Raw genomic sequence first — 72089 nt, 5'->3', positions numbered from 1 at the left:
CCAACAAGAAGGACTAGCCTCCACTAGGTTGATATCCTTCTTGATGACTCGGTCGTTTCCATAAAGATTTTTGGATTAGTGAGAAGGTGCTTCCAGTGTCAACAATGGCCATGACATAGCTGTCTCTGAAATAATGGGAAGGGCAGTGTTCTTAAAATCATGATGGTCTGGACTTTGGTCAAGCAGCACAACTCGGTTCCCACCCTGGGGTAATTTGCACTGAGATTCTTGAACAGCGACTGTTTTCTTCTTCTGCTCTTTCCCATTAACCTGATTCCAGTATCTTTTGGACTCATCAAAGTCTCTTTCAATTTGGGTCCCAATCCTGACTAACTCTCTAACATCTTTAACAGTTCCACATAGCAAACTAGCAAGTCGCAGATTGCAGTTCCTCAAGATTGCCTGAACCACTTCCTTCTCAGCTACAGTATATCTTTTTTCCATCGCAGACACAAAGCCCAATACTGAAATGCAAAGTCTCTGAAACTTTCCTTGGCACCTTGTTTCCTCTCGAGCAGCTTCCTGGCTGCTACATCCTTATAGTCCTCACTTAAGAACAAGTGCAGGAATCTCTCCTTGAACTGCTCCCAGTTGGCCACGCTTTCTCTCTCTGCCATCCACCAATCTTTGGCGGTTCCTTTAAGTACAGCTGCGAGTGAGGCAAGGATTTCTCCATCACTGAGAGGTCGAACAGCAAAATATTCCTCACAGTGCTCAATGAACACAACTGGGTCATCATCAAGAGTGGTGCTGAAACTAGGGAAATCAAGTTTTACAGGAGGGTTATACTGCACTGAAGACTGACTGCTCGGGTTGTAAACAGGGCTGGACTGCAGGCTATATGTCATATTGCTTGGTGGAGCATGGGTAACATTAGCTAGAGGGTTAGGTTTTGGAACTATTGGGGTAGATGAAGACGGTCTTAGCTCTTGAAATTGTTGCTTCAGTTGCCGATCTCTTCTTTTCAGACAATCTACCACTGACTGACCCAAGTCCTTGACTAACATTTCCAACTGTTGTTTCACCCTCTCGTACTCATGCTGAACATGGTACGACAACCTACTTCTATCTTTTTACATTGCTTGATAAATTCATCACAGAAAACTGAATCACTCATCATCTGATTGATGGCTGCAATTTGATTTTCCAATGCTGTGATTTGGTCATTCAGGGATGGAACTAGTGAGCAAGGATTATGGTCTAACTCCTCATTCATCTCCAGTGGTGGGGGTGGGGGAGGAAAAGAAGAATCATTCTCAGAAACATTATCCACAGCCCTTCCATTCTCTTCATCTGAATCAATATACAGGTCACTGAAGGTGTTTATCATCTCTCTTACTGGATCCCTTCTAGTAGTGAAAGACTCAGAGTTGAAATCTACACTAGGTACGAACTCATCCCCATCCATTGCAGATGATGATTGTGTTACTCAAAAAAAACTGACAGAAGACACTTAAGTCAAGGATCTTGTTGGCCTGAGGGTCCCTGTTCGGGCACCAATCTGTAACGGTCTCCCTTTAACTTGGTGTGGAGACAAGCTACACAATTTTGAGGGAGGGACTCACCGACCAGATTACTAATCAACTCTTGTAATCAATTTTAAATGCACAATCTCAGATATACGTACAGCAAAAGCACAAGTTTATATGAGAGCATACACAAAACATTATCATAAACAAATTCCCCAAAACATAACCACCATTGCAACACAAAAACCCAAAGGCATACCCATGCATTTCAGTCATTGCTGTTGAAAATGAGTGGAAATAAAGAAAGCCTTATCTGTCCATTGTCCTATTGCTCATCCAGTAATCCGAATGTCCAGCAGATCAATGTCTGTTGCAGCCAGCATGGGCTGAAATAGAGGCCTATCCACTGCCACCCTGGCCTGCTCCTTTTTGGTAGACTGAAAAACCTTTAAGTCTTTAGAGCAAACATAACCGGACCCTCTCAAAGTAAAAAAAAAAAAAAAAACAGCCACTGAAGGAAGAAAGTGTATAGAGTCCATTTGACTAGACTTGAAACCTGAAAAGTTTTCCAGTCAGGACTCCCAACCTCTGGGTAAGCACTCGAGAAGACAATATTTCCCTCTTCCCCCAAACCATACTCATCTTCTTCTCTCCCTTTACCTGGCTATATACAAGAGGGGGAATACAGAATAGAGCCCCCTAGAGCATGGTAGTGACACAGCAATTAAAAGGCTCAGTAACCAAGTTCTAGGTGGTTACAATCTACACACTGATATCTTCTGACACACGGCCTGGTGTGTTACTGTGATGTTCACCAGAGCGGTGTGCAGGTCACATGACCATCATGTGGCTAATAGGCTACACACATACAGAGTATGTAGAATTTAATCATTAAAATAAAACTCTTCACTCTGAATGGAAACTTATCTCAGAATCTGAGTCCTTTATTATTAAAAGAAAAATTCCTCCAGCTCTGATTCCTATGTGAAGTTCTGAGGGTCAGTTAATTTAGATCTTCACTGTAGTGGACGTTGAGGCAGATTATGGCTCTGTGAAGTGTTTTCTCTCACAGATCCACGCAGTGTGTTTCCTCCACACTCTCAGGCTTCAGGAGGTTGCCCTTTGACCCGCTAACAGGAAATCCAGTCCTGGTTATCAGAAGCATTCTACTGCACTGCAGACTTGGACATGAAGGTTACACCTCCTCTGGTCTCTGGATTAAGAGAATAAAGTATGAGCTTCAATTGTCATGTCTGATGTGTTAAAAAGTACATTTCCTTCTGCTGAGGTTTATCTGTGTTTACTATTGGAAGGAGGATATGGAGGCTTCAGGTCCCTGCAGGCGGTCACACGTTTCACACACAGGAACAGACCACGATAACGTCCATCTGCTGTGTGAGAAACAGGAACAGACTGAGAGCCGTGATAAAGCTCTGCTTTCCCTTCAACCTTCACACAGAGAGAAACACCACCACACTCTCACGCTTATTAATGCGGCCGTGTGAACACCATAAACATCCTAAACACCATAAACATCATAAACACCATGAACACCATAAACATCATAAACACCATAAACATAATAAACACCATAAACATCATAAACACCATGAACACCATAAACACCATGAACATCATAAACACCATGAACACCATAAACACCATGAACACCATGAACACTATTAAAACCATGAACATCATAAACACCATGAACATCATAAACACCATAAACATCATGAACACCATGAATACCATGAACATCATAAACACCATAAACATCATAAACACCATGAACACCATAAACACCATAAACATCATGAACACCATGAACACCATAAACACCATGAACACCATAAACATCATAAACACCATGAACACCATAAACATCATAAACACCATGAACATCATAAACACCATGAACACCATGAACACCATAAACATCATGAACACCATGAACACCATGAACACCAAAAACATCATGAACATCATAAACATCATAAACACCATGAACACCATAAACATCATGAACATCATAAACACCATGAACACCATGAACACCATAAACATCATGAACATCATAAACACCATGAACATCATGAACACCATGAACACCATAAACATCATGAACATCATAAACACCATGAACACCATAAACATCATAAACACCATGAACATCATAAACACCATGAACACCATGAACATCATAAACACCATGAACATCATGAACACCATGAACACCATGAACACCATAAACATCATGAACATCATAAACACCATGAACACCATGAACATCATAAACACCATGAACATCATAAACACCATGAACACCATGAACATCATGAACACCATGAACACCATAAACACCATGAACACCATGAACACCATGAACACCATAAACATCATGAACATCATGAACATCATAAACACCATGAACACCATGAACATCATGAACACCATGAACACCATAAACATCATGAACATCATGAACATCATAAACACCATGAACACCATGAACACCATGAACATCATGAACACCATGAACACCATGAACACCATAAACATCATAAACACCATGAACATCATAAACACCATAAACACCATGAACATCATAAACACCATGAACACCATGAACACCATGAACATCATAAACATCATAAACACCATGAACATCATAAACACCATGAACATCATGAACACCATGAACACCATAAACATCATAAACACCATAAACATCATAAACACCATGAACACCATAAACACCATGAACACCATAAACATCATAAACACCATGAACATCATAAACACCATGAACATCATAAACACCATGAACACCATGAACATCATAAACACCATAAACATCATAAACACCATGAACACCATAAACACCATGAACACCATAAACATCATGAACATCATAAACACCATGAACACCATAAACATCATGAACACCATGAACATCATAAACATCATAAACACCATGAACACCATGAACACCATGAACATCATAAACACCATGAACACCATGAACATCATAAACACCATAAACACCATGAACACCATAAACATCATAAACACCATGAACACCATAAACACCATGAACACCATAAACATCATAAACACCATGAACATCATGAACATCATAAACACCATGAACACCATGAACGTCAAACACCATGAACACCATGAACACCATGAACATCATAAACACCATGAACATCATAAACACCATAAACATCATAAACACCATGAACACCATAAACACCATGAACATCATAAACACCATGAACATCATAAACACCATGAACACCATAAACATCATAAACACCATGAACATCATAAACACCATGAACACCATGAACATCATGAACATCATAAACACCATGAACACCATAAACACCATGAACATCATAAACACCATGAACACCATAAACACCATGAACATCATAAACACCATGAACATCATAAACACCATGAACACCATAAACATCATAAACACCATGAACATCATAAACACCATGAACACCATGAACATCATGAACACCATGAACATCATGAACACCATGAACACCATGAACATCATAAACACCATGAACACCATAAACATCATAAACACCATGAACATCATAAACACCATGAACACCATGAACATCATGAACACCATAAACATCATAAACACCATGAACACCATAAACATCATAAACACCATGAACATCATTAACACCATGAACACCATGAACACCATAAACATCATAAACATCATGAACACCATAAACACCATGAACACCATGAACACTATTAAAACCATGAACATCATAAACACCATGAACATCATAAACACCATAAACATCATAAACACCATGAACACCATGAACACCATGAACATCATAAACACCATGAACACCATAAACATCATAAACACCATGAACATCATAAACACCATGAACACCATGAACACCATGAACACCATAAACATCATGGACACTATGAACACCATGAACATCATGAACACCATGAACACTATGAACACCATGAACATCATAAACATCATAAACACCATGAACACCATAAACATCATAAACACCATGAACACCATAAACACCATGAACACCATAAACATCATAAACACCATGAACACCATAAACACCATAAACATCATAAACACCATGAACACCATAAACACCATGAACACCATAAACATCATAAACACCATGAACACCATAAACACCATGAACACCATAAACATCATAAACACCATGAACACCATGAACATCATAAACACCATGAACACCATGAACACCATGAACATCAAACACCATGAACATCATGAACACCATGAACATCATGAACACCATGAACACCATAAACACCATGAACACCATGAACATCATGAACACCATGAACACCATAAACACCATGAACACCCTAAACATCATAAACACTATAAACATCATAAACACCATGAACACCATAAACACCATAAACATCATAAACACCATGAACACCATAAACATCATAAACACCATGAACATCATAAACACCATGAACAACATGAACACCATGAACACCATAAACATCATAAACACCATGAACACCATAAACACCATGAACACCATGAACACCATGAACACCATAAACATCATAAACACCATGAACACCATAAACATCATAAACACCATGAACACCATGAACACCATGAACATCATAAACATAAACATCATAAACACCATGATCATCATAAACACCATGAACACCATGAACACCATGAACACCATAAACATCATGAACATCATAAACACCATGAACACCATGAACACCATGAACATCATGAACACCATGAACATCATGAACACCATGAATACCATAAACATCATAAACACCATGAACACCATAAACACCATAAACATCATAAACACCATGAACACCATAAACACCATGAACATCATAAACACCATGAACATCATGAACACCATGAACACCATAAACATCATAAACACCATAAACACCATAAACACCATGAACATCATGAACACCATGAACACCATAAACACCATGAACATCATAAACACCATGAACACCATAAACACCATGAACACCATGAACATCATAAACACCATAAACATCATAAACACCATGAACACCATAAACACCATGAACATCATAAACACCATGAACATCATAAACACCATGAACATCATGAACACCATGAACATCATAAACACCATGAACACCATGAACACCATAAACATCATGAACATCATAAACACCATGAACACCATGAACATCATGAACACCATGAACACCATAGACATCATAAACACCATGAACACCATAAACACCATGAACACCATAAACATCATAAACACTATAAACATCATAAACACCATGAACACCATGAACATCATGAACACCATAAACACCATGAACACCATGAACATCATGAACACCATGAACACCATAAACACCATGAACACCATAAACATCATAAACACTATAAACATCATAAACACCATGAACACCATGAACCCCATGAACACCAAAAACACCATGAACACCATAAACATCATAAACACCATGAACATCATAAACACCATGAACATCATGAACACCATGAACACCATGAACACCATGAACATCATAAACACCATGAACATCATAAACATCATAAACACCATGAACACCATGAACATCATAAACACCATGAACACCATGAACACCATAAACATCATGAACATCATAAACATCATAAACACCATGAACACCATGAACATCATAAACACCATAAACACCATGAACATCATGAACACCATGAACACCATGAACACCATAAACATCATAAACACCATGAACACCATAAACATCATAAACACCATGAACACCATGAACACGATGAACATCATGAACACCATGAACACCAAAAACACCATGAACACCATAAACATCATAAACACCATGAACATCATAAACACCATGAACACCATGAACATCATGAACACCATGAACACCATGAACATCATAAACACCATGAACATCATAAACATCATAAACACCATGAACACCATGAACATCATAAACACCATGAACACCATGAACATCATAAACACCATGAACACCATGAACATCATAAACACCATGAACATCATAAACATCATAAACACCATGAACACCATGAACATCATAAACATCATAAACACCATGAACACCATGAACATCATAAACATCATAAACACCATAAACACCATGAACATCATGAACACCATGAACACCATGAACACCATAAACATCATAAACACCATGAACACCATAAACATCATGAACACCATGAACACCATGAACACCATGAACATCATAAACATCATAAACACCATAAACACCATGAACATCATAAACACCATGAACACGATGAACATCATGAACACCATGAACACCATGAACACCATAAACATCATAAACACCATGAACACCAAAAACACCATGAACACCATAAACATCATAAACACCATGAACATCATAAACACCATGAACACCATGAACATCATGAACACCATGAACACCATGAACATCATAAACACCATGAACATCATAAACATCATAAACACCATGAACACCATGAACATCATAAACACCATGAACACCATGAACATCATAAACACCATGAACACGATGAACATCATGAACACCATGAACACCATGAACATCATAAACACCATGAACACGATGAACATCATGAACACCATGAACACCATGAACATCATAAACACCATGAACACCATAAACATCATAAACACCATGAACACCATGAACACCATGAACATCATAAACATAAACATCATAAACATCATAAACACCATGAACATCATAAACACCATGAACACGATGAACATCATGAACACCATGAACACCATGAACATCATAAACACCATGAACACCATAAACATCATAAACACCATGAACACTATGAACACCATGAACACCATAAACATCATGAACATCATAAACACCATGAACACTATGAACACCATGAACACCATGAACATCATGAACATCATGAACACCATAAACATCATGAACATCATAAACACCATGAACACCATAAACACCATAAACACCATGAACACCATGAACATCATGAACACCATGAACACCATAAACATCATGAACATCATAAACACCATGAACACCATGAACACCATGAACATCATGAACACCATGAACATCATGAACACCATGAATACCATAAACATCATAAACACCATGAACACCATAAACACCATAAACATCATAAACACCATGAACACCATAAACACCATGAACATCATAAACACCATGAACATCATAAACACCATGAACATCATTAACACCATGAACACCATGAACACCATGAACACCATGAACATCATAAACATCATGAACACCATAAACACCATAAACACCATGAACACCATGAACACTATTAAAACCATGAACATCATAAACACCATAAACATCATAAACACTATAAACATCATAAACACCATGAACATCATAAACACCATGAACACCATGAACATCATGAACACCATGAACATCATAAACACCATGAACACCATGAACACCATGAACACCATAAACACCATGAACATCATAAACACCATGAACACCATAAACACCATGAACACCATGAACATCATAAACACCATAAACATCATAAACACCATGAACACCATAAACACCATGAACATCATAAACACCATGAACATCATGAACATCACAAACACCATGAACACCATAAACACCATGAACACCATAAACATCATAAACACCATGAACACCATAAACATCATAAACACCATGAACACCATGAACACCATGAACATCATAAACACCATGAACATCATAAACACCATGAACATCATAAACACCATAAACATCATAAACACCATGAACACCATGAATACCATGAACATCATAAACACCATAAACATCATAAACACCATGAACACCATGAACATCATAAACACCATGAACACCATGAACATCATGAACATCATGAACACCATGAACACCATGAACACCATAAACATCATAAACACCATAAACATCATAAACACCATGAACACCATAAACACCATGAACACCATAAACACCATGAACACCATAAACATCATGAACACCATGAACACCATAAACACCATGAACACCATGAACACCATGAACATCATAAACACCATAAACACCATGAACACCATAAACATCATAAACACCATAAACACCATGAACACCATAAACATCATAAACACCATAAACATCATAAACACCATGAACACCATGAACATCATAAACACCATGAACACCATAAACATCATAAACACCATGAACACCATGAACACCATGAACACCATGAACATCATAAACACCATAAACATCATAAACACCATGAACATCATAAACACCATGAACACCATGAACACCATGAACACCATAAACATCATAAACACCATGAACATCATAAACACCATGAACATCATGAACACCATGAACACTATGAACACCATGAACATCATAAACATCATAAACACCATGAACACCATAAACATCATAAACACCATGAACACCATAAACACCATGAACACCATAAACATCATAAACACCATGAACACCATAAACATCATAAACACCATGAACACCATAAACACCATAAACATCATAAACACCATGAACATCATGAACATCATAAACACCATGAACACCATGAACACCATGAACATCAAACACCATGAACATCATAAACACCATGAACACCATGAACATCATAAACATTATAAACATCATAAACACCATGAACACCATGAACATCATGAACACCATAAACACCATGAACACCATGAACATCATGAACACCATGAACACCATAAACACCATGAACACCCTAAACATCATAAACACTATAAACATCATAAACACTATAAACATCATAAACACCATGAACACCATGAACATCATGAACACCATAAACACCATGAACACCATGAACATCATGAACACCATGAACACCATAAACACCATGAACACCATAAACATCATAAACACCATGAACACCATGAACACGATGAACACGATGAACATCATGAACACCATGAACACCAAAAACACCATGAACACCATAAACATCATAAACACCATGAACATCATAAACACCATGAACACCATGAACATCATGAACACCATGAACACCATGAACATCATAAACACCATGAACATCATAAACATCATAAACACCATGAACACCATGAACACCATGAACATCATAAACACCATGAACACCATGAACATCATAAACACCATGAACACCATGAACATCATAAACACCATGAACATCATAAACATCATAAACACCATGAACACCATGAACATCATAAACATCATAAACACCATGAACATCATAAACATCATAAACACCATAAACACCATGAACATCATGAACACCATGAACACCATGAACATCATAAACACCATGAACACCATAAACATCATGAACACCATGAACACCATGAACACCATGAACATCATAAACATAAACATCATAAACATCATAAACACCATGAACATCATAAACACCATGAACACGATGAACATCATGAACACCATGAACACCATGAACACCATAAACATCATAAACACCATGAACACCAAAAACACCATGAACACCATAAACATCATAAACACCATGAACATCATAAACACCATGAACACCATGAACATCATGAACACCATGAACACCATGAACATCATAAACACCATGAACATCATAAACACCATGAACACCATGAACATCATGAACATCATGAACACCATAAACACCATGAACATCATAAACACCATGAACACCATAAACACCATGAACACCATGAACATCATAAACACCATAAACATCATAAACACCATGAACATCATAAACACCATAAACATCATAAACACCATGAACACCATAAACACCATGAACATCATAAACACCATGAACATCATGAACATCATAAACACCATGAACACCATGAACACCATGAACATCATGAACACCATGAACATCATAAACACCATGAACACCTTAAACATCATGAACACCATGAACACCATAAACACCATGAACATCATAAACACCATGAACACGATGAACATCATGAACACCATGAACACCATGAACATCATAAACACCATGAACACCATAAACATCATAAACACCATGAACACTATGAACACCATGAACACCATAAACATCATGAACATCATAAACACCATGAACACTATGAACACCATGAACACCATGAACATCATGAACACCATGAACACCATAAACATCATGAACATCATAAACACCATGAACACCATAAACACCATAAACACCATGAACACCATGAACATCATGAACACCATGAACACCATAAACATCATGAACATCATAAACACCATGAACATCATGAACACCATGAACACCATAAACATCATGAACATCATAAACACCATGAACACCATAAACACCATGAACACCATGAACACCATAAACATCATAAACACCATGAACATCATAAACACCATGAACAACATGAACACCATGAACACCATAAACATCATAAACACCATGAACACCATGAACACCATAAACATCATGAACATCATAAACACCATGAACACCATAAACATCATAAACACCATGAACATCATTAACACCATGAACACCATGAACACCATGAACACCATGAACACCATAAACATCATAAACATCATGAACACCATAAACACCATGAACACCATGAACACCATGAACACTATTAAAACCATGAACATCATAAACACCATGAACATCATAAACACCATAAACATCATAAACACCATGAACACCATGAACATCATAAACACCATGAACACCATGAACATCATGAACATCATGAACACCATGAACACCATAAACATCATAAACACCATAAACATCATAAACACCATGAACACCATAAACACCATGAACACCATAAACATCATGAACACCATGAACACCATAAACACCATGAACACCATAAACATCATAAACACCATGAACACCATGAACACCATGAACACCATGAACATCATAAACACCATAAACATCATAAACACCATGAACATCATAAACACCATGAACACCATAAACACCATAAACATCATGGACACTATGAACACCATGAACATCATGAACACCATGAACACTATGAACACCATGAACACCATGAACATCATAAACATCATAAACACCATGAACACCATAAACATCATAAACACCATGAATACCATGAACATCATAAACACCATGAACATCATAAACACCATGAACATCATAAACAACATGAACATCATAAACATCATAAACACCATGAATACCATGAACATCATAAACACCATGAACACCATGAACATCATAAACACCATAAACATCATAAACACCATGAACACCATGAACACCATGAACACCATGAACATCATAAACACCATAAACACCATGAACACCATAAACATCATAAACACCATGAACATCATAAATACCATAAATACCATCAACACCATGAACATCATAAACATCATAAACACCATAAACATCATAAACACCATGAACACCATAAATACCATCAACACCATGAACATCATAAACACCATGAACACTATTAAAACCATGAACACCATGACTCCTTTACCTCGTACACTGACTCCTTTACCTCACACACTGACTCCTTTACCTCACACACTGACTCCTTTACCTCGTACACTGACTCCTTTACCTCGTACACTGACTCCTTTACCTCACACACTGACTCCTTTATCTCATACACTGACTCCATTACCTCACACCCTAATTCCTTTACCTCACACACTGATTCATTTACCTCATACACTGACTCCTTTACCTCACACACTGACTCCTTTACCTCGTACACTGACTCTACCTCGTATACTGACTCCTTTACCTCATACACTGTCTCCTTTACCTCACACCCTGACTCCTTCACCTCATACACTGACTCCTTCATCTCGCACACTGACTCCTTTACCTTGCACACTGACTCCATTACCTCGTACACTGACTCCTTTACCTCGTATACTGACTCCTTTACCTCATATACTGACTCCTTTACCTCACACCCTGACTCCTTCACCTCATACACTGACTCCTTCATCTCGCACACTGACTCCTTTACCTTGCACACTGACTCCATTACCTCACACACTGACTCCTTTACCTCATACTCTGACTGCTTTATCTTGTACACTGACTCCATTACCTCACACACTGACTGCTAGAATCTAACTGATTGTTAGAATTTTAGGGTTCACTCAGAGAAGAATCCTGAGTTGTTGGCTCTGCTAATATCAGGGAAGCTTTTTCCAAAGAATGACACAGAGACAGTGAGTGAATATCAAACCTCTGTGGAATGTACAGAGATGAACAGGGAGTATTTCTACAGAGGAAAGGTGTAATATTCAGTAAAGGTAAACTAAAGAGGTCAGCAGAAACAGAGGTGGTGGGTGATGTGTTCACTGGACGTTTGGTGAGTTTATTATGAAAATGTTTATCTAAATCACAGAAGAAGAGACTCAGTGAGTGTCTGTGTTCAGCACATCTTCATCAAAACAGAACAGAAAGAATTTCTAGGACCAAACAAAGGATATTACAGTCATAAGATGAGTTCATAAACCAATAATATCACACAGTCAGTCCAGGGCCAGAGTCAGCCTAGGACAGAGCGCTCACAGATATCTACAGAATATATCACTCCTTTACCTCACACAGACTCCTTTACTTCATACACTCACTTCTTTACCTCATACACTGACTCCTTTACCTCACCCCCTGACTTCTTTAACTAACACAGACTCCTTTACTTTATACACTGACTTCTTTACCTCATACACTGGCTCCTTTACCTCACCCATACTCCTTCACCCTGCATACTTTTCCCTTTACCTCACAGCTCTGATTTAATCACCCTTTTTTTTTACCTCATGCTCTGACTCTGTTGCCTCACAATTTGACACCTTTGCCTTACACCCTATCTTCTTTACTTCATGCTCTGTCTTCGTTACCTCACATGCTGATTCCTCTACCTCACACACTGTCGCCTTTACCTTTTCATCACCTTTATCTATCTATCTATCTATCTATCTATCTATCTATCTATCTATCTATCTATCTATCTATCTATCTATCTATCTATCTATCTATCTATCTCACACTCTTACTCCTTTACCCCATACTCTAAACCTTTATCTTACCCTCTGAGATGGTACAATGTGTGCACTGTTCCTGAACATTGAGACACAAATACATCACACACACACACACACACACTCACCTCCTGACCTTTTTACATCCTCTGTTCCCAGAAACAAACTCAATGGGTGTGTGTGTGTGTGTGTGTGTGTGTGTGTAGAAGCACGTCACAAAACCCAAACAAATGTCAGATGTTAATGATGGGAAAAGGAAAACAGGGCGACGACAGGAGGAGGATGTTCTAAAATAAACGTCTTATAACGTGTCCTAGACAACAGAATAACTTTATTTATCTGATTGTTTGTTTAAAAGTGTTCGGACAGATGTAAAGTTCAAACCAGAGAGACACTCACAGATGTTATTATTATTATTATTATAATTATTATTATTATCATCATAAATAATAATAATAATAATAGCATTGTTGTTTGTTTATTTGTTTACTCAGTGTGGTCTATTAGGTTAATAATAGCAGAAAATTTAAAAGACATTAAATGAAGAAATGCTCAGACGTGGAAAAGGAGACGAGACTTTATCTGTCTATATCGTGTTGTTTTTCTGTTTGTCTCCACTGTTTATGTTTCCACATTGAGTAATTGAGAGGAAATTAAGTTATTCTTTCCATCTGCACACTTAAAGCAATGGCACACACACACACACACACAGAAGAGGAGGATAATGTGGTTTGTGTGATTAAATGACTTTGTTGTAAAGGTCAGTGAAGGATGTTGATGAACCTGCAGGACACGGACATGTACACGCTGCCGCCGTGTGGTGATTAGTACACGTATGATCTTCATCATCATACAGGTGTGCACAGGTGTGTGTGTGTGTGTGTGTGTGTGTGAAACTCAGGTTCTGTTCAACACGGAACATCAAGTCCTGCTGTAAAGACCTGACAAAATCCTTCATCTTCTACTTTAACTTCCTGTTTAAACACCTATAACGTCTGTGTGTGTGTGTGTGTGTGTGTGTGTGTGTGTGTAACTATACTATCAGTTTAGATGTTATTTGGTAAAATTATAATATGCTTAATATTATAACTATTTTTCTTTGACCATAAACATGTGTAGAGGTCAGAGAGAGAGAGAGAGAGAGAGAGAGAGAGACAGAGAGAGCGATGTGTATATATATATATATATATATAGAGAGAGAGAGAGACAGAGAGAGAGAGAGAGAGAGAGACAGACAGACAGAGAGAGCGATGTGTATGTATATATATATATATATATATATATAGAGAGAGAGAGAGAGAGAGAGAGAGAGACAGAGACAGAGACAGAGACAGAGATAGATTCCCAGTCCTTGATTCCAATCTCTATTGCCTCTCTCTCTCTCTGTTCCCCTGCCTGTCTGTCTCTCTGCCCCCTCTATCTCTCGCTGTCTCTCTCTCCCCCTTCCCCTCGGCCTGTCTGTCTCTCAGTGTTTACAGACTCAGTGGGATGTTCAGGATGTTCAGAGAGAGAGAGAGAGAGAGAGACATATGAAAGCAGCTCCTCCAGCCTGGACAGAAGAAATCCTGCACTTCTGAGTGGACTCTACACTTTTTTTTTATTTATTCTTCCTCTGCTCTCTTTTCCCCTCCGCGTGCATTCTGGAGCAGAACAGAAGAGGAAAAGAGGAATAAAGCTCTTTAATGGCAGTGTAGAGAGAGAGAGAGAGAGAATTCACACTAACTTTAGGGACAAATCTCAGCTCTGTAGTGAGACTGCGCTGTTTATCTGCAGATATTCTCTCATCATTCCGCGGATTTCTGACAGATTTGATGAGTTTAATCTTATATTTTCGTGGCGTTTTAGTGATTCTTATGTAAATAAAAAGTGAGATCTGAGAGGCGCCTCTGCACGGAGCTGTGCAACTTCACTGAAGCCACGCTTGACTTGACTAGCCTGAGCTAGCTAACCCCGTTAGCTTTAGCTTTAGCATCGGTGAAGGAATAAGTGCGTGAAACCTCTGTCATCGTTCACACACCGCAGACACTGTGACCAACATCTGTCTTTTATTCGCGTTATTTCTCTAAGTGTGTGAACGACTGCTTCGGAGGAGGGAATAAAAAGTTTGTGAATCCTTTTGTCACTAGCGAAGTTAGCTTAGCGCTAGTTTGTCCTTTTGGCTTTGCGAGCTATCCAGGGAGGCATTTTATCCTCTCTCTCCGGCGAAAATACAAAAATACTCCGGTCCAAGATGAAGATTTTGGAAAGATTAATAAGCCACAATGCCGTCCTGGACGGCCGGGAGTGTTGTGACGGCTGTTCTGAGTGAAGCTAAGCTAAAACAATCACAGCATGCTAGTCAGTTATGCTAGCTAAGCTGGATCACGGCTTTAAGTTTCCCCCTCAGCGACTTTGACTTTTTTACTTTGTTTTCTTGTTGTTTTGTGTGTAAAGCAGTTTTTTTTTGAGCAGAAGGAAGGTTGTGTGTGTGTGTGTGTGTGTGTGTGTGTGTGTGTGTGTAAAATGCAGCTGTGGAGTTTGTTGTGGTGTGTGTTGGTGTGTGTCGGAGTGAGAGACTGGCCGAGGAGCAGTGCTGAGAGTAAGTCTTTATATCCAAATTACTCTTATTATTAATGTACATTTAATACATCTGTAATGATTATTAGTGATAAATGTTGTGCATTTCTCTGGACCTTCTCTTCCTACAGGTGTGTGTGTGTGTGTAATAAACACACAGCACTACTTCCATGAAGTGTTTCGCGCTTCGCCGCTGTTAAAGTTTAAAGATTAAAATAAAAATAAATCCTGAAATGATTTACACCAGCTCTGAATTCATCAGAGAAATATTTACAGCTTTTAAAACGATTCACAGCTCTCTCTGGGCAAATAAAACATGTAGAAAATATTCTCCATGATAAAAAAAAAAGATGATATTATTGATGTATTTTATTTAGTGTGTCCAGATAAATGCTCTGTAGTGTGTGTGAAATTCAGCAGTGTGTGTGTGTGTGTAATGTGTCCACACTCCCATTGGAAGTCTCTGCACTAAGTCACGTCATACTCACATAAAGTTCAACTTTTCTCCACATTGTTGCGTCACCGGACACGCCCACATTTAGGCGCTATAACGGTTACTGTCACTCACAGCGTTGGAAGCCATTAGCTCTCACTGAATATTCACAATCTCAGCAAGCTTCGTTACTGCAACATGCTGTATAATCGAACATAAGATGTGTGGGGTGGAGGTGCAGAAGTGTGGTTGAGGTGTGGGGTGGAGGTGCAGAAGTGTGGTTGAGGTGTGGGGTGGAGGTGCAGAAGTGTGGTTGAGGTGTGGGGTGGAGGTGCAGAAGTGTGGTTGAGGTGTGGGATGGAGGTGCAGAAGTGTGGTTGAGGTGTGGGGGGGAGGTGCAGAAGTGTGGTTGAGGTGTGGGGTGCAGAAGTGTGTGTGTGTTCTCTCACTGAAGGCATTCTGTATTAGATGGAATTAAACTGGGCCGTGCTTTGACCCCTTTGGGCCGAGTTCAGGTCCAGAAACAGAAGTGTCCTTGTCTTGAGCTCTTCACACCACCGTGGTCACATTTTACATGCAGATCTTTATTTATCTGTGTCCACTCGTCTGTTCTTCTGCTCATCTGTATGGTCATTGATTAGATTAGTGTGCTGCCGGTCTTCTCTCGTTCCTGACCCCACTTCTGCTTTCACTCTTTTGTTCCCAGTTTGTCCGAGCAGGGACATCAGGAACAACGTGACTAACCTGCGCCTTCTGGAGAACTGCACGGTGATCGAGGGCCACCTGAAGATCCTGCTGATGTTCCACACCAGAGCGGAGGACTTCCGGGGTCTGAGCTTCCCCAAGCTAACCGTAGTGACCGATTACCTGCTGCTGTTCCGCGTGTACGGCCTGGAGAGCCTGAGTGACCTGTTCCCCAACCTGACCGTCATCCGAGGAAACAACCTGTTCTTCAACTACGCACTGGTCATCTTCGAGATGCTGCAGCTGAAGGAGATCGGACTGCACAGTCTGATGAACATCACCCGCGGCGCCGTGCGGCTGGAGAAGAACCCGGACCTCTGCTACCTCTCTACCCTCGACTGGTCCCAGGTCCTGGACTCTGTGGAAGACAACTACATCTTCGCCAATAAGAACGAGGGAGAGTGTGGAGACGTGTGTCCGGGCATGGCCAGGGGCAAGACCATCTGCCCTCAGACCACCATCAACGGGCAGTTTGGAGCACGCTGCTGGACACAACGACACTGCCAGCGAAGTGAGTACTGTGTGTGTGTGTGTGTGTGTGTGTGTATAGTTGTTACCTGTTGCTTTGTTCAGTGGACTGTTATCTTGTGTAGTTGTGTGTAACATGACTTCATGTGTGTGTCTGTAGTTGTGTGTTTGTGTAGTAATCTGTTTGTTCACTTCATATCTTTGTTTGTTTCTGGATTTTCCCACTGGTCTGCTGATTTATGTGTCCACTTCATTCGTCCACTCGTCCATTCAGAACTAAAAGTGTTCTTGGAACCACGATGCCTGAAGTTCCTGAGTTTCACGAAACGTTCCTCACAGGGAAACGTGCCTAATAGTTTCCTGAAAAAGTTCTCTCTCACACACACACACACACACACACACACACACATACACACACACACACACTCTGGTCTGAATGATTTCCTTCCATTATGTGGCCTTTTCCTGTTCGGAGGTCATGTGGTGACAAAGAACATAAACACATCAGTCACTGATCACACACACACACACTGTATACACACACACTGAACACACACACTGTATACACACACACTGTATACACACACACTGAACACACACTGTATACACACACACTGTATACACACACACTGAACACACACACTGTATACACACACACTGTATACACACACACTGAACACACACACTGTATACACACACACTGTATACACACACACTGTATACACACACACTGAACACACACACTGTATACACACACACTGTATACACACACACTGAACACACACTGAACACACACACACTGTATACACACACACTGAACACACACACTGTATACACACACACTGTATACACACACACTGAACACACACACTGTATACACACACACTGTATACATACACACACTGAACACACACACTGTATACATACACACACTGAACACACACACTGTATACACACACACTGAACACACACACACTGAACACACACACACTGTATACACACACACTGAATACACACACACTGAACACACACACACTGAACACACACACACTGAACACACACACTGAACATTCACACACTTTACACACACACTGAACACACACACACTGAACACACACTGAACATTCACACACACTTTACACACACACTGAACACACACATTGTACACACACACTGAATACACACACTGAACACACACTGAACACACACACACTGTACATATACACACACTGAACACACACACTGCACACACTGTACACACACACTGAACACACACACACTGTACATATACACACACTGAACACACACACTGCACACACTGTACACACACACTGAACACACACACTGAACATTCACACACACTTTACACACACACTGAACACACACACATTGTACACACACACATTGTACACACACACTGAACACACACACTGTACATATACACACACTGAACACACACACACTGAACACACACACTGAACATTCACACACACTTTACACACACTGAACACACACTGAACACACACACATTGTACACACACACTGAATACACACACTGTACACACACTGAATACACACACTGAACACACACTGTACACACACTGAATACACACACTGAACACACACTGTACACACACTGAATACACACACTGAACACACACTGTACACACACTGAACACACACTGTACACACACACACACACACTGTACATATACACACACTGAACACACACACACACTGAACACACACACTGAACATTCACACACACTTTACACACACACATTGTACACACACACTGAATACACACACTGAACACACACTGTACACACACACACTGCACACACACACACTGTACATATACACACACTGAACACACACACACACTGAACACACACACTGAACATTCACACACACTTTACACACACACTGAACACACACACATTGTACACACACTGAATACACACACTGAACACACACTGTACACACACACACTGCACACACACACACTGTACATATACACACACTGAACACACACACATTGTACACACACTGAATACACACACTGAACACACACTGTACACACACTGAATACACACACTGAACACACACTGTACACACACACACTGCACACACACACACTGTACATATACACACACTGAACACACACACACTGAACACACACACTGAACATTCACACACACTTTACACACACTGTACACACACACATTGTACACACACACTGAATACACACACTGAACACACACTGTACACACACACACTGCACACACACACACTGTACATATACACACACTGAACACACACACACTGAACACACACACTGAACATTCACACACACTTTACACACACACTGAACACACACACATTGTACACACACTGAATACACACACTGAACACACACTGTACACACACACACTGCACACACACACACTGTACACACACACTGAACACACACACACACTGAACACACACACACACACACACTGAACACACACACACTGTACACACACACACTGAACACACACACACACTGAACACACACACACACTGAACACACACACACACTGTACACACACACACTGTACACACACACACTGAACATTCACACACACTGAACACACACACACTGCACATACACACACGTACACACACACACTGAACACACACAGACACTGTACACACACACAAACACTGAACACACACACTGTACACACACACACACACACACTGTATACACACACTGTACGCACACACACCGTACACACACACACCGTACACACACACACTGAACACACACACACTGTACACACACACACACTGTACGCACACACACTGCACACACACACACACTCACTGTACACACACTGAACACACACACGCTGAACACACACACTGTACACACACACACACTGTACACACACACACACACTGAACACACACACACACACTGTACACACACACACACACTGAACACACACACACTGTACACACACTGAACACACACACGCTGAACACACACTCACTGTACACACACTGAACACACACACGCTGAACACACACACTGTACACACACACACACACTGTACACACACACACACACTGAACACACACACACACACTGAACACACACACACTGAACACACACACACACACTGTACACACACTGATAACATTAAACAGAAATACAAATAAAACACTAGTTACATATCTAAATGTAGCTGTTCCACAACTCTCTCTATCTCTCTCTCTCTCTCTCTCTCTCTCACACACACACACACACACAGAGAGTGAGTGTGTGTACACTGAACTTCCCTTATGTTATTGTGTAATAAACATGTTGTAGTAGTTGGGTGTGTGTTGTTTCTGTTCTCTGTTTGTGTGTGTGTGTGTGGGGGGGGGTATAAGGGTGGGTGTGTGTGTGTGTGTGTAACATATATTTTCTCTGTCTCATATCTGTCTCTGTCACTCATTGTCTCTCTCTCCACCCTCCACCTCTCCTCCACTTGCCCCGCCCCCTGCAGTGTGTCCGTCAGTGTGTAAGGCGAGGGCGTGTACGGTGGACGGTCAGTGCTGTCACACTGAGTGTTTGGGAGGATGCATGAAGCCGGACTCTGCAGCAGAGTGCATTGCGTGTCGTCACTTCCTGCACGCGGGGGTGTGTGTGGAGGCCTGCCCCTCTGGCTTTCTCTCCTTTAAGGGATGGCGGTGTGTGAGCTCCGCCTACTGCCACGCCCTTCATATGCAGTGCTCTGGCAAAACATCAGACCAAGCCTGCAACTCCTACGTCATCCACCAGGGGGCATGTGTTCCTGAGTGTCCCGCAGGGTACACCACCGTCAACTCCACAATGTGAGTCCCACACACACACACACACACACACTCAGAGCACACGATGTTGAAGGGAATGTTCATTCTGAGGTCACGTTCTACAGAATGCGAGGTTTCAGAGAGTCTCCAAGTTTTCTCAGAAGTTTCTTTATTGGTTAAACATGCTGTATCAGCTGGATCTCATGTCATGTGTGTGTGTGTGTGTATGTATGTGTGTGTGTGTGTGTAGGCTGATGTGTACACCGTGTGCAGGAATGTGTCCTAAAGTGTGTGTAGGAGAGAAGACGGTGGACTCTGTGACCACAGCTCAGGGACTGCGGGGCTGCACGCTGCTCAACGGCAGCCTCACCATCAACATCCGAGGAGGAAGTAAATAATAACAACGATGATGATGATGATGATGATGATAATAATAATAATAATAATAATAATAATAATAATAATAATAATGATGATGATGATGAAGGTAACAGTGAGGAGGAAGTGTTAGAGAGACACTCTACAACCTGAACACTTAGATTCAGCATGACTCCATCATCATACTGTGATTGTTACAGTAACACACCTGTAAATACATCAAAAACCATACACACATTGTGTGTGTGTGTGTGTGTGTGTTTAGATAACATCGCAACAGAACTGGAAGCTAATCTAGGTCAGCTGGAGGAAATCACAGGATACCTGATGGTGCGTCGCTCCTACGCTCTCGTCTCTCTGTCGTTCCTCAGGAAGCTGCGACTGATCCGTGGAGAGACACAGGAGAGGGGGTAAGACCAAGTGTTTTGATTGGCTCAGAGCAGAAGGGGCGGGGTGAGGATCACACTCATTTGAAGCTACATTTATTGGTGCACAGGGTTTTTATTATTCCTGATGGATTATTAAAGTCTCTCTGCTTTTTCCCTTTTTAAATAAAGGAATTATTCCTTCTTCGCACTGGACAATCAGAACCTGCGCCAGCTGTGGGACTGGTCAAAACACAACCTGACCATCCTGCAGGGCCGCATGTTCTTCCATCACAACTCCAAACTGTGTATGAGTGAGATACGCAGGATGGAGGAGGTGACGGGGACGAGAGACAGACAGCCCAAGAACGACATCGGCTTCAAAACCAACGGAGACCAGGTGTCATGTGAGTTATCACACACACACACACACACACTCTCACTCCTACACTCTCTCACTCCTGCACTCTCTCTCTCTCTCTCTCTCTCTCTCTCTCTCAGGTGAGTACCGGGTGTTGAAGTTCACGACTATTCGGACTCTTCCAGATAAAATCATTATAAAGTGGGAGCCGTTCTGGCCGCCGGACTTCAGGGACCTGCTGGGCTTCATGGTTCTGTATAAGGAAGCGTAAGTCATGACACATTCTAGTTATATAGGAATCCAGGCATTTTACAAATCATTTCCAAGTTAAAAGAGGAATCTGAAAAGTTGAACACAGGAACTTTAACCTGTGAGTGAACACGCTTCAGGTTAAGTCTGTAGCTATGTTGTTAAAGTGTGTGTGTGTGTGTGTGTGTGACGGGATTCATGCAGGCCATACAGGAATGTGACGGAGTTTGATGGGCGAGGTGCGTGTGGCTCTAACAGCTGGGTGATTGCAGATGTGGATCCTCCTCATCGCTCCAGCGATGTCCGACAGCAGCTGGAACCCGGGTTCCTCATCATGGCCTTAAAGCCCTGGACTCAGTATGCCATCATGGTTAAAGCCCAGCTCTCCACCTCTGACGAGCACCAGGTCCAGGGGGCCAAGAGCCAGATCATCTACGTCCGCACCAACGCCACCAGTGAGCCGTTAGCTTAGCGCTAACCTGCCTTTAAACAATGCAGATGAGCATCAGTGACACACCGATAAACAGCACATGTTACATGATCTCCCTGTCCTTTCAGAACCCTCTGTACCTCTGGACCCGATCTCATCGTCCAACTCGTCCTCTCAGATCATCCTGAAGTGGAAACCCCCAAATGACCCCAATGGCAACATCACACACTACGTAGTGTCCTGCCTACAGCAGCCTGAGGCCAGTGAGCTCTACAAGTTTGACTACTGCCAGAAAGGTGTGTGTGTGTGTGTGTGTGTGTGGGTGGGTGGGTGATCAGAGGTGTGTGTGTGTGTGTGTGTATGTGTGTAACACCACACGTATAGTGTGGATACATTATACGAAGATTATAAAAGAGGAAATATCACTCCACTTACCTCAGTGAGTAAAGGTGTGTGTGTGTGTGTGTTAGGCATGAAACTGCCATCTCGAGCCCCCACACAGCTCGACAGTAAGGAGGGAGAGAAGTGGAACCAGACGGAGGAGTCAGGACTGGGGGACAGCTGCTGTCCATGTCCTAAAACTGAGAAACAGCTGAAGAAAGAGGCGGAGGAGAGCGAGTACCGCAAAACCTTCGAGAATTACCTACACAATGAAGTCTTCCGCATCAGGTACTGACCACACACACCTCTCATCACCTACACACACACACACACACACCTACACACACTAGTACACAGTGACACACACCTGTACACACCTACACACACACACCTCTCATCACCCACACACACACACACACACACCTGTACACACCTACACACACTAGTACACAGTGACACACACACACCTCTGATCACCTACACACACACACCTCTGATCACCTACACACACACACCTCTGATCACCTACACACACACACACACACCTCTGATCACCTACACACACACACACACCTCTGATCACCTACACACACACACCTCTGATCACCTACACACACACACACACCTCTGATCACCTACACACACACACACACCTCTGATCACCTACACACACACACACACCTCTGATCACCTACACACACACACACACCTCTGATCACCTACACACACACACACACCTCTGATCACCTACACACACACACACACCTCTGATCACCTACACACACACACACCTCTGATCACCTACACACACACACACACCTCTGATCACCTACACACACACACCTCTGATCACCTACACACACACACACCTCTGATCACCTACACACACACACCTCTGATCACCTACACACACACACCTCTGATCACCTACACACACACACACCTCTGATCACCTACACACACACACACCTCTGATCACCTACACACACACACCTCTGATCACCTACACACACACACCTCTGATCACCTACACACACACACACCTCTGATCACCTACACACACACACACCTCTGATCACCTACACACACACACACCTCTGATCACCTACACACACACACACCTCTGATCACCTACACACACACACACACCTCTGATCACCTACACACACACACACACCTCTGATCACCTACACACACACACACACACCTCTGATCACCTACACACACACACACACCTCTGATCACCTACACACACACACACACCTCTGATCACCTACACACACACACACACCTCTGATCACCTACACACACACACACACCTCTGATCACCTACACACACACACAAACCTCTGATCACCTACACACACACACACACCTATGATCACCTACACACACACACACACCTCTGATCACCTACACACACACACACACCTCTGATCACCTACACACACACACACACCTCTGATCACCTACACACACACACACACCTCTGATCACCTACACACACACACACCTCTGATCACCTACACACACACACACACCTCTGATCACCTACACACACACACACACCTCTGATCACCTACACACACACACACACCTCTGATCACCTACACACACACACACACCTCTGATCACCTACACACACACACACACCTCTGATCACCTACACACACACACACACCTCTGATCACCTACACACACACACACACCTCTGATCACCTACACACACACACACACCTCTGATCACCTACACACACACACACACCTATGATCACCTACACACACACACACACACCTCTGATCACCTACACACACACACACCTCTGATCACCTACACACACACACACCTCTGATCACCTACACACACACACACACCTCTGATCACCTACACACACACACACACCTCTGATCACCTACACACACACACACCTCTGATCACCTACACACACACACACCTCTGATCACCTACACACACACACACCTCTGATCACCTACACACACACCTCTGATCACCTACACACACACCTCTGATCACCTACACACACACACACCTCTGATCACCTACACACACACACACCTCTGATCACCTACACACACACACACCTCTGATCACCTACACACACACACACCTCTGATCACCTACACACACACACACCTCTGATCACCTACACACACACACACCTCTGATCACCTACACACACACACACCTCTGATCACCTACACACACACACACCTCTGATCACCTACACACACACACCTCTGATCACCTACACACACACACACACCTCTGATCACCTACACACACACACACACACACACACCTCTGATCACCTACACACACACACACCTCTGATCACCTACACACACACACACCTCTGATCACCTACACACACACACACCTCTGATCACCTACACACACACACACCTCTGATCACCTACACACACACACACCTCTGATCACCTACACACACACACACCTCTGATCACCTACACACACACACACCTCTGATCACACACACACACACACACCTCTGATCACCTACACACACACACACCTCTGATCACCTACACACACACACACCTCTGATCACCTACACACACACACACACACACCTCTGATCACCTACACACACACCTCTGATCACCTACACACACACACACCTCTGATCACCTACACACACACCTCTCATCACCTACACACACACCTCTGATCACCTACACACACACACACACACCTCTGATCACCTACACACACACACACCTCTGATCACCTACACACACACACACCTCTGATCACCTACACACACACACACACACACCTCTGATCACCTACACACACACACACCTCTGATCACCTACACACACACCTCTGATCACCTACACACACACACACCTCTGATCACCTACACACACACACCTCTGATCACCTACACACACACACACACCTCTGATCACCTACACACACACACACACCTCTGATCACCTACACACACACACACCTCTGATCACCTACACACACACACACACCTCTGATCACCTACACACACACACACCTCTGATCACCTACACACACACACACCTCTGATCACCTACACACACACACACCTCTGATCACCTACACACACACACACCTCTGATCACCTACACACACACACACCTCTGATCACACACACACACACACACCTCTGATCACCTACACACACACACACCTCTGATCACCTACACACACACACACCTCTGATCACCTACACACACACACACACACACCTCTGATCACCTACACACACACACACCTCTGATCACCTACACACACACACACCTCTGATCACCTACACACACACCTCTCATCACACACACACACACCTGTACACACCTACACACACTAGTACACAGTGACACACACACACCTCTGATCACCTACACACACACCTCTGATCACCTACACACACACACACACACCTCTGATCACCTACACACACACACACCTCTGATCACCTACACACACACACACACACACCTCTGATCACCTACACACACACACACCTCTGATCACCTACACACACACCTCTGATCACCTACACACACACACACCTCTGATCACCTACACACACACCTCTCATCACACACACACACACCTGTACACACCTACACACACTAGTACACAGTGACACACACACACCTCTGATCACCTACACACACACCTCTGATCACCTACACACACACACACACACCTCTGATCACCTACACACACACACACACACCTCTGATCACCTACACACACACACACACACCTCTGATCACCTACACACACACACACCTCTGATCACCTACACACACACCTCTCATCACACACACACACACCTGTACACACCTACACACACTAGTACACAGTGACACACACACACCTCTGATCACCTACACACACACACACACACCTCTGATCACCTACACACACACACACACACACCTCTGATCACCTACACACACACACACACCTCTGATCACCTACACACACACACACCTCTGATCACCTACACACACACACCTCTGATCACCTACACACACACACACCTCTGATCACCTACACACACACACACACCTCTGATCACCTACACACACACACACACCTCTGATCACCTACACACACTCACCCCTCTGATCACCTACACACACACACACACCTCTGATCACCTACACACACACACACACCTCTGATCACCTACACACACACACACACCTCTGATCACCTACACACACACACACCTCTGATCACCTACACACACACACACCTCTGATCACCTACACACACACACACACCTCTGATCACCTACACACACACACACCTCTGATCACCTACACACACACACACCTCTGATCACCTACACACACACACACCTCTGATCACCTACACACACACCTCTGATCACCTACACACACACACACCTCTGATCACCTACACACACACCTCTCATCACCTACACACACACCTCTGATCACCTACACACACACACCCCCACACACCTCTGCTCACCTACACACACACACACACACACACACACACACACCTCTGCTCACCTACACACACACACACACACACCTCTGCTCACCTACACACACACACACACCTCTGCTCACCTACACACACACACACACCTCTGCTCACCTACACACACACACACACCTCTGCTCACCTACACACACACACACACACACACCTCTGCTCACCTACACACACACACACACACCTCTGCTCACCTACACACACACACACACACACCTCTGCTCACCTACACACACACACACACACACCTCTGCTCACCTACACACACACACACACACACCTCTGCTCACCTACACACACACACACACACACCTCTGCTCACCTACACACACACACACACACACCTCTGCTCACCTACACACACACACACACACACCTCTGATCACCTACACACACACACACACACACACCTCTGATCACCTACACACACACACACACACACCTCTGATCACCTACACACACACACACACACACCTCTGATCACCTACACACACACACACCTCTGATCACCTACACACACACACACCTCTGATCACCTACACACACACACACCTCTGATCACCTACACACACACACACCTCTGATCACCTACACACACACACACCTCTGATCACCTACACACACACACACCTCTGATCACCTACACACACACACACCTCTGATCACCTACACACACACACCTCTGATCACCTACACACACACACACACACACACCTCTGATCACCTACACACACACACACACACACACCTCTGATCACCTACACACACACACACCTCTGATCACCTACACACACACACACACACACACCTCTGATCACCTACACACACACACACACACCTCTGATCACCTACACACACACACACACACACCTCTGATCACCTACACACACACACACACACACCTCTGCTCACCTACACACACACACACACACACCTCTGCTCACCTACACACACACACACACACACCTCTGCTCACCTACACACACACACACACCTCTGCTCACCTACACACACACACACACACACACACACCTCTGCTCACCTACACACACACACACACACACACCTCTGCTCACCTACACACACACACACACACACACACACCTCTGCTCACCTACACACACACACACACACACACACCTCTGCTCACCTACACACACACACACACACCTCTGCTCACCTACACACACACACACACACACACACACACCTCTGCTCACCTACACACACACACACACACACACACCTCTGCTCACCTACACACACACACACACACACACACCTCTGCTCACCTACACACACACACACACCTCTGCTCACCTACACACACACACACACACCTCTGCTCACCTACACACACACACACACACACCTCTGCTCACCTACACACACACACACACACACCTCTGCTCACCTACACACACACACACACACACACACCTCTGCTCACACACACACACACACACACACACCTCTGCTCACCTACACACACACACACACACACACACACACACACACACCTCTGCTCACCTACACACACACCTCTGATCACCTACACACACACACACACCTCTGATCACCTACACACACACACACACCTCTGATCACCTACACACACACACACACCTCTGATCACCTACACACACACACACACACCTCTGATCACCTACACACACACACACCCCTCTGATCACCTACACACACACACACACACACCTCTGATCACCTACACACACACACACACACACCTCTGATCACCTACACACACACACACACACACACCTCTGCTCACCTACACACACACACACACACACACACCTCTGCTCACCTACACACACACACACACACCTCTGCTCACCTACACACACACACACACACACACACACACACACACACACACACACACCTCTGCTCACCTACACACACACACACACCTCTGCTCACCTACACACACACACACACACACACCTCTGCTCACCTACACACACACACCTCTGCTCACCTACACACACACACCTCTGCTCACCTACACACACACACACACACACCTCTGCTCACCTACACACACACACACCTCTGCTCACCTACACACACACACACACACACACACACCTCTGCTCACCTACACACACACACACACACCTCTGCTCACCTACACACACACACACACACACACCTCTGCTCACCTACACACACACACACACACACACCTCTGCTCACCTACACACACACACACCTCTGCTCACCTACACACACACACACACACACACCTCTGCTCACCTACACACACACACACACCTCTGCTCACCTACACACACACACACACACACACACCTCTGCTCACCTACACACACACACACACACCTCTGCTCACCTACACACACACACACACACACACACACACCTCTGCTCACCTACACACACACACACACACCTCTGCTCACCTACACACACACACACACACACCTCTGCTCACCTACACACACACACACACACACACACCTCTGCTCACCTACACACACACACACACACCTCTGATCACCTACACACACACACACACCTCTGATCACCTACACACACACATCTCTGATCACCTACACACACACACACTCCTCTGATCCCCTACACACACACACACACACATCTCTGATCACCTACACACACACACACACACACCTCTGATCACCTACACACACACACACACCTCTGATCACCTACACACACACATCTCTGATCACCTACACACACACACACACCTCTGATCACCTACACACACACACACACATCTCTGATCACCTACACACACACACACACCTCTGATCACCCACACACACACACACACCTCTGATCACCCACACACACACACACACACCTCTGATCACCCACACACACACACACACCTCTGATCACCTACACACACACACACACCTCTGATCACCCACACACACACACACACCTCTGATCACCTACACACACACACACACACACCTCTGATCACCTACACACACACACACACACCTCTGATCACCTACACACACACACACACACACACACCTCTGATCACCTACACACACACACACACCTCTGATCACCTACACACACACACACACCTCTGATCACCTACACACACACACATCTCTGATCACCTACACACACACACACACCTCTGATCACCCACACACACACACACACCTCTGCTCACCTACACACACACACACACACACCTCTGCTCACCTACACACACACACACACACACCTCTGCTCACCTACACACACACACACACCTCTGCTCACCTACACACACACACACACACACACCTCTGCTCACCTACACACACACACACACACACCTCTGCTCACCTACACACACACACACACACACACACACACACCTCTGCTCACCTACACACACACACACACACACCTCTGCTCACCTACACACACACACACACACACCTCTGCTCACCTACACACACACACACACACACACACACACCTCTGCTCACCTACACACACACACACACCTCTGCTCACCTACACACACACACACACCTCTGCTCACCTACACACACACACACACACCTCTGCTCACCTACACACACACACACACACCTCTGCTCACCTACACACACACACACACACACACACCTCTGCTCACCTACACACACACACACACACACACACCTCTGCTCACCTACACACACACACACACACACACCTCTGCTCACCTACACACACACACACACACACACACACCTCTGATCACCTACACACACACACACACCTCTGATCACCCACACACACACACACACCTCTGATCACCTACACACACACACACACCTCTGATCACCTACACACACACACACACCTCTGATCACCCACACACACACACACACACCTCTGATCACCTACACACACACACACACACACACACACCTCTGATCACCTACACACACACACACACCTCTGATCACCTACTCACACCTCTGATCACCTACACACACACACACACACACCTCTGATCACCCACACACACACACACCTCTGATCACCTACTCACACCTCTGATCACCTACACACACACACACACACCTCTGATCACCTACACACACACACACACACACACCTCTGATCACCTACACACACACACACACACCTCTGATCACCTACTCACACCTCTGATCACCTACACACACACACACACACCTCTGATCACCTACACACACACACACACACCTCTGATCACCTACTCACACCTCTGATCACCTACACACACACACACACACCTCTGATCACCTACACACACACACACACACACACACCTCTGATCACCTACTCACACCTCTGATCACCTACACACACACACACACACACACCTCTGATCACCTACACACACAAACACACACCTCTGATCACCTACACACACACACACACACACACCTCTGATCACCTACTCACACCTCTGATCACCTACACACACACACACACACACACCTCTGATCACCTACACACACACACACACACACACACCTCTGATCACCTACACACACACACACCTCTGATTACCTACACACACACACACACCTGATCAGCTACACACACACACACACCTCTGATCAGCTACACACACACACACACACCTCTGATCACCTACACACACACACACCTCTGATCACCTACACACACACACCTCTGATCACCTACACACACACACACCTCTGATCACCTACACACACACACCTCTGATCACCTACACACACACACACCTCTGATCACCTACACACACACACCTCTGATCACCTACACACACACACCCCTCTGATCACCTACACACACACACACCTCTGATCACCTACACACACACACACACACCTCTGATCACCTACACACACACACCTCTGATCACCTACACACACACACACCTCTGATCACCTACACACACACACACCTCTGATCACCTACACACACACACACCTCTGATCACCTACACACACACACACACCTCTGATCACCTACACACACACACACACACACCTCTGATCACCTACACACACACACACACACACACACACATCTCTGATCACCTACACACACACACACCTACACACACCTGTACACACCTACACACACCTGTACACACCTACACACACTAGTACACAGTGATACACACTTACACACACTAGTACACAGTGACACACCTACACACTCTAGTACACACCTACACACACCTGTACACACCTACACACACCTGTACACACCTACACACACTAGTACACAGTGACACACACCTACACACTCTAGTACACACCTACACACTCTAGTACACACCTACACACACCTGTACACACCTACACACACCTGTACACACCTACACACACTAGTACACAGTGACACACACCTACACACTCTAGTACACACCTACACACACCTGTACACCCCTACACACACCTGTACACACCTACACACACCTGTACACACCTACACACACTAGTACACAGTGACACACACCTACACACTCTAGTACACACCTACACACACCTGTACACACCTACACACACTAGTACACACTGACACACACCTACACACACCTGTACACACCTACACACACTAGTACACAGTGACACACACCTGTACACACCGACACACACTACTACACAGTGACACACACCTACACACACCTGTACACACCTACACACACTAGAACACAGTGACACACACCTGTACACACCTACACACACTAGTACACAGTGACACACACCTACACACACCTGTACACACCTACACACACCTGTACACACCTACACACACTAGAACACAGTGACACACACCTGTACACACCTACACACACTAGTACACAGTGACACACACCTACACACACCTGTACACACCTACACACACTAGAACACAGTGACACACACCTGTACACACCTACACACACTAGTACACAGTGACACACACCTGTACACACCTACACACACCTGTACACACCTACACACACTAGAACACAGTGACACACACCTGTACACACCTACACACACTAGTACACAGTGACACACACCTACACTCACCTGTACACACCTACACACTCTAGTACACACCTGTACACACCTACACACACTACTACACAGTGACACACACCTACACACTCTAGTACACAGTGACACACACCTGTACACACCTACACACTCTACACACCTACACACACCTGTACACACCTACACACACTAGTACACAGTGACACACACCTACACTCACCTGTACACACCTACACACTCTAGTACACAGTGACACACATCTACACACACCTACACACTCTAGTACACAGTGACACACAACTACACACACCTGTACACACCTACACTCTAGTACACAGTGACACACCTGTACCCACCTGCACACACTAGTACACACCTACACACACTAGTACACAGTGACACACATCTACACACACCTGTACACACCTATACACTCTAGTACAAACCTGTATATACCTACACACACTAGTACACAGTGACACACACCTACACACACTTGTATACACCTACACACTCTAGTACACAGTGACACACACCTACACACTCTAGTACACAGTGACACACACCTGTACACACCGACACACACTACTACACAGTGACACACACCTACACACACCTGTACACACCTACACACTCTAGTACACACCTACACACACCTGTACACACCTACACACACTAGTACACAGTGACACACACCTACACTCACCTGTACACACCTACACACTCTAGTACACACCTGTACACACCTACACACACTAGAACACAGTGACACACACACCTACACACACTTGTATACACCTACACACACTTACACAGTGACACACACCTACACACTCTAGTACACAGTGACACACACCTGTACACACCGACACACACTAGTACACAGTGACACACACCTACACTCACCTGTACACACCTACACACTCTAGTACACCCCTGTACACACCTACACACACTAGAACACAGTGACACACACACCTACACACTCTAATACACACCTACACACACCTGTACACACCTACACACACTAGTACACAGTGACACACACCTGTACACACCGACACACACTAGTACACAGTGACACACACCTACACACTCTAGTACACACCTACACACACCTGTACACACCTACACTCTAGTACACAGTGACACACCTGTACCCACCTACACACCTGTACCCACCTGCACACACTAGTATTCAGTGGCACACACACCTACACACATTAGTACACACCTACACACACCTGTACACACCTACACACCTGTACCCACCTGCACACACTAGTATTCAGTGGCACACACACCTGTACACACCTACACACTCTAGTACACACCTACACACACCTGTACACACCTACACACATTAGTACACACCTACACACACTACTACACAGTGACACACACCTACACACTCTAGTACACACCTACACACACCTGTACACACCTACACACACTAGTACACAGTGACACACACCTACACACTCTAGTACACAGTGACACACACCTGTACACACCGACACACACTAGTACACAGTGACACACACCTACACACACCTGTACACACCTACACACTCTAGTACACACCTACACACACCTGTACACACCTACACACTCTAGTACACACCTACACACACCTGTACACACCTACACACACTAGTACACAGTGACACACCTACACACACTAGTACACAGTGACACACCTACACACACTTGTATACACCTACACACTCTAGTACACAGTGACACACACCTGTACACACCGACACACACTAGTACACAGTGACACACATCTACACACACCTACACACTCTAGTACACACCTACACACACCTGTACACACCTACACACCTGTACCCACCTGCACACACTAGTATTCAGTGGCACACACACCTGTACACACCTACACACACCTGTACACACCTACACACACAGTGCTTGTTTCAGTGGTGTAGCAGTGGGAGTGTCAGGACTGAAGACCATCAGTCAGACATGCTCATTAGAATATTTGACCACGCCCACATCCACTCTAAGCAATATTATTCAAGTACCTCGCTCTCTGCACTCTCCAGGCCGTCCCGACAGCGCAGATCCCTCGTGGGTGTGGCCAACAGCACTATACCCTCCTTCCTGACCACACCCTCCCCCCTCCCAAGCCTGCGTCCGGAGGAGGGGGCGGAGCCAAATAAGATTGTTCAGTTTGTCTATGGTAAGGAATCGACAGTGATATCCAACCTGAGACACTTCACCAGCTACCAGATCGAGATTCATGCCTGCAACAACCATCCAGGTGACCCCGAGCGCTGCAGCATGGCCGCCTATGTCAGCGCACGCACCTTACCTGAGGGTACACACACACATACACACACACACACACACAATGCAATAGCTACTTAACAGACTGCAGGTATCATGTATGTAATCGTAATCATTTCTAATATAGCTTTCCTAGCTGCTGGCTGTGGCATTATGAGCATTATTCTATAATGTCTGTGTGTGTGTGTGTGTGTGTTTCAGATCACGCTGATGACATTCTCGGACAGATTCTGTTTAATGTTGTTGATTATTCAGTGCACATCAGGTGGGCGGAGCCAAAAGCCCCAAATGGCATGATCATACTGTACGAGGTGAACTACAAGAGACTGGGAGATACAGAGGTGCACACACACACACACACACACCTGATTTAACAGTACACTAAATATACACTTCTGAAATGAATATATGCTATAAAAATTATACCATTATGCCATTTTTTAGAATTAGTCTGATAGTGTGTGTGTGTGTGTGTGTTTTACAGGAGCTGAGTCACTGTGTGTCCAGGAAGCAGTACATCAGTGATGGTGGCTGCAGGTTGCGAGTGGTGCATCCTGGCAATTACACTGTGCGAATCCGAGCAACATCACTGACAGGAAATGGGTCCTGGACAGAACCTGCATACTTTTATGTCAAAGATCTCCGTATGCAACACACACGCGCACACACCATGCCCTATACTATAACTTATCATATGTTTGTAGCCCTGTATTTATGCTCTGTGTGTGTGTGTGTGTGTGTGTGTGTTTAGGTGTGGATCCGTCAAACATGTTAAAGATTATCGTGGTCCCGGTGGTGTGTGTTGTGCTGGTGGTGCTGGTGGCCATAACTGGATTTATCATGTTCAGAAAGAAGTGAGTGTTAAAGCTGGGAGTGACTGCGTTAAATCACTCATTACCTGTGCTACTGTAGCATTATGCTAATAGTATAATAATCCACTTTGTGTGTGTGTGTGTGTGTGTGTGTGTGTGTTAGGCAAGCAGAAGGACCAACTGGACGTCTGTACACTTCACCAAATCCAGAATATCTCAGTCCAGATGAAAGTAATAATTAATAACTACAAAATTAATGTAATGTAATAATAGCCAGTACAGTATATGTAACTATAGGTGTGTGTGTGTACAGTGTACGAGCCGGATGAGTGGGAGGTGGCTCGGGAGAAGATCACCCTGCTGCGTGAGCTGGGTCAGGGCTCATTTGGGATGGTGTATGAGGGCGTGGCCCGTGAGGTGGTGAAGGGGGAGGCTCAGACACGCGTCGCGGTGAAGACCGTTAACGAGGCGGCCAGCCTCCGAGAGAGGATCGAGTTCCTCAATGAGGCCTCCGTCATGAAGGCTTTCAGCTGTCACCATGTGGTAAACTAATACATTCACCTCTATTCCAAACTGAATAATGAACACAAACACACACACATTTACACACACACACAAACACACATTTACACACACTTATACACACATTTACACACACACACAAACACACATTTACACACACACTCATACACACATTTACACATGCACTACACACAAACACACATTTACACACACACTCATACACACATTTACACATGCACTACACACAAACACACATTTACACACACACTCATACACACATTTACACACACACTCATACACACATTTACACACACACTGATACACACATTTACACACACTGATACACACATTTACACACACACTCATACACACATTTACACATGCACTACACACAAACACACATTTACACACACACTCATACACACATTTACACACACACTCATACACACATTTACACATGCACTACACACAAACACACATTTACACACACACTCATACACACATTTACACACACACTCATACACACATTTACACACACACTGATACACACATTTACACATGCACTACACACAAACACACATTTACACACACACTGATACACACATTTACACACACACTCATACACACATTTACACATGCACTACACACAAACACACATTTACACACACACTCATACACACATTTACACATGCACTACACACAAACACACATTTACACACACACTCATACACACATTTACACACACACTCATACACACATTTACACACACACTCATACACACATTTACACATGCACTACACTCATACACACATTTACACACACACTCATACACACATTTACACACACACTGATACACACATTTACACACACACTGATACACACATTTACACACACACTCATACACACATTTACACACACACTCATACACACATTTACACACACACTCATACACACATTTACACATGCACTACACACAAACACACATTTACACATGCACTACACACAAACACACATTTACACACACACTCATACACACATTTACACATGCACTACACACAAACACACATTTACACACACACTCATACACACATTTACACATGCACTACACACAAACACACATTTACACACACACTGATACACACATTTACACACACACTCATACACACATTTACACACACACTCATACACACATTTACACACACACTGATACACACATTTACACACACACTGATACACACATTTACACACACACTGATACACACATTTACACACACACTGATACACACATTTACACATGCACTACACACAAACACACATTTACACACACACTGATACACACATTTACACACACACTCATACACACATTTACACATGCACTACACACAAACACACATTTACACACACACTCATACACACATTTACACATGCACTACACACAAACACACATTTACACACACACTCATACACACATTTACACATGCACTACACACAAACACACATTTACACACACACTCATACACACATTTACACATGCACTACACACAAACACACATTTACACACACACTCATACACACATTTACACACACACTCATACACACATTTACACATGCACTACACACAAACACACATTTACACACACACTCATACACACATTTACACACACACTCATACACACATTTACACATGCACTACACACAAACACACATTTACACACACACTCATACACACATTTACACACACACTCATACACACATTTACACATGCACTACACTCATACACACATTTACACACACACTCATACACACATTTACACACACACTCATACACACATTTACACACACACTCATACACACATTTACACACACACTGATACACACATTTACACACACACTGATACACACATTTACACACACACTGATACACACATTTACACACACACTGATACACACATTTACACACACACTGATACACACATTTACACATGCACTACACACAAACACACATTTACACACACACACACACATTTACACACACACTCATACACACATTTACACATGCACTACACACAAACACACATTTACACACACACTCATACACACATTTACACATGCACTACACACAAACACACATTTACACACACACTCATACACACATTTACACATGCACTACACACAAACACACATTTACACACACACTCATACACACATTTACACATGCACTACACACAAACACACATTTACACACACACTCATACACACATTTACACACACACTCATACACACATTTACACATGCACTACACACAAACACACATTTACACACACACTCATACACACATTTACACACACACTCATACACACATTTACACATGCACTACACTCATACACACATTTACACACACACTTATACACACATTTACACACACACTCATACACACATTTACACACACACTCATACACACATTTACACACACACTGATACACACATTTACACACACACTGATACACACATTTACACACACACTGATACACACATTTACACACACACTCATACACACATTTACACACACACTCATACACACATTTACACACACACTCATACACACATTTACACACACACTCATACACACATTTACACACACACTGATACACACATTTACACATGCACTACACATAAACACACATTTACACACACACTGATACACACATTTACACACACACTCATACACACATTTACACATGCACTACACACAAACACACATTTACACACACTCATACACACATTTACACACACACTCATACACACATTTACACACACACTGATACACACATTTACACACACACTCATACACACATTTACACATGCACTACACACAAACACACATTTACACACACACTGATACACACATTTACACACACACTCATACACACATTTACACATGCACTACACACAAACACACATTTACACACACACTCATACACACATTTACACACACACTCATACACACATTTACACATGCACTACACACAAACACACATTTACACACACACTCATACACACATTTACACACACACACAAACACACATTTACACACACACTGATACACACATTTACACACACACTCATACACACATTTACACACACACACAAACACACATTTACACACACACTCATACACACATTTACACACACACACAAACACACATTTACACACACACTCATACACACATTTACACACACACTCATACACACATTTACACACACACACAAACACACATTTACACACACACTCATACACACATTTACACACACACTCATACACACATTTACACACACACTCATACACACATTTACACACACACACATACACACATTTACACACACACTCATACACACATTTACACACACACACAAACACACATTTACACACACTCATACACACATTTACACACACACTCATACACACATTTACACATGCACTACACACAAACACACATTTACACACACACTCATACATACATTTACACACACTCATACACACATTTACACACACACTGATACACACATTTACACACACACTCATACACACACACAAACACACATTTACACACACACTGATACACACATTTACACACACACTCATACACACATTTACACATGCACTACACACAAACACACATTTACACACACACTCATACACACATTTACACATGCACTACACACAAACACACATTTACACACACACTCATACACACATTTACACATGCACTACACACAAACACACATTTACACACACTCATACACACATTTACACATGCACTACACACAAACACACATTTACACACACACTCATACACACATTTACACACACACTCATACACACATTTACACATGCACTACACACAAACACACATTTACACACACACTCATACACACATTTACACACACACAAACACACATTTACACACACACTGATACACACATTTACACATGCACTACACACAAACACACATTTACACACACACTCATACACACATTTACACACACACTCATACACACATTTACACATGCACTACACACAAACACACATTTACACACACACTGATACACACATTTACACACACACTCATACACACATTTACACACACACTCATACACACATTTACACATGCACTACACACAAACACACATTTACACACACACTCATACACACATTTACACACACACTCATACACACATTTACACACACACTCATACACACATTTACACATGCACTACACACAAACACACATTTACACACACACTGATACACACATTTACACACACACTCATACACACATTTACACATGCACTACACACAACCACACATTTACACACACACTCATACACACATTTACACATGCACTACACACAAACACACATTTACACACACACTCATACACACATTTACACATGCACTACACACAAACACACATTTACACACACACTCATACACACATTTACACACACACTCATACACACATTTACACATGCACTACACACAAACACACATTTACACACACACTCATACACACATTTACACACACACACAAACACATTTACACACACACTCATACACACATTTACACACACACACAAACACACATTTACACACACACTCATACACACATTTACACACACACAAACACACATTTACACACACACTCATACACACATTTACACACACACACAAACACACATTTACACACACACACAAACACACATTTACACACACACTCATACACACATTTACCCACACACACAAACACACATTTACACACACACTCATACACACATTTACACACACACACATACACACATTTACACACACACTCATACACACATTTACACACACACACAAACACACATTTACACACACTCATACACACATTTACACACACACTCATACACACATTTACACATGCACTACACACAAACACACATTTACACACACACATACATACATTTACACACACTCATACACACATTTACACACACACTCGTACACACATTTACACACACACTGATACACACATTTACACACACACTCATACACACATTTACACATGCACTACACACAATCACACATTTACACACACACTGATACACACATTTACACACACACTCATACACACATTTACACATGCACTACACACAAACACACATTTACACACACACTCATACACACATTTACACACACTCATACACACATTTACACATGCACTACACACAAACACACATTTACACACACACTCATACACACATTTACACACACACTCATACACACATTTACACACACACTCATACACACATTTACACACACACTCATACACACATTTACACACACACTCATACACACATTTACACACACACTGATACACACATTTACACACACACTCATACACACATTTACACATGCACTACACACAAACACACATTTACACACACACTGATACACACATTTACACACACACTCATACACACATTTACACATGCACTACACACAACCACACATTTACACACACACTCATACACACATTTACACATGCACTACACACAAACACACATTTACACACACACTCATACACACATTTACACACACACAAACACACATTTACACACACACTGATACACACATTTACACACACACACTCATACACACATTTACACACACACATTTACACACACACTCATACACACATTTACACACACACACAAACACACATTTACACACACACTCATACACACATTTACACACACACTCATACACACAAATCTTGTGTTTGGAGCTCTGAATTTTCTAGTGTTTGTTGTCTGTGTAAAGAGCACACAGGTGAACAGATTTTAGATGTACCTGTATCTGTGTGGGCGGAGCCTGATGTGTGTGAACTGAATTTCCTTCTCTGTGTTCTGATTGGCTCCCTGACTTTAACAGTCCTGACAGAACACCTTAAAGCTCCTGTGTGGGACACTGGGTGAGACGTGTCTGTCTTATAACTGCTTTCTGATTGGCTGATTAGGTGAGGCTGCTGGGTGTGGTCTCTAAAGGCCAGCCCACTCTGGTGGTGATGGAGCTGATGACCCACGGAGATCTGAAGAGCTACCTGCGCCGTCTCCGCCCTGATTCTGAGGTACACACACACACGTCTAGGATAACATTCTACCTTTGATGTGTGAAGTATATTTTAGTGTGTGTGTGTGTGTGTGTGATATCAGAATAACCCAGGCCGCCCCCCCCCCACACTGAGGGAGATGATACAGATGGCAGCTGAGATTGCAGATGGAATGGCGTATCTCAACGCTAAGAAGTTTGTGCACAGAGACCTAGCGGCCAGGAACTGCATGGTGTCCGAAGACTACACGGTCAAGATCGGTGGTAACCATGGCAACACTCAAATAACACAACAACAATAAGACCTATATCTGTAACTACAACAATAACCACACAATCTCTAATGGAAAATAAATCACTATAAATCTCCACAAATCTGTGTGTGTGTGTGTGATGAAGACTTCGGTATGACGAGGGACATCTACGAGACAGATTATTACAGGAAGGGAGGTAAAGGACTGCTTCCTGTCAGATGGATGGCACCCGAGTCTCTGAAGGACGGAGTGTTTACTGCACACTCGGACTGCTGGTGAGTGTGTGTGTGTGTGTGTGTGTGTGTGTGTGTGTGAGATGTGGCATGTGTGCTGACGTGTAAACACGGCTGTGCAGGTCCTTCGGCGTGGTCCTGTGGGAGATTAGCACGCTAGCCGAGCAGCCCTATCAGGGTCTCTCTAACGAGCAGGTGCTGAAGTTTGTGATGGACGGAGGATTTCTGGAGCGTCCAGATAACTGTCCAGACAGACTGTGAGTGTCCAAAAACTGACTAACCCTTAATGTCTGCCTGTTGCCATAGTGACATTCCCACTTTGTACCCACTGTAGACAACAGTCACTAGATAAATCTGTTAACTGGATATTAATTGTTGTGCAGGTGTGTGTAATGTTGGTGTGTATTATTGAGTGTGTGTGTGTAATGTTGGTGTGTATTATTGAGTGTGTGTGTGTAATGTTGGTGTGTATTATTGAGTGTGTGTAATGTTGGTGTGTATTATTGAGTGTGTGTAGTGTTGGTGTGTATTATTGAGTGTGTGTGTGTAATGTTGGTGTGTATTATTGAGTGTGTGTGTGTAGTGTTGGTGTGTATTATTGAGTGTGTGTGTGTGTGTGTGTAGTGTTGGTGTGTATAATTGAGTGTGTGTGTAGTGTTGGTGTGTATTATTGAGTGTGTGTGTGTGTAGTGTTGGTGTGTATTATTGAGTGTGTGTGTGTGTGTAGTGTTGGTGTGTATTATTGAGTGTGTGTGTGTAGTGTTGGTGTGTATTATTGAGTGTGTGTGTGTAGTGTTGGTGTGTATTATTGAGTGTGTGTGTGTGTGTAGTGTTGGTGTGTATTATTGAGTGTGTGTGTGTGTAGTGTTGGTGTGTATTATTGAGTGTGTGTGTGTGTAGTGTTGGTGTGTATTATTGAGTGTGTGTGTGTGTAGTGTTGGTGTGTATTATTGTGTGTGTGTGTGTGTGTGTGTAGTGTTGGTGTGTATTATTGAGTGTGTGTGTGCGTGGTGTTGGTGTGTATTATTGAGTGTGTGTGTGTGTGTGTGTAGTGTTGGTGTGTATTATTGAGTGTGTGTGTGTAATGTTGGTGTGTATTATTGAGTGTGTGTGTGTAATGTTGGTGTGTATTATTGAGTGTGTGTGTGTAATGTTGGTGTGTATTATTGAGTGTGTGTGTGTGTGTAGTGTTGGTGTGTATTATTGAGTGTGTGTGTGTAATGTTGGTGTGTATTATTGAGTGTGTGTGTGTGTAGTGTTGGTGTGTATTATTGAGTGTGTGTGTGTGTAGTGTTGGTGTGTATTATTGAGTGTGTGTGTAGTGTTGGTGTGTATTATTGAGTGTGTGTGTGTGTAGTGTTGGTGTGTATTATTGAGTGTGTGTGTGTATTATTGTGTGTGTGTGTAGTGTTGGTGTGTATTATTGAGTGTGTGTGCGTGGTGTTGGTGTGTATTATTGAGTGTGTGTGTGTAATGTTGGTGTGTATTATTGAGTGTGTGTGTGTAGTGTTGGTGTGTATTATTGAGTGTGTGTGTGTGTAGTGTTGGTGTGTATTATTGAGTGTGTGTGTGTGTAGTGTTGGTGTGTGTGTGTGTGTAGTGTTGGTGTGTATTATTGAGTGTGTGTGTGTAGTGTTGGTGTGTATTATTGAATGTGTGTGTGTGTGTGTAGTGTTGGTGTGTATTATTGAGTGTGTGTGTGTGTGTGTGTGTGTGTGTGTAGTATTGGTGTGTATTATTGAGTGTGTGTGTGTAGTGTTGGTGTGTATTATTGAGTGTGTGTGTGTAGTGTTGGTGTGTATTATTGAGTGTGTGTGTGTAGTGTTGGTGTGTATTATTGAGTGTGTGTGTGTAGTGTTGGTGTGTATTATTGAGTGTGTGTGTGTAATGTTGGTGTGTATTATTGAGTGTGTGTGTGTAGTGTTGGTGTGTATTATTGAGTGTGTGTGTGTAGTGTTGGTGTGTATTATTGAGTGTGTGTGTGTGTGTGTGTGTGTAGTGTTGAGTGTGTATTATTGAGTGTGTGTGTGTGTGTAGTGTTGAGTGTGTGTGTGTGTGTATTATTGTGTGTGTGTGTAGTGTTGGTGTGTATTATTGAGTGTGTGTGTGTGTGTAGTGTTGGTGTGTATTATTGAGTGTGTGTGTGTGTGTGTAGTGTTGGTGTGTATTATTGAGTGTGTGTGTGTAGTGTTGGTGTGTATTATTGAGTGTGTGTGTGTAGTGTTGGTGTGTATTATTGAGTGTGTGTGTGGTGTGTGTAGTGTTGGTGTGTATTATTGAGTGTGTGTGTGTAGTGTTGGTGTGTATTATTGAGTGTGTGTGTAGTGTTGGTGTGTATTATTGAGTGTGTGTGTGTGTGTGTGTGTATTATTGTGTGTGTGTGTAGTGTTGGTGTGTATTATTGAGTGTGTGTGTGTAGTTCGTCACACTGCGTGTGTGTCACAGACAATAAACAATGAAAATCACAAGAAGCAATGAATCATTTTATTTTGCCACATCAGATCCAACATCAGCACATCTGCATGTAAACATCTGGACAGTCTAGACCCTAAGGTCCATCTATCATACACCCTCCACAGTGCACTTCACCTGCACTACACTAGAGTGGGATCATAGACACAAGCAGTGTGCTGGAGATATTCTAAACATGTCCTATATCTGAAAGTGTGTGTAATAGTGTGTGTGTGTGTGTGTGTGTGTGTGTGTGTAGTCACAGTCTGATGCAGATGTGTTGGCACTACAACCCGAAGCTGCGTCCGGTGTTTCAGGAGATCATTGAGATGTTGAGAGACGAGCTCCATCCCTCCTTCAGTGATCTGTCCTTCTTCTACAGCGAGGAGAACCGGACGCGCACGCGGGACAGCGACGACTTCGACATGGACGTGGAGAACATGGAGAGCATCCCTCTGTCCTCCTACAGCCCCGGGGACGAGGGGGACGAGGGGACGTATGAAGGACTCATCCCCTACACACACATGAACGGGGAGAAGAAAAACGGGCGTGTTCTCTCGCTCCCTCGCTCCAGTCCTTCCTAATGCAGCATCAGCACCACATGGCCCCGCCCCCTTCCCCAATGTAACAAGCTAGCTTAGATTTATTTTTCTTCTTCACTGGTTTTTATACACCCACTTTTTTAATCACTTCCTGTTTTTCCATTGGACACGCCTAGTTCTGGACTGAAGGCCGTGTCGCAACCGCTTGCTAAGTTACGTAACCGTACATAAACCAGCGTTTAGCTAAAGAGGACAGCGGGATGTGAAGCACAAGACCTGCAGCTATCTAGATAGCTCTTCTTTTAAGGGCGGGGCTTAAGTTAAATATAATCCATTTAATTACAGACATGATCATCATTTCATCATTTAAAATACTTTATTATTTTTTCACAAAGCTAGCCAGACACACCAGCATTATCTGGCTAAGTCGCTAACGCAGTAGATGCCTGCAGTTACGTGGCTAGCCTCGCTTCCCCGCAGGACAGACCCGCACGTCGGTGTCACGTGACCGAGTCTGTGTGGACGAGCAAGCTTTATCTTAAGCTCCGCCCAGGACCTCCTGTCAATCAAACAAACCAAGAAGTATCAACACTCTGTTTCAGAAAATGTAGCAAATGATATCGTTTATCACTCAGTAAAGAGCAGTGCATTATGGGTAAGACACTCAGTAAAGAGCAGTGCATTATGGGTAAGACACTCAGTAAAGAGCAGTGCATTATGGGTAAGGCGCTCAGTAAAGAGCAGTGCATTATGGGTAAGGCGCTCAGTAAAGAGCAGTGCATTATGGGTAAGGCGCTCAGTAAAGAGCAGTGCATTATGGGTAAGGCGCTCAGTAAAGAGCAGTGCATTATGGGTAAGGCGCTCAGTAAAGAGCAGTGCATTATGGGTAAGGCGCTCAGTAAAGAGCAGTGCATTATGGGTAAGGCGCTCAGTAAAGAGCAGTGCATTATGGGTAAGGCGCTCAGTAAAGAGCAGTGCATTATGGGTAAGACACTCAGTAAAGAGCAGTGCATTATGGGTAAGACGCTCAGTAAAGAGCAGTGCATTATGGGTAAGACGCTCAGTAAAGAGCAGTGCATTATGGGTAATAACGTGTACCGTGTGGCTCTCCTGGTGTGTATTATAGCAGCTGCACTCATCATTTTATACTCAACCAGAAGGACGCTGAGAGTGCCACGCCCCTAACGACGAACAAACTGTGAACAAACTGTGGACCTTCCACCAATCAGGAGGCTGCATCACTGCGGTCAGTCGCTCCACAGAGAAATGAGAGAGTTTCTGCGTTTCTGTCCAAAATCCTCCCGGCTTACACTGACCTCTCTCTCTCTCTCTCTCTCTCTCTCTCTCTCTCTCTCTCTCTCTGTCTGTGTCTGTCTGTCTCTTTCTCTCTCTCTCTCTCACTCTCTCTCTCTGTCTGTCTGTCTCTTTCTCTCTCTCTCTTTCTCTCTCCCTGTCTCTCTCTCTTTCTCTCTCTCTCTCTCTCTCTCTCTCTCTTTCTCCCTGTCTGTCGCTCGCTCTCTCTCTGTCTGTCTCTCTCTCTCTCTTTCTCTGTCTGTCTCTCTCTGTCTGTCTCTCGCTCTCTCTCTCTCTGTCTGTCTCTCGCTCACTCTCTCTCTCTCTGTTTGTCTCTCACTCTCTGTCTGTCTGTCTCTCTCTTTCTCTCTCTCTCTTTCTCTTTTCCATATTTAAGTACAGAATTTTTGCATCCCTTTTGAATGAAGAACATTGACACCAGCAAGACGTCAGTCCCTTCATCATCATCATCATGTGGAACATCTTCATAAACATGAAACAGAACTTCATCCAGTTTACACCCCAGTTGTTTCCTCCTGATAGACCCCGCCCCCTGTCTCTGGTCAGTTGACTCCGCCCAGTTCCTTGGCCAGTCTGTGGTTATTTTGTTCTGTTCTTCTGTTCACGGTCATCTTGTTGCAGGAGAATCATTTTATAGATGAATCTTAAACCAGAATGACTTTTTTTTCCTGCAGAAATTAATGAAGGATGAAAACTTTTGCATGTCTCTCACTGTTTTTTTTTATATTTATCCCTCATCTGACTCTTTATCTGCCCTTTATCTCTCTCTTTTCCCTAGAGAGAGATATATACTGTATAATGTCTCTTTTTACTTTTCTTTGTAATTTTGGCTTTCAGTCTCTCTCTCTCTCTCTCCCATCCCCCCCCCCCCCGGTTCAGTATTGTTGTCCACACAGAATGACTGATGAAAGTGTTTGGACTGTATTTATGTTTTTCTTTATTATCTCTGTGTTAAAGCTGAAGGACACTATACAACTGTCTATCACTCAATGGTACACACACACACACACACACACACACACACGTTCCTACTGACCTCAGAGCCTTGCCGTTACGTTGTTAAATGGGGGGCGTGTCCTGATGCTGTGACGCGTTACCATGACAACAACAGAGAGAAGATTTTACTATTCAAAGTCGAACCCTTCAGCGCCGGCACGCCTCAGAGGACGGACTCGCGAGCGGTCAGAGCTCGCTGTCGTAGCCTTAACGTGAGCGACGTGTTCGGTTTGAGTCACTGCCAGTGAAGTGGTGGTTTATATCCCTGACCCCTGATTCACAGTTTTGAGTTTATTTATATTTTTAATGACAGTTACATAAGCTTGTGTTGTTGAGTTGTTGCCATGGTGATGATGCTCTGATGTCTCTAGATTAAAGTTCAGCTAAAATGTAAATGTATTAAATGTTAAGCATCTGTGTGTGTGTGTGTGTGTGTGTGTGGGTAAACAGATCTGACCAGTAGATGCTGCTTTGATAAATTTATTGGGTTATAAATGAGGTGCACCTTCTTTATTATTGTTATTATTGTTATTATTATTATTATCATCTTTTTTCTAATCCTGAGATCATACTCTTCCTCTTCCCCACATGTTGTAGACACCTGAGTCTCCAGGTGTTCATAGATTTCTGCTGTTAATAAAGCAGAGCTGCGTTCTGATTGGCCGAGAGCGAGGAGAAGATTAAACACATAACCCACTTCCAGCAGAGAACATGGTGGTGTTCTGATGATCATTTCTGTCTTACATCATCATATTAATATCAGGAACACTGCAGGTGTGATATCTTCTACAACACACACACACACGGACCCCTGACCATCACACCATGGGTTTGTCCTGGTCCTGGTCCTAATCCATGAGGAGTTGCCCCTCTCAGTGGCTACAACCTCTTGCAGGATGTTCCTGGAGATTTGTGTGGGTTCAGGTGAAGGTGCAGGAGTGAGGTCAGGCTACAGTCCACATTCATTTCATTCTTCTTCAGTGAGGTTGAGGTCAGGGCTCTGTGCTGGTTCCTCCACACCAAACCAACTGTGTAATGTACTTCTTCCCTGTAGCACTGGTGTTTCTCTGATCTCTGGAACCCAAACCCTCCAAAACAGCCTCGGACCACTCTCCAGCCTCCATCACACTCTACTTTAGGACTTCTGTGTTCTCCTGGCGTCCTGAAGCATGATTTATCCCGTGTTGGCCGCTCAGCACCCTGCCCTATATGTGTGCGTGTCTGATAAAGGTGGTGTCCAGTAACTGTCCCACATTTAAAGTCTCTTCAGTACGATCCATTCTCCTGCCACTGTGTCTGTGGAACCTGTGTGATCATGTGCTTGATATTTTACATCTTTTAGCAGTCAGTGAGGTTATCATTAGAGGGGATCTCCACACACCTGGACATACAGTGCATGTCCATTGTGCAGCTGAGGAAAGCATGAGCAGACCCAGAGATTTTAAACTATCTGTTTATCAGGTGCTGAAGGTTAGATCTTCTGCCCAGTTCTACACATTGATCAACATTTTCTTTTGAAAGTATCGTGTCCTCTGCGTATCGTGTCCTCTGCGTATCGTGTCCTCTGGGTATCGTGCCCTGTGCGTATCGTGTCCTCTGGGTATCGTGCCCTGTGCGTATCGTGTCCTCTGGGTATCGTGTCCTGTGCGTATCGTGTCCTCTGGGTATCGTGTCTTCTGCGTATCGTGTCCTCTGGGTATCGTGTCCTCTGGGTATCGTGTCCTCTGCGTATCGTGTCCTCTGGGTATCGTGTCCTCTGCGTATCGTGTCCTGTGCGTATCGTGTCCTCTGGGTATCGTGTCCTGTGCGTATCGTGTCCTGTGCGTATCGTGTCCTCTGCGTATCGTGTCCTCTGCGTATCGTGTCCTCTGGGTATCGTGTCCTGTGCGTATCTTGTCCTCTGGGTATCGTGTCCTGTGCGTATCGTGTTCTCTGGGTATCGTGTCCTGTGCGTATTGTGTCCTCTGGGTATCGTGTCCTCTGGGTATCGTGTCCTCTGCGTATCGTGTCCTCTGGGTATCGTGTCCTCTGCGTATCGTGTCCTCTGCGTATCGTGTCCTCTGGGTATCGTGTCCTGTGCGTATCGTGTCCTCTGGGTATCGTGTCCTCTGGGTATCGTGTCCTCTGGGTATCGTGTCCTCTGCGTATCGTGTCCTCTGGGTATCGTGTCCTGTGCGTATCGTGTCCTCTGGGTATCGTGTCCTGTGCGTATCGTGTCCTCTGGGTATCGTGTCCTGTGCGTATCTTGTCCTCTGGGTATCGTGTCCTCTGCGTATCGTGTCCTCTGGGTATCGTGTCCTGTGCGTATCGTGTCCTCTGGGTATCGTGTCCTCTGGGTATCGTGTCCTGTGCGTATCGTGTCCTGTGCGTATCGTGTCCTCTGGGTATCGTGTCCTGTGCGTATCGTGTCCTCTGGGTATCGTGTCCTCTGCGTATCGTGTCCTCTGGGTATCGTGTCCTCTGCGTATCGTGTCCTCTGGGTATCGTGTCCTCTGCGTATCGTGTCCTCTGGGTATCGTGTCCTGTGCGTATCGTGTCCTCTGCGTATCGTGTCCTCTGGGTATCGTGTCCTGTGCGTATCGTGTCCTCTGGGTATCGTGTCCTCTGGGTATCGTGTCCTGTGCGTATCGTGTCCTCTGGGTATCGTGTCCTCTGCGTATCGTGTCCTCTGGGTATCGTGTCCTCTGCGTATCGTGTCCTCTGGGTATCGTGTCCTCTGCGTATCGTGTCCTGTGCGTATCGTGTCCTCTGGGTATCGTGTCCTCTGGGTATCGTGTCCTCTGCGTATCGTGTCCTCTGGGTATCGTGTCCTGTGCGTATCGTGTCCTCTGGGTATCGTGTCCTCTGCGTATCGTGTCCTCTGGGTATCGTGTCCTCTGCGTATCGTGTCCTCTGGGTATCGTGTCCTCTGGGTATCGTGTCCTGTGCGTATCGTGTCCTCTGGGTATCGTGTCCTCTGGGTATCGTGTCCTCTGCGTATCGTGTCCTCTGCGTATCGTGTCCTCTGGGTATCGTGTCCTGTGCGTATCGTGTCCTCTGGGTATCGTGTCCTCTGCGTATCGTGTCCTCTGGGTATCGTGTCCTCTGGGTATCGTGTCCTCTGCGTATCGTGTCCTCTGGGTATCGTGTCCTGTGCGTATCGTGTCCTCTGGGTATCGTGTCCTGTGCGTATCGTGTCCTCTGGGTATCGTGTCCTGTGCGTATCTTGTCCTCTGGGTATCGTGTCCTCTGCGTATCGTGTCCTCTGGGTATCGTGTCCTGTGCGTATCGTGTCCTCTGGGTATCGTGTCCTCTGGGTATCGTGTCCTGTGCGTATCGTGTCCTGTGCGTATCGTGTCCTCTGGGTATCGTGTCCTGTGCGTATCGTGTCCTCTGGGTATCGTGTCCTCTGCGTATCGTGTCCTGTGCGTATCGTGTCCTCTGGGTATCGTGTCCTCTGCGTATCGTGTCCTCTGGGTATCGTGTCCTGTGCGTATCGTGTCCTGTGCGTATCGTGTCCTCTGGGTATCGTGTCCTGTGCGTATCGTGTCCTCTGGGTATCGTGTCCTGTGCGTATCGTGTCCTCTGGGTATCGTGTCCTCTGCGTATCGTGTCCTCTGGGTATCGTGTCCTCTGCGTATCGTGTCCTGTGCGTATCGTGTCCTCTGGGTATCGTGTCCTCTGGGTATCGTGTCCTCTGGGTATCGTGTCCTCTGCGTATCGTGTCCTCTGGGTATCGTGTCCTGTGCGTATCGTGTCCTCTGGGTATCGTGTCCTCTGCGTATCGTGTCCTCTGGGTATCGTGTCCTCTGCGTATCGTGTCCTCTGGGTATCGTGTCCTCTGGGTATCGTGTCCTGTGCGTATCGTGTCCTCTGGGTATCGTGTCCTCTGGGTATCGTGTCCTCTGCGTATCGTGTCCTGTGCGTATCGTGTCCTCTGGGTATCGTGTCCTCTGGGTATCGTGTCCTGTGCGTATCGTGTCCTCTGGGTATCGTGTCCTGTGCGTATCGTGTCCTCTGGGTATCGTGTCCTCTGCGTATCGTGTCCTGTGCGTATCGTGTCCTCTGGGTATCGTGTCCTGTGCGTATCGTGTCCTGTGCGTATCGTGTCCTGTGCGTATCGTGTCCTCTGGGTATCGTGTCCTGTGCGTATCGTGTCCTCTGGGTATCGTGTCCTCTGCGTATCGTGTCCTGTGCGTATCGTGTCCTCTGGGTATCGTGTCCTGTGCGTATCGTGTCCTCTGCGTATCGTGTCCTCTGGGTATCGTGTCCTCTGGGTATCGTGTCCTCTGCGTATCGTGTCCTCTGGGTATCGTGTCCTGTGCGTATCGTGTCCTGTGCGTATCGTGTCCTCTGCGTATCGTGTCCTGTGCGTATCGTGTCCTGTGCGTATCGTGTCCTCTGGGTATCGTGTCCTGTGCGTATCGTGTCCTCTGGGTATCGTGTCCTCTGCGTATCGTGTCCTGTGCGTATCGTGTCCTCTGCGTATCGTGTCCTCTGGGTATCGTGTCCTCTGGGTATCGTGTCCTGTGCGTATCGTGTCCTGTGCGTATCGTGTCCTCTGGGTATCGTGTCCTCTGCGTATCGTGTCCTGTGCGTATCGTGTCCTCTGCGTATCGTGTCCTGTGCGTATCGTGTCCTCTGGGTATCGTGTCCTGTGCGTATCGTGTCCTGTGCGTATCGTGTCCTCTGGGTATCGTGTCCTCTGCGTATCGTGTCCTCTGGGTTTTCCTTCTGTTTCTGCATCCATGTCCTCATCTTTTTATCTCACTAATCCAAGCATTCTCTGTACTCATCCTTCACCTACAACGTTCTCATTTTCCTCAGCAGCACATCGTCCACTCCACCTGATCAGCCGGCTTGTGTCCGGTTTCTCACCTCTTCAAGTGCCCAGGATCGCTGTGAAATGCATGATGGGATTTTAAACACCTCTGTTACACCACCTGTTACTGTGGTTTTGTAGGAAATCGTTGGCGCCTGGAACTCTGTTATTATCCACAGAAAGGCTGGATGGCAGGTCAGTTGTTGAGTGACCAGAGTCTGGACACAGCGCCTTCATCCATAAATACATTCAAACAATAAACTCAACTGGGTCTTAGGCTAACGTTTATAAATAAAGTACTGATATGGATCCTGATTAACGCTTTAAAGGCGAATAGCATTGTTTTTTTCTTATCAGGTTTTGTCCATGGTTGCTATGGAAACGATTACCATGCTAACGGGTTGTCTTCTAGTCTCTGCTGCAAGGCTAGCTGTGCTAATTAATTAAAAGTTGAAAGGTTTTATCTGTAATTGAGTTTTAATGTATGATTCTAAATGATCTTTGTTTCTGAAGGGTTGTGTGTGTGTGTGTGTGTGTGTGTGTGTGTGTGTGTGTGTGTGTGTGTATTATTAAGAGATATTTGTGTATTGTCCTTCAGCTAGTGTTCAGGACTCAATATAGTCTAGACATAGATACTAGATTATTTTACTAATAAATTATTTACTAAATCTGAAAACGTTATATTTCCATGGAATTCTGTTAGCCTCCTCCTCCTCCTCAGGTCAGAGTTTTTCATTCCGGTTAGTTTAAACCTGAGAGTAGATTCACTGGATCAGTGTTATAGCAGCAGGATTGTGGATTTTAAAAAAAAAATAAATAAACAAACAAACAAACAAATAAAAGCGCGCGCGCGCTCTTTATCTTTCCTCACACTGTGGACTGCAGCGCCATAGCGCCCAGTCAAACCTCCTGCGGCGGGCGGGGCTAAAGCTGTCTCCTCGGAGGTGGGCGTGGTATGCCGCTCACCTGACGCGGGATTGGCCGCGGTTTCCCCGGAAGAGGGCGTGACCTGTGTCCAGCTCTGGGTTTCGTGTGCACTTGTTGTGCGGATGCCGGACAGGAGTCCGAGATCAGGATTAAACTAAACCCCAGGTGATCTTCCAGTGATTTCCTCACAGTCTGGGGTTCAGTACTCGGGAAGGAGTTCCTGCGGTGATGTGGAGATAAGGGAGAAGTTATCCCCGGTGAGTCAATGACTTTGTGGACAAAACTTTAACGATTTTTGAGGAGTTCAGGCCGAGGACTGCGCGTGCACTTTCCGTTTTAAACACCGGGAAAATGTTCAAATAAAACTTTCATTCTGACTAAAATTACATTAAAATTACATTAATTTACATTAACATTCCATTACAGCTGTAAATTCAGGAGTTTTTACTTTCCTCGGGTTGAGTCTCCTGCATTCCAGGCATTCTCTGACTCTGATTTATCTACCATCTGTTTATCAGTTTCACTCCGCGGTGAAACCTCTCCTCAATACTGACTCTATACTGACTCGCTACACTACTAACTCAATACTGACTCTATACTGACTCGCTACACTACTAACTCAATACTGACTCTATACTGACTCGCTACACTACTAACTCAATACTGACTCTATACTGACTCGCTACACTACTAACTCAATACTGACTCTATACTGACTCGCTACACTACTAACTCAATACTGACTCTATACTGACTCGCTACACTACTAACTCAATACTGACTCTATACTGACTCAATACTGACTCGCTACACTACTAACTCAATACTGACTCACTACACTACTAACTCAATACTGACTCTATACTGACTCAATACTGACTCGCTACACTACTAACTCAATACTTACTCTATACTGACTGAATACTGACTCGCTACACTACTGACTCTATACTGACTGAATACTGACTCGCTACACTACTAACTCAATACTGACTCTATACTGACTCACTACTGACTCGCTGCACTACTGAATTACTACAGACTCTCTGACTCAATACTAACTCAATACTTACTCTTTACAACTGACTCAATACACTACTGACTCAATATCAACTATCTTCACTACTGATTCAAAACAGTACTGACTCAATACTGACTCTACTATTGAGTCAACGCTGACTCTCTTCACTGACTCAGTAGTGACTCTGTTCTGTACGTTAAGTGATATTTACTCAGTGGGTTGTATTTAGACTCCAGTGGGTTTCAGTAAAGCTGCTGCAGTGTTTCCCTGAACTCAGGCTAATCATTCACTACTGTCTCTCACACACTACTGTCTCTCACACTCACTACTGTCTCTCACACTCACTACTGTCTCTCACACTCACTACTGTCTCATACACTCACTCCTGTCTCTCACACTCACTCCTGTCTCTCACACTCACTCCTGTCTCTCACACTCACTACTGTCTCACACACTACTGTCTCTCACACTCACTTCTGTCTCACACACTACTGTCTCTCACACTCACTACTGTCTCACACACTACTGTCTCTCACACTACTGTCTCTCACACTCACTACTGTCTCACACACTACTGTCTCTCACACTACTGTCTCTCACACTCACTACTGTCTCTCACACTACTGTCTCATACACTCACTACTGTCTCATACACTCACTACTGTCTCTCACACTCACTACTGTCTCTCACACTCACTACTGTCTCTCACACTCACTACTGTCTAACACACTACTGTCTCTCACACACTACTGTCTCAGACACTACTGTCTCTCACACTCACTACTGTCTCTCACACTCACTACTGTCTCTCACACACTACTGTCTCGCACACTACTGTCTCTCATGCATTACTGTCTCACACACACACACATTACTGTCTCTCACACACTACTGTCTCTCACACTCACTACTGTCTCTCACACACACACTACTGTCTCTCACACACACACTACTGTCTCTCACACACTACTGTCTCTCTCACACACTACTGTCTCTCACACACACTACTGTATCTCTCACACACACTACTGTATCTCTCACACACTACTGTATCTCACACTCACTACTGTCTCTCACACTCACTACTGTCTCTCACACTACTGTCTCACACACTACTGTCTCTCACACTACTGTCTCTCACACTACTGTCTCTCACACACACTACTGTCTCTCACACTCACTATTGTCTCACACACTACTGTCTCACACACTACTGTCTCACACACTACTGTCTCTCACACACTACTGTCTCTCACACTACTGTCTCTCACACTCACTACTGTCTCTCACACTCACTACTGTCTCACACACTACTGTCTCACACACTACTGTCTCACACTCACTACTGTCTCTCACACACTCACTACTGTCTCTCACACACACACTACTGTCTCTCACACACACACTACTGTCTCACACACACACACACACTACTGTCTCTCACACACACTACTGTCTCTCACACACACACCACTGTCTCACACACTACTGTCTCTCACACACACTACTGTCTCACACATTACTGTCTCACACATTACTGTCTCTCACACATTACTGTCTCACACACACTACTGTCTCACACAGTACTGTCTCTCATGCATTACTGTCTCACACACACACATTACTGTCTCTCACACTACTGTCTCTCACACACTACTGTCTCTCACACACTACTGTCTCACACACACTACTGTCTCACACACACTACTGTCTCTCACACATTACTATCTCTCACACACTACTATCTCTCACACACTACTGTCTCTCACACATTACTGTCTCACACACACTACTATCTCTCACACACTACTGTCTCATACACACTACTGTCTCTCACACTCACTACTGTCTCTCACACACACTACTGTCTCTCACACACACTACTGTCTCACACACTACTGTCTCACACACTACTGTCTCTCACACTCACTACTGTCTCTCACACTCACTACTGTCTCACACACTCACTACTGTCTCACTCACTACTGTCTCACACACTACTGTCTCTCACACACTACTGTCTCACGCACACTACTGTCTCACGCACACCACTGTCTCACACACACACCACTGTCTCACACACTACTGTCTCTCACACTCACTACTGTCTCTCACACACGCTACTGTCTCACACACTACTGTCTCACACACACTACTGTCTCTCACACACACTACTGTCTCACACATTACTGTCTCACACACCACTGTCTCTCACACACTACTGTCTCTCACACACTACTGTCTCTCACACACTACTGTCTCACACACTACTGTCTCTCATGCATTACTGTCTCACACACACACACATTACTGTCTCTCACACACTACTGTCTCTCACACACTACTGTCTTTCACACATTACTGTCTCACACACACTACTGTCTCACACACACTACTGTCTCTCACACATTACTGTCTCTCACACATTACTGTCTCACACACACACTACTGTCTCCCACACACACACTACTGTCTCACACACTACTCTCTCACACACTACTGTCTCCCACACATTACTGTCTCACACACTACTGTCTCTCACACATTACTGTCTCACACACTACTGTCTCACACACACACTACTGTCTCACACACTACTGTCTCTCACACACACTACTGTCTCTCACGCACACTACTGTCTCACACACTACTGTCTCACACACACACTACTGTCTCTCACACACACACTACTGTCTCTCACACACACATTACTGTCTCACACACACACTACTGTCTCTCACACACACACTACTGTCTCTCACACACTACTGTCTTTCACACATTACTGTCTCTCACACACACTACTGTCTCTCACACATTACTGTCTCACACACACACACTACTGTCTCTCACACACTACTGTCTCTCACACACTACTGTCTCTCGCACACACTACTGTCTCTCGCACACACTACTGTCTCTCACACACACTACTGTCTCTCACACACTACTGTCTCTCACACACACTACTGTCTCTCACACACTACTGTCTCTCACACACACTACTGTCTCTCACACACACACTGTCTCTCGCACACACTACTGTCTCTCGCACACACTACTGTCTCTCACACACTACTGTCTCTCTCACACACACTACTGTCTCACTCACACATTACTGTCTCACTCACACATTACTGTCTCACACACTACTGTCTCTCACACACTACTGTCTCACACACACACTACTGTCTCTCACACACTGTCTCACACACTACTGTCTCTCACACACACACTACTGTCTCTCACACACACACTACTGTCTCTCACACACACACTACTGTCTCTCACACACTACTGTCTCACACACTACTGTCTCACACACACACACTACTGTCTCTCACACACTGTCTCACACACTACTGTCTCTCACACACTACTGTCTCTCACACACACTACTGTCTCTCACACACACTACTGTCTCACACACTACTGTCTCTCACACACTACTGTCTCTCACACACTACTGTCTTTCACACACTACTGTCTCACACACACACTACTGTCTCTCACACACTACTGTCTCTCACACACACACTACTGTCTCTCACACAGTACTGTCTCACACACACACTACTGTCTCTCACACACTACTGTCTCACACACACACACTACTGTCTCTCACACACTGTCTCACACACTACTGTCTCTCACACACTACTGTCTCACACACTACTGTCTCTCACACATTACTGTCTCACACACACTACTGTCTCTCATACATTACTGTCTCACACACACACTACTGTCTCTCACACACTACTGTCTCACACACTACTGTCTCTCACACATTACTGTCTCACACACACACTACTGTCTCTCACACATTACTGTCTCTCACACATACACTACTGTCTCTCACACACTACTGTCTCTCACACACTACTGTCTCTCATACACTACTGTCTCTCACACACTCACTACTGTCTCTCACACACACACTACTGTCTCTCACACACACTACTGTCTCTCACACACACTACTGTCTCTCTCACACATTACTGTCTCACACACACACTACTGTCTCTCACACATTACTGTCACACACACACTACTGTCTCACACACACACTACTGTCTCACACACACACTACTGTCTCACACACACACTACTGTCTCTCACACACTACTGTCTCTCATACACTACTGTCTCACACACACACTACTGTCTCTCACACATTACTGTCACACACACACTACTGTCTCACACACACACTACTGTCTCTCACACACTACTGTCTCTCATACACTACTGTCTCTCATACACTACTGTCTCTCACACACTCACTACTGTCTCTCACACACACACTACTGTCTCTCACACACTAACTACTGTCTCTCACACACACTACTGTCTCTCACACACACTACTGTCTCACACACACACTACTGTCTCTCACACACTACTGTCTCTCACACATTACTGTCACACACACACTACTGTCTCACACACACTACTGTCCCACACACACTACTGTCTCTCACACACTCACTACTGTCTCTCACACACACTAACTACTGTCTCTCACACACACTACTGTCTCTCACACACTACTGTCTCACACACACATTACTGTCTCACACACACTACTGTCTCTCACACACTACTGTCTCTCACACACTACTGTCTCACACACACACTACTGTCTCTCACACACTACTGTCTCTCACACACTACTGTCTCACACACACTACTGTCTCTCACACACTACTGTCTCTCACACACTACTGTCTCTCATACACTACTGTCTCTCACACACTCACTACTGTCTCTCACACACACTCACTACTGTCTCTCACACACACTAACTACTGTCTCTCACACACACTACTGTCTCTCTCACACATTACTGTCTCACACACACTACTGTCTCTCACACTCTACTGTCTCTCACACACTACTGTCTCACACACACACTACTGTCTCACACACACACTACTGTCTCTCACACACACACTACTGTCTCTCACACACTACTGTCTCACACACACACTACTGTCACACACACACTACTGTCTCTCACACACACACTACTGTCTCACACACATTACTGTCTCACACACACACTACTGTCTCACACACACACTACTGTCTCACACACACTACTGTCTCTCACACACTACTGTCTCACACACACACTACTGTCTCACACACACACTACTGTCTCTCACACACACACTACTGTCTCTCACACACACACTACTGTCTCTCACACACTACTGTCTCTCACACATTACTGTCTCTCACACACACTACTGTCTCTCACACACACTACTGTCTCTCACACACACTACTGTCTCACACACTACTGTCTCACACACTACTGTCTCTCACACTACTGTCTCTCACACATTACTGTCTCTCACACATTACTGTCTCACACACACACTACTGTCTCTCACACTACTGTCTCACACACACACTACTGTCTCACACACACACTACTGTCTCTCACACATTACTGTCTCTCACACATTACTGTCTCACACACTACTGTCTCTCACACATTACTGTCTCACACACACACTACTGTCTCTCACACATTACTGTCTCACACACACACTACTGTCTCTCACACTACTGTCTCACACACACACTACTGTCTCTCACACATTACTGTCTCACACACTACTGTCTCTCACACATTACTGTCTCTCACACACACTACTCTCTCACACTACTGTCTCTCACACACTACTGTCTCACACACACACTACTGTCTTTCACACATTACTGTCACACACACTACTGTCTCTCACACACTACTGTCTCACACACACACACTACTGTCTCACACACACACTACTGTCTCACACACACACTACTGTCTCACACACACTACTGTCTCTCACACACACACTACTGTCTCTCTCTCACACACTACTGTCTCTCACACATTACTGTCTCTCACACACACTACTGTCTCTCACACACACTACTGTCTCTCACACACACTACTGTCTCACACACTACTGTCTCACACACTACTGTCTCTCACACTACTGTCTCTCATACATTACTGTCTCACACACACACTACTGTCTCTCACACATTACTGTCTCACACACACACTACTGTCTCTCACACTACTGTCTCACACACACACTACTGTCTCACACACACACTACTGTCTCTCACACATTACTGTCTCTCACACATTACTGTCTCACACACTACTGTCTCTCACACATTACTGTCTCACACACACACTACTGTCTCTCACACATTACTGTCTCACACACACACTACTGTCTCTCACACTACTGTCTCACACACACACTACTGTCTCTCACACATTACTGTCTCACACACTACTGTCTCTCACACATTACTGTCTCTCACACACACTACTCTCTCACACTACTGTCTCTCACACACTACTGTCTCACACACACACTACTGTCTTTCACACATTACTGTCACACACACTACTGTCTCTCACACACTACTGTCTCACACACACACACTACTGTCTCTCACACACTGTCTCACACACTACTGTCTCTCACACACTACTGTCTCTCACACACTACTGTCTCACACACTACTGTCTCTCACACATTACTGTCTCACACACACTACTGTCTCTCATACATTACTGTCTCACACACACACTACTGTCTCTCACACACTACTGTCTCACACACTACTGTCTCTCACACATTACTGTCTCACACACACACTACTGTCTCTCACACATTACTGTCTCTCACACATACACTACTGTCTCTCACACACTACTGTCTCTCACACACTACTGTCTCTCATACACTACTGTCTCTCACACACTCACTACTGTCTCTCACACACACACTACTGTCTCTCACACACACTACTGTCTCTCACACACACTACTGTCTCTCTCACACATTACTGTCTCACACACACACTACTGTCTCTCACACACACTACTGTCTCACACACACACTACTGTCTCACACACACACTACTGTCTCACACACACACTACTGTCTCTCATACACTACTGTCTCTCACACACTACTGTCTCACACACACACTACTGTCTCTCACACATTACTGTCACACTCACACTACTGTCTCACACACACACTACTGTCTCTCACACACTACTGTCTCTCATACACTACTGTCTCTCATACAGTACTGTCTCTCACACACACACTACTGTCTCTCACACACACACTACTGTCTCTCACACACACTAACTACTGTCTCTCACACACACTACTGTCTCTCACACACATTACTGTCTCACACACACACTACTGTCTCTCACACACTACTGTCTCTCACACATTACTGTCACACACACACTACTGTCTCACACACACTACTGTCCCACACACACTACTGTCTCTCACACACTCACTACTGTCTCTCACACACACTAACTACTGTCTCTCACACACACTACTGTCTCTCACACACTACTGTCTCACACACACACTACTGTCTCTCACACACTACTGTCTCTCACACACTACTGTCTCTCACACACACTACTGTCTCTCACACACTACTGTCTCACACACACACTACTGTCTCTCACACACTACTGTCTCACACACACTACTGTCTCTCACACACTACTGTCTCTCATACACTACTGTCTCTCACACACTCACTACTGTCTCTCACACACACTCACTACTGTCTCTCACACACACTAACTACTGTCTCTCACACACACTACTGTCTCTCTCACACATTACTGTCTCACACACACACTACTGTCTCTCACACATTACTGTCTCACACACACTACTGTCTCACACACACTACTGTCTCTCACACTCTACTGTCTCACACACACACTACTGTCTCACACACACACTACTGTCTCACACACACACTACTGTCTCTCACACACACACTACTGTCTCTCACACACTACTGTCTCTCACACACTACTGTCTCTCACACACACTACTGTCACACACACACTACTGTCTCTCACACACACACTACTGTCTCACACACATTACTGTCTCACACACACACTACTGTCTCTCACACACACACTACTGTCTCTCACACACTACTGTCTCACACACACACTACTGTCTCTCACACACTACTGTCTCTCACACACACACTACTGTCTCACACACACACTACTGTCTCACACACACACTACTGTCTCACACACACTACTGTCTCTCACACACACACTACTGTCTCTCTCTCACACACTACTGTCTCTCACACATTACTGTCTCTCACACACACTACTGTCTCTCACACACACTACTGTCTCTCACACACACTACTGTCTCACACACTACTGTCTCACACACTACTGTCTCTCACACTACTGTCTCTCACACACTACTGTCTCTCACACATTACTGTCTCACACACACACTACTGTCTCTCACACTACTGTCTCACACACACACTACTGTCTCACACACACACTACTGTCTCTCACACATTACTGTCTCTCACACATTACTGTCTCACACACTACTGTCTCTCACACATTACTGTCTCACACACACACTACTGTCTCTCACACATTACTGTCTCACACACACACTACTGTCTCTCACACTACTGTCTCACACACACACTACTGTCTCTCACACATTACTGTCTCACACACTACTGTCTCTCACACATTACTGTCTCTCACACACACTACTCTCTCACACTACTGTCTCTCACACACTACTGTCTCACACACACACTACTGTCTTTCACACATTACTGTCTCACACACTACTGTCTCTCACACATTACTGTCTCACACACACACTACTGTCTCACACACACTACTGTCTCTCACACGCTACTGTCTCTCACACACACTACTGTCTCTCACACACACTACTGTCTCTCACACACACTACTGTCTCACACACTACTGTCTCTCACACATTCCTGTCTCTCACACACACTACTGTCTCTCACACATTACTGTCTCACACACACACTACTGTCTCACACACACTACTGTCTCTCACACACACTACTGTCTCTCTCACACACTACTGTCTCACACACTACTGTCTCTCACACATTACTGTCTCACACACTACTGTCTCTCACACACTACTGTCTCACACACACACTACTGTCTCTCACACATTACTGTCTCTCACACACACACTTTCTCTCACACACTACTGTCTCTCACACACTACTGTCTCTCACACACACACTACTGTCTCTCACACACTACTGTCTCTCACACACTACTGTCTCTCACACACACACTACTGTCTCTCACACACTACTCTCACACACACACACTACTGTCTCTCACACACTACTGTCTCTCACACACACACTACTGTCTCTCACACACACACTACTGTCTCTCACACATTACTGTCTCTCACACACACTACTGTCTCTCACACACACTACTGTCTCTCACACACACTACTGTCTCACACACTACTGTCTCACACACTACTGTCTCTCACACTACTGTCTCTCACACATTACTGTCTCTCACACATTACTGTCTCACACACACACTACTGTCTCTCACACTACTGTCTCACACACACACTACTGTCTCACACACACACTACTGTCTCTCACACATTACTGTCTCTCACACATTACTGTCTCACACACTACTGTCTCTCACACATTACTGTCTCACACACACACTACTGTCTCTCACACATTACTGTCTCACACACACACTACTGTCTCTCACACTACTGTCTCACACACACACTACTGTCTCTCACACATTACTGTCTCACACACTACTGTCTCTCACACATTACTGTCTCTCACACACACTACTCTCTCACACTACTGTCTCTCACACACTACTGTCTCACACACACACTACTGTCTTTCACACATTACTGTCACACACACTACTGTCTCTCACACACTACTGTCTCACACACACACACTACTGTCTCACACACACACTACTGTCTCACACACACACTACTGTCTCACACACACTACTGTCTCTCACACACACACTACTGTCTCTCTCTCACACACTACTGTCTCTCACACATTACTGTCTCTCACACACACTACTGTCTCTCACACACACTACTGTCTCTCACACACACTACTGTCTCACACACTACTGTCTCACACACTACTGTCTCTCACACTACTGTCTCTCACACATTACTGTCTCACACACACACTACTGTCTCTCACACATTACTGTCTCACACACACACTACTGTCTCTCACACTACTGTCTCACACACACACTACTGTCTCACACACACACTACTGTCTCTCACACATTACTGTCTCTCACACATTACTGTCTCACACACTACTGTCTCTCACACATTACTGTCTCACACACACACTACTGTCTCTCACACATTACTGTCTCACACACACACTACTGTCTCTCACACTACTGTCTCACACACACACTACTGTCTCTCACACATTACTGTCTCTCACACACACTACTCTCTCACACTTCTGTCTCTCACACACTACTGTCTCACACACACACTACTGTCTTTCACACATTACTGTCACACACACTACTGTCTCTCACACACTACTGTCTCACACACACACACTACTGTCTCTCACACACTGTCTCACACACTACTGTCTCTCACACACTACTGTCTCTCACACACTACTGTCTCACACACTACTGTCTCTCACACATTACTGTCTCACACACACTACTGTCTCTCATACATTACTGTCTCACACACACACTACTGTCTCTCACACACTACTGTCTCACACACTACTGTCTCTCACACATTACTGTCTCACACACACACTACTGTCTCTCACACATTACTGTCTCTCACACATACACTACTGTCTCTCACACACTACTGTCTCTCACACACTACTGTCTCTCATACACTACTGTCTCTCACACACTCACTACTGTCTCTCACACACACACTACTGTCTCTCACACACACTACTGTCTCTCACACACACTACTGTCTCTCTCACACATTACTGTCTCACACACACACTACTGTCTCTCACACACACTACTGTCTCACACACACACTACTGTCTCACACACACACTACTGTCTCTCATACACTACTGTCTCTCACACACTACTGTCTCACACACACACTACTGTCTCTCACACATTACTGTCACACTCACACTACTGTCTCACACACACACTACTGTCTCTCACACACTACTGTCTCTCATACACTACTGTCTCTCATACAGTACTGTCTCTCACACACACACTACTGTCTCTCACACACACACTACTGTCTCTCACACACACTAACTACTGTCTCTCACACACACTACTGTCTCTCACACACATTACTGTCTCACACACACACTACTGTCTCTCACACACTACTGTCTCTCACACATTACTGTCACACACACACTACTGTCTCACACACACTACTGTCCCACACACACTACTGTCTCTCACACACTCACTACTGTCTCTCACACACACTAACTACTGTCTCTCACACACACTACTGTCTCTCACACACTACTGTCTCACACACACACTACTGTCTCACACACACTACTGTCTCTCACACACTACTGTCTCTCACACACTACTGTCTCTCACACACACTACTGTCTCTCACACACTACTGTCTCACACACACACTACTGTCTCTCACACACTACTGTCTCACACACACTACTGTCTCTCACACACTACTGTCTCTCATACACTACTGTCTCTCACACACTCACTACTGTCTCTCACACACACTCACTACTGTCTCTCACACACACTAACTACTGTCTCTCACACACACTACTGTCTCTCTCACACATTACTGTCTCACACACACACTACTGTCTCTCACACATTACTGTCTCACACACACTACTGTCTCACACACACTACTGTCTCTCACACTCTACTGTCTCACACACACACTACTGTCTCACACACACACTACTGTCTCACACACACACTACTGTCTCTCACACACACACTACTGTCTCTCACACACTACTGTCTCTCACACACTACTGTCTCTCACACACACTACTGTCACACACACACTACTGTCTCTCACACACACACTACTGTCTCACACACATTACTGTCTCACACACACACTACTGTCTCTCACACACACACTACTGTCTCACACACACACTACTGTCTCACACACACACTACTGTCTCTCACACACTACTGTCTCTCACACACACACTACTGTCTCACACACACACTACTGTCTCACACACACACTACTGTCTCACACACACTACTGTCTCTCACACACACACTACTGTCTCTCTCTCACACACTACTGTCTCTCACACATTACTGTCTCTCACACACACTACTGTCTCTCACACACACTACTGTCTCTCACACACACTACTGTCTCACACACTACTGTCTCACACACTACTGTCTCTCACACTACTGTCTCTCACACACTACTGTCTCTCACACATTACTGTCTCACACACACACTACTGTCTCTCACACTACTGTCTCACACACACACTACTGTCTCACACACACACTACTGTCTCTCACACATTACTGTCTCTCACACATTACTGTCTCACACACTACTGTCTCTCACACATTACTGTCTCACACACACACTACTGTCTCTCACACATTACTGTCTCACACACACACTACTGTCTCTCACACTACTGTCTCACACACACACTACTGTCTCTCACACATTACTGTCTCACACACTACTGTCTCTCACACATTACTGTCTCTCACACACACTACTCTCTCACACTACTGTCTCTCACACACTACTGTCTCACACACACACTACTGTCTTTCACACATTACTGTCTCACACACTACTGTCTCTCACACATTACTGTCTCACACACACACTACTGTCTCACACACACTACTGTCTCTCACACGCTACTGTCTCTCACACACACTACTGTCTCTCACACACACTACTCTCTCACACACACTACTGTCTCACACACTACTGTCTCTCACACATTCCTGTCTCTCACACACACTACTGTCTCTCACACATTACTGTCTCACACACACACTACTGTCTCACACACACTACTGTCTCTCACACACACTACTGTCTCTCTCACACACTACTGTCTCACACACTACTGTCTCTCACACATTACTGTCTCACACACTACTGTCTCTCACACACTACTGTCTCACACACACACTACTGTCTCTCACACATTACTGTCTCTCACACACACACTTTCTCTCACACACTACTGTCTCTCACACACTACTGTCTCTCACACACACACTACTGTCTCTCACACACTACTGTCTCTCACACACTACTGTCTCTCACACACACACACTACTGTCTCTCACACACTACTGTCTCTCACACACTACTGTCTCTCACACACTACTGTCTCACACACACTACTGTCTCTCACACACACTACTGTCTCACACACTCACTACTGTCTCACACACTCACTACTGTCTCACACACTCACTACTGTCTCTCACACACTACTGTCTCACACACACACTACTGTCTCTCACACACTGTCTCTCACACTACTGTCTCACACACACACCACTGTCTCTCACACACCACTGTCTCACACACTACTGTCTCACACACACACTACTGTCTCTCACACACTAATGTCTCTCACACACTACTGTTTCTCACACACACACTACCGTTTCTCACACACACACTACTGTCTCTCACACACTAACTACTGTCTCTCACACACACTACTGTCTCTCACACACACTACTGTCTCTCACACACACACTACTCTCTCACACACACACTACTGTCTCTCACACACACACTACTGTCTCTCACACACACACTACTGTCTCTCACACACTACTCTCACACACACACACTACTGTCTCTCACACACTACTGTCTCTCACACACTACTGTCTCTCACACACACTACTGTCTCTCACACACACTACTTTCTCTCACACACTGTCTCACACACTACTGTCTCTCACACTCACTACTGTCTCACACACTCACTACTGTCTCACACACTCACTACTGTCTCTCACACACTACTGTCTCACACACTACTGTCTCACACACACACTACTGTCTCTCACACACTACTGTCTCTCACACACTGTCTCTCACACTACTGTCTCACACACACACCACTGTCTCTCACACACCACTGTCTCACACACTACTGTCTCACACACACACTACTGTCTCTCACACACTACTGTCTCTCACACACTACTGTTTCTCACACACACACTACTGTTTCTCACACACACACTACTGTCTCTCACACACACTACTGTCTCTCACACACACACTACTCTCTCACACACACACTACTGTCTCTCACACACACACTACTCTCTCAC

The 72089-nt window shown here is 44.4% G+C and overlaps 2 protein-coding genes across 2 annotated transcripts in view; both read left to right on the top strand.

Moving 5' to 3' along the window:
- Positions 1-16167: 16167 nt before the first annotated feature.
- On the top strand, positions 16168-50769 carry insra (insulin receptor a). Its single transcript, XM_058394528.1, has 21 exons — positions 16168-17271; positions 18389-18937; positions 22434-22761; positions 22970-23109; positions 23363-23507; positions 23655-23869; positions 23964-24090; positions 24277-24527; positions 24631-24798; positions 24973-25171; positions 37549-37823; positions 37994-38133; positions 38277-38436; positions 38544-38646; positions 38768-38835; positions 38918-39147; positions 45186-45296; positions 45382-45541; positions 45677-45806; positions 45887-46021; positions 48475-50769. The coding sequence occupies exons 1-21, from the start codon at positions 17196-17198 to the stop codon at positions 48797-48799; spliced, it is 4035 nt and encodes a 1344-aa protein (XP_058250511.1). The 5' UTR covers positions 16168-17195; the 3' UTR covers positions 48800-50769.
- Positions 50770-56871: 6102 nt separating this feature from the next.
- The window catches only part of arhgef18a (rho/rac guanine nucleotide exchange factor (GEF) 18a), a gene marked incomplete at its 3' end in the record, with an annotated part of 40596 nt that continues 25378 nt past the window's right edge, over positions 56872-72089 (top strand). Inside the window, exon 1 of the mRNA XM_058394479.1 lies at positions 56872-57052. The remainder of the gene's footprint in view (positions 57053-72089) is intronic.

Source organism: Hemibagrus wyckioides, linkage group LG07 (assembly GCF_019097595.1).
Source record: "Hemibagrus wyckioides isolate EC202008001 linkage group LG07, SWU_Hwy_1.0, whole genome shotgun sequence".
In the NCBI taxonomy this organism is placed as follows: domain Eukaryota; kingdom Metazoa; phylum Chordata; class Actinopteri; order Siluriformes; family Bagridae; genus Hemibagrus; species Hemibagrus wyckioides.
This window is presented reverse-complemented; position numbering and strand designations above follow the sequence as displayed.

Coding starts and splice junctions, on each gene's coding strand:
- insra (XM_058394528.1), top strand. CDS start 17,196: ATGCAGCTGTGGAGTTTGTTGTGGTGTGTGTTGGTGTGTGTCGGAGTG. Junction 23,110..23,362: donor CATCAACATCCGAGGAGGAA/GTAAATAATAAC, acceptor GTGTGTGTTTAG/ATAACATCGCAACAGAACTG. Junction 24,091..24,276: donor ATGGTTCTGTATAAGGAAGC/GTAAGTCATGAC, acceptor GGATTCATGCAG/GCCATACAGGAATGTGACGG.